Raw genomic sequence first — 72,089 nt, 5'->3', positions numbered from 1 at the left:
TATATTACAGTTGATTCATGTTCTTTGGCAGAAACGAACACAACATTGTAAAGCAATTTATCCTCCAATTAAATATTTTTTAAAAGTTGAGTACACAATAAAAAACAATATTAAGGAAGTATATAATAAAATCTAAAATTGTTAAAACAATAGGACAAAGTCACAGTAAATACAAAGGCTACTTTTTTGAAAGACTAAGGAAAACAGATACTCTCCTCACTGGAATGGTAAAAAAGAGAAAAAACCAGATACACAAGATTAAGAATGACAGGAATAACCAGGAGGTTATATCTTAACACAGGAGGTTAAGATAATTATAAAAGAGTATTGCATGAACATTATGGCCGCACATTTGAAAAACTGCAGAAAATAGATAGCTCCTGGCAAAATATAAATGATCAATGTTTACAAGAGAATGCCAAAGAAAACCAAAAAGGCAAAAATATACACAACTAGCAGACACTATAACCTAAAAAATTGACTAAATAGCTACCAATGAAAAAAGCTATATAAGAAGACATTGTTACATGTGTCAGTTGCTGAATACAGCTTGTAAGTGTGTCAGATACAGAACTGGGGATGTCATTCTAGAAATTCTGTCCCCACAGAAGACTAAGAAAAGAAGCAAGGTTTAGCATGAAGAACATGAATTCAGAGAACTGGAGGCTGAGGAAGAGCTTCTCCTATAATCCTGGTGAAAAGGGGAAAGTTGGTAGTCACTCAATTGTGTCTGACTCTGTGCAACCCCATGGATTTTAAACTCAGTAGACTCCTCTGTCCATGGGATTCTCCAGGCAAAAATACTGGAGTAGGTTGTCATTCCCATCTCCAGGGGATCTTTCCAACCCAGTAATCAAACTCGGGTCTCCTACATTGCAGGCAGACTCTTTACTGCCTGAGCCACCAGGGAAACTCTATATTCCTGATAAAGATGGCAAAATGAAACATCTAAGAACCCTCGGCAAAAAACCCCAGCTGTTCTGTAGGAGTTTGGGAAGAAACTGCCAGATTTAGCTGCTTGAGCTTTAGACTCTTGCTCAGGAACAGTGATGACAATTTCCAAAACCTGCTGGTTTATGGGGCTAATTCTATTAGGCTGAGTAGCTTCACTGCCACTGAGCTTAGGAGAAGAAAAGGTAGCTGATAGCACTGAATATGGTTTGATTAAAAGTCAACATACTGGGCTTCCCTGGTGGCTCAATGGGAAAGAATCTGCCTACTATTGCAGGAGACATGGGTTTGATCCTTGGTCTGGGACGATCCCATATGCCACAGAGCAACCAAACCTGTGCTCTAGTGGCTGGGAACTGCAACTACTGAAGCCAGGGCACCCTAGAACCCATGCCACTTAACAAGAGAAGCCACCACAATGAAAAGCCCAAGCACCACAACTTCAGAGTTGCTCCTACTCATTACAACTAGAAAAAAGCCCTGGATAGCAACAAAGACCCAGCACAGCCAAAAATAAATAAATACAATTATTTTAAAAATTAATAAAAGTCAATATACCAGGCAGATAAAATGAATGCCTTTTATCCTCATGCTCTGTAGACTAATTATTAAAGTTTTTCACATCAACATACTCCAAATATGACAATTTCCACTTGTGACTACAAAAAAAACTTCTATCAAAAACATTTTCATCACTTACATTGTTATTTGATGCAATTACTGGGCATTCATTTGTATTTCAAAAAGAAATTTTCTATAAAGGTTTTCTTTATTAGTGTTAAAAATCAATTTAGACTACAAAAGCCGTGACTCATATTTTATTTTGATATTATTTGTCAGTTCAGTTGACAATTGAGTAGCTTTTAAAAAGTAATTGATGTTAGTGCTTTAGGAATTGAAATATTATGGACAGATCATGTGAGAGAAAGTGAAGTGGCATTTGCCTTTCATTAGTATCTATAAATGGAAAAAGAAAAGTAGAATCTGAAGGTGGTACAAACTCTAGTATATGAGTATAAAATAAAGTCAAAATCTTTTGAAAAATAATAGCAATCTTTTCAACAGAATTAACTTTTTCACATGGTATCACGTTTTAAATTCACAAAACAAAATAATCATTCAAATAATTATGAACATTTATGCATTCATTTAAGTAATTAATATATAGGTAATTCCAATTTTCCAGTGTTAGTTTCAGTAAAACTTTAGAAAAATAAAGCAATTTCAGTTTAGTGTAAGAATTCAATTGTTTCTTCCAACCTTAAAAATGTTCTATTATAACCAATTTGTTTCCAACTTAAACAGTGACATGGAAATGACTATACCAATTCTTTTTAACCCACAACATATAAACGTTTTTATTCATTTGGACCCTTAGGATGAAAACACCCTTCGCCACAATAATGCTTAACAATACCTCCTTATAGGGGACATTAGAGGCTTCCCTGGTGGCTCAGCAGTAAAGAATCTGCCTGCAATGCAGGAGACCTGGGTTCGATCCCTAGGTCGGGAAGATCCTCCAGAAGAGGGCATGGCAACTCACTCCAGCAACTCTTCCCACGGATAGGGGAGCCTGACAGGCTACAGTCCATAGGGTCATACAGAGTCGGACACAACTGAAGTGACCAAGCAGCAGCAGCAGGGGATATTAGAGTGTTGTGATTAAGTATGTGGGTTCTGGATTCAGCATGCCTGCTATAAAATTCTGACTTTGTCCCTTCCCAACTATGTGCTAATTACTTAACATCTTCAAGCTCTAGTTTTCTCATCTCTAAAGTGGAAATAATAACAGTTGGAAGAATTGACTGAAATAACCTATGAGAAACACTTAGGAAAATGCCTTGCAAATAGTAAGTGCCAAATGAATACTAGTTATTACTATGGAAAGAATGCCATGGCTATGTTTAGAGGACCCCATGGGAACATGACAGGACTGAAAAACTCTCTGCCTCCAAACAGCTTTTGTCTTCAATTAAAGGCCACATGGTAGAGTGAACAATATACTGGATTTTATAATACATTGGAATCTGTCTCTTACAAACTGTGTGACTTTAGAAAACCTATCTAAAATAGCTACACAGTTTATTTTACTGAAAAGATCAAAGTGGGTCGTATACATGAACCACATACGTTCATATATGTATCAATAGGACTGAATATAATTATTTCCAGTCAGGTTTACATCTTTGGATTAGGGCAATATTTCTAACTTTATTTTTTTTAAGCTGAGGAATTCCCCGTTCAAATGAATTTTTACGAAGCTCCAGCTTGACTTAGATCACCCTAAGACATTAGTAACTTGATTGAAGTAGACTGATTTAGCTCATTTTTTGCTTTTTGAGGTCTCTAAAGTTTTCTCTAGCTTTCTGACATATTCTTTATAAATCAGCTCTAGTACTATATTTTCTGTAAGAAGAAAGCATCTAACAAAATATATTAGTCTCGGGGTCCAGTGGAGTAAAACAAACCAAAACCCCAACCAAGCAGTGTCATAAAGGGAATGTAATAGAAAGAAATAGTTGCATAGGTATTATAAGGCCAACACATGAAAACCACAGAATATGGGTTACCAAGAAATAGTATCTTCAGAAAGAAGCTCCCACACAAAAACTGGGAAAACAGAGACAAAGTAGGAGTATTCAGAACCTAAAAGCATAGATGTATGGATCTATGGAACTGAGCTTGAGTCCTATGGATGGAACCCATCTGGCTGCTGATGGCTCTTATGAAGGACCAAGATGAATATGGTGTGGGAGTCTTGAAAATAGCTAGAAGCTGAAACCAATTCCTGCTGCTGTGGCAACACTCCATTGCTAAGAAACACTGCCAAGCTCAGCAAGAAACACACAGAGGAGGAAGTCCCATGTCTCCTCCTGCCTCTCCTCTTGTCTTCTTCTTCAGATGAAATACAGTCCCAGGCTGAGTTAGAGAGAAGGTATGAAAGAGTGAATCTGTAGCTAAGAGATAACAGCTAAACAATGTGCACACAGAATTAGTTACCTTTTCCTTCTTTACATTCTGGTTTTGCAATACCTTGTTTATATTTGCTACTTTGACAGATTATGTTTCTATTATATTTGGAGATGTCACTCATCCATGAGACTCAGTTAAGTACAGTTGATATGAGTACAATGAACACTCATAGAGTGACTGTTATTTCTAACCAGTCAGATGTTGATGTTATAAAGGTGACTATGATGCAATTTTGTTCTTGTAAACTGGGTCTGTAACCTGATGATTTCAGTGCAACGAAATACAAACACAATGATTACCTGGCTACTAATAGGCCCAGAAGAGGAACAATTTGTCAAGTCTCTGGCAGGAAAGAATAATTTTTTAAAAAGACATGAGAAAAGGATGCTTGAATGGAAGTTGAGTTTAATCTTGACAGATGAGGACAAGTGCAGAGGTGATGGCCTGGGCAATTAGTTTTATTAGATCATAAACTGTAACCTAAGGAATGAGAAGACTAGAGATATAGACAGGGGATTGTGCCTTATTTCTACATATAACTCCAATCACTTGTGTGATGTCAGATACATATTTAAACACTCAATAAATACTTGGACAGACAACATGGAGAGAAGTGGGTGGACGTGGAGTACATCTCTCTCCACTTAGACATCAGGAATACACCTTCAGACACAGAAGTGCATGCGCAATACCAACTGAGAGTGGACAGGAGTACCTGACCAGTAGAAGAGAATGCATAGAACCATCCAAAACTCGGTAGGACGAAGGAACTAGGGGGAAAACAGGAGTGTTAGAAGGACTGGACCTCCTCTCAGCAGGTGGGGGGAACTGAAGCACGGGTCCAACCCCCACATTGGGGCAATTGTCTGAGTCAGAGGAGAAACATTTAAGGCTGAGAGTGAAATAGCAGATCTGTGGCAGCCAAATGGAATGAGCATCAGACAGTCCTTGCCACAGCATGTATACCCTGGACAGGGATGCAGGTCCTCTAGAAGACACAGTGGTTGGGAGCTTGAGTCTAGGGATTGCGAGCAATCCCAGGGTGAGGGCAAGTGTTGACTGCAGAGAGATGAATCAAGTGGATACAAAGAAGATTGTGGTGGGAAATGCCTGTGGAGGAAAGCCAGGCAGCCATGGAAGCAAGGCGATACTGCTGAGTCATGCGTAGGAGGTGGAGCCATCACCATAGCCTCTCTCTCCCCACATGCCAGCGTTGGCACCTGAACAACAGAGAGGCTGGCCCATCAAATGCCGGTCGCACTAAACTACAGAGTAGGACCCCAGGCAAGGGAGCTCTCTAAGTGCCTGAATGGGCGGAATTATGGAAAAAGACTGGCCAAAGAGGTCTTCTGATTGCCAGCTACAAGAAGCTTGAAAAAAGACTCTAATAAGGCCATAACTCCTGTGGCTGAGGCAGTCTGTGTCCCTGAACACTTGGCACCACCAGGGTCCCTGAAATCCAAGCAGCTGTGCCACCTTCACACTCAGCCCTCACTGGGGCAGAGCTGCCACAGGCAAAAAAAGGCTTGCATCTAAACATGCAGGGTTGCTTTGGTCATGTCCAACTCTTTGTAACCCTGTGAACTGTGGCCTGCCAGGCTTCTCTGTCAGGGGTTTCTCCAGGCAAGAATACTGGAACATATTGGCCAATACTGGTTGTCATACTCTCCTAGACCACTATATTTCCTTCTGCTTTAACCACCAGCTCCCCTGAGTACCTGGTGCTGCCAGAACCCCTGCAATGCAAGCAGCTGCACCACCTCCACACCTGGCCCTCACAGGGGCAAACCCACGTCCACCAGGGCAGCCTCAGGAGCAAACCCCAGTGGACGACCCACATGCAGAGGTGGAAATAAAACCACAATTGAAACCCAGGAGCAGTGTGGCTAAGGAATAAGACCCAAAACCTTCCCACTAGCTGTATAAGCTGCAGATAAAACCCACATGATCAACTAGCCAGACTCTGTGTCTATGGACTATATAAAAGGACATTGAGAGCTCCCACAAAAGAAAATGCACTAGTTCTGATAGCTATAGATAATGGAGGCAAGAACACACAGGAGTAAGACCAGATTAGAATCTGAGCTGCCCCCACAGTAGGTCCAGAGACCAGCACAGTGTTGGAGGGCATCCTACGGAGGTGAGGTGAAATGTGACCCCCAGCGAGGGAAAGGACTCTGACAGCAGTGACTCAAGAAAAACATTTATTATTCTTTTGTTTTGACTTGTTCTGTAGATTCTTTTGGATTTGTTTCTATTTTGTTTTTCTTTTCTTTCCTCCCTCACAACCCCCGCTGCTGTAGTTGTTGATTTTATTGGCACTATGAAATCTAATTAAGCTTTTGAGGGTTTTTTTTTTTTCCCAATCACACTTTTTATTTCTGTTATAAACCCCTGCCTCTATGTTGGGCTTTTGCAGTTCTATGAGTTTTCCATTTTTTTCCTTTTTCTTTCTTATTCCTGTATTTTTTTTCTTTTTTTTTAATCTTAATTTTTAATTTTTAAAAAACATATTACTATTTTGTCCGTATTTATTCCTTTGTCTGCTTTTCCTTCTGTTCTTTTTCCCTTGCAGTTAATCTTTAATGTATAGAAATCTTCTTTATCTACCTCTATTTAACTTTGCATATCTATTCTTTCTTTCCTTTCCTCTTAACATATTTGTTAGTTTTGTTTTCATCGCTTTATTCCCCACATGGTACCTTGCTTTAGTTTTGTTTTCCAGTTTGTGCTTTAGTTAGTTTTGTTCTTAACTGATAGATATAATTTTTGGTTTCCTTCCTTGCCATGTCATTCTATTGTATTTTATTTTTGTTGGACTGTTTTGATTTTGCTTATGGGTGTGTATGTATATGTGTATATTTCACTATTTCAATTATTATTTGCCTGATATTGTAACTGCCATTTGTATGGGGTTCATCTTTGGTTTCTCATTTTTGGATATTTGTGTTAATCTCACTTAATGCCATAACAAACCACTTCTGGAATCTTCATTCTTGACCAGAGATCAAGCCCCGAGCCTTCGGAGTGGGAGCACTGACTCCAAGACCATAGACTACCAGAGAACTAACCCTAGGAAATATCAGATAGTGACAACTCACACAAAAGAAACCACTTGAATATGAGACCTAGCATCACCTGACCACCAGTATAAGATGCCTCATCTAAACAACAAACAAAACAAAAATGCAAACCCAATCATCAGCAGACAGGATTACCACCTCACTCAGCCTTGCCCATCAGAGGAATAACAAACGGAAAAAAAAAAAAAAAAAAAAAAAAAAAAAAAACCTCATCACAAATCTCATCCTATACAAAGCTTACACAAACCACTGGACCAACCTTAGGAGGGCAGAAACCAAAAGGAGGAAAGAATTCAACCTTGAAGCCTGGGAAAAGGAGACCTCAAACACAATAAGTTAAAAAAAATAATGAAAAGACAGAGAAATACTACACAAATGAAAGAACAAACTAGAATCACAGAAGTCCAAATAAATGAAGAGGATATAGGCAAACTCCCTGAAAAACAATTTAGAATAATGATAGTAAAGATGATCAAAAACACTGAAAACAGAATGGAGAAAATGCAAGAATAAATTAACAAAGACATAGAAGAATAAAACAATAAGCATACAGAGACAAACAATTACTGAAATTAAAAATACTCTAGGAGGAATCAATAGCAGAATATTTGAAGTAGAAGAATGAATCAGTGAGTGGGAAGATAAAATTGTGGAAATAACTTCTGAAGAGCAGAATAAAGGGAAAATAATGAAAAGAACTGAGGATATTCTCAGAGACCTCTGGAACAATATCAAATGCACCAACATTCGAATTATAGGGGTCCCAGAAGAAGAAAGAAAGAAAGGGTATGAGGAAATTTTTGAAGAAATTATAGCTGAAAATTTCCCCAACATGGAAAAAGAAATCTAGTCCAAAAGGCTCAAACTGTCCCATACAGGATAAACCTAAGGAGAAATATGCCAAAACACATACTAATCAAACTAACAAAGACTAAACACAATGAATATTAAAAGCTGCAAGAGAAAAGCAACAAGTAACATACAATGGAAATTCCATATGTTTAACAGCTGATCTTTCAGCAGGAACTCTGCAGGCCAGAAGGGAATGGCAGGATATATTTTAAGTACTGAAAGGGGAAAAGCTAGAACCAAGATTACTCTATCTGACAAGGATCTCATTCAAAATTGATGGAGAAATAAAAAGCTTTCAGACAAGCAAAACTTAAGAGAATTCAGTAACACCAAACCAGCTTTATTGCAACCCCGTGGACTATAGCCTACCAGGCTCCTCTGTCCATGGGATTCTCCAGGCAAGAATACTGGAGCGGGTTGCCATTTCCTTCTTCAGAGGATCTTCCCTGATCCAGGGATCGAACCCGGGTCTCCCACATTGCAGGCAGACACTTTAACCTCTGAGCCACCGGGGAAGCCCACAACAAATGTTAAATGGACTTATATAGTCAAGAAATACAAGAGAAGAAAACAGATCTACAAAATCAAACTCCTAACAATTAAGAGAATGGCAATAGAAACATATATACCAATAATTCCTTTAAATGTAAACAGATTAAATGCTGCAACCAAAAGGCACAGACTGGCTGAATGGATTCAGAAACAAGACCCATATATATGCTGTCTACAAGAAACCCACTTCAGACCTCAAGACACATATAGACTGAAAGTGAGAGGATGGACAAATATATTCCATGCAAATGGGAAGCAAAAGAAAGCTGGAGTAGCAATCCACATGTAAGACAAAATAGACCTTAAAATAAAGAATATTACAAGAGATAAGAAAGGACACTACATAATGATCAAGGGCTCAATCCAAGAGGAAGACATAACAATTGTAAATATCTATGCATTCAACATAGGAGCACCTCGATACATAAGACAAACACTAACAGATTTAAAAGGAGAAACAGATAGTAACACAATAATAGTAGGAGACTTTAACACCCCATTCACATAAATGGACAAATCATCAAAACAGAAAAGTAATAAGGAAACACAAGTCTTAAATGATACGTTAGATGAGATGGATCTCATTGATATCTTTAGGACATTCCATCGAAATGCACAAGCAAGGCTGAGAGGACCTACCCACGCCCAAGGGCAGGGGCAGTGGCTGAGAGGAGCTACCCTGCACCCGAGGTAAGGAGCAGCAGCTGTGCTTTTTTGGAGCAGCCGTGAAGAGATACCCCATGTCCAAGGTAAGAGAAACCCAAGTAAGATGGTAGGCACTGAGAGAGATAATCAGAGGGCAGACAGACTGAAATTACAATCACAGACAACTAGCCAGTCTGATCACACGGACCACAGCCTTGTCTAACAAAATGAAACTAAGCCATGCCGTGTATGGCCACCCAGATGGCTGGGTCATGGTGGAGAGGTCTGACAGAATGTGGTCCACTGGAGGAGGGAATGGCAAACCACTTCAGTATTCTTGCCTTGAGAACACCATGAACAGTATGAAAAGGAAAAAAGATAGGACACTGAAAGATGAACTCCCCAGGTCAGTAGGTGCTCAATATGCTACTGGAGATCAGTGGAGAAATAACTCCAGAAAAAAATGAAGGTATGGAGCCAAAGCAAAAACAACACCCACTTGTGAATGGGACTGGTAATGGAAGCAAGGTTCGATGCTGTAAAGAGTAATATTGCATAGGAACCTGGAATGTTCGGTCCATGAATCAAGGCAAATTGGAAGTGGTCAAACAGGAGACGGCAAGAGTGAATGTCGACATTCTAGGAATCAGTGAACTAAGATGGACTGGAATGGGTGAATTTAACTCAGATGACCATTATATCTACTATTGTGGGCAGGAATCCCTTAGAAGAAATGGAGTAGCCATCATAGCCAACAAAAGAGCCTGAAATGCAGTACTTGGATGCAATCTCAAAACCTACAGAATGATCTTTTGTTCATTTCCAAGGCAAACCATTCAATATCACAGTTATCCAAGTCTATGCCCCATCAGTAACGCTGAAGAAGCTGAAGTTGAACAATTCTATGAAGACCTATAAGACCTTCTAGAACTAACACCCAAATGACTTGTCCTTTTCATTATAGGGGACTGGAATGCAAAAGTAGGAAGTCAAGAAACACCTGGAGTAACAGGCAAATTTGGCCTTCGAGTACAGCATGAAGCAGGGCAAAGGCTGATAGAGTTCTGCCAAGAGAACGCACTGATCACAGCAAACACCTTCTTCCAAAAACACAAGAGAAGACTCTACATGTGGACATCACCAGATGGTCGACACCAAAATCTGATTGATTATATTCTTTGCAGCCAAAGATGGAGAAGCTCTATACAGTCAACAAAAACAAGACTGGGAGCTGACTGTGGCTCAGATCATGAACTCCTTATTGCCAAATTCAGACTTAAATTGAAGAAAGTGGGGGAAACCACTGGACCATTCAGGTATGACCTAAATCAAATCCCTTATGATTATATAGTGGAAGTGAGAAATAGATTTAAGAGACTAGATCTGATAGACAGAATGCCTGATGAACTATGGATGGAGGTTCATGACATTGGGCAGGAAACAGGAATCGAGGCCATCCACAAGAAAAGGAAATGCAAAAAAGCAAAATGGCTGTCTGAGGAGGTCTTACAAATAGCTGTGAAAAGAAAGGAAGTGAAAAGCAAAGGAGAAAGGAAAGATATACCCATGTGAATGCAGAGTTCCAAAAATAGCAAGGAGAGATAAGAAAGCCTTCCTCAGTGATCAATGCAAAGAAATAGAGGAAAACAACAAAATGGGAAAGACTAGAGATCTCTTCAAGAAAATTAGAGATACCAAGGGAACATTTCATGCAAAGATGGGCTTGATAAAGGACAGAAATGGTATGGACCTAACAGAAGCAGAAGACAAGAAGAGGTAGCAAGAATACAAGGAAGAACTGTACAAAAAAGATCTTCACAACTCAGATAATCACGATGGTGTGATCACTCACCTAGAGCCAGACATCCTGGAATGTGAACTCAAGTGGGCTTTAGGAAGCATCACTATGAACAAAGCTAGCGGAGGTGATGGAATTCCAGTTGAGCTCTTTCAAATCCTGAAAGATGATGCTGTGAAAGTGCCCCACTCAATATGCCAGCACATTTGGAAATCTCAGCAGTGGCCACAGGACTGGAAAACGTCCGTTTTCATTCCAGTCCCAAAGAAAGGCAATGCCAAAGAATACTCAAACTACTGCACAATTGCACTCATCTCACATGCTAGCAAAGTAATGCTTAAAATTCTCCAAGCCAGGCTCCAGCAATATGTGAACTGTGAAATTCCTGATGTTCAAGCTGGTTTCAGAAAAAGCAGAGGAACCAGAGATCAAATTGCCAACATCCGCTGGATCATGGAAAAAGCAAGAGAGTTCCAGAAAAACATCTACTTCTACTTTATTGACTATGCCAAAGCCTTTGACTGTGTGGATCACAATAAACTGTGGAGTATTCTGAAAGAGATGGGACTACCAGACCATCTGACCTGCCTCTTGAGAAACCTATATACAGATCAGGAGGCAACAGTTAGAACTGGACATGGAACAACAGACTGGTTCCAAATAGGAAAAGGAGTACATCAAGGTTGTATAATGTCACCGTGCTTATTTAACTTATATGCAGAGTACATCATGAGAAACCCTGGGCTGGAAGAAGCACAAGCTGGAATCAAGACTGCTGGGAGAAATATCAATAACCTCAGATATGCAGATGACACCACCCTTAATGCAGAAAGTGAAGAAGAGCTAAAGAGCCTCTTGATGAAGGTGAAAGAGGAGAGTGAAAATTTTGGCTTAAAGCTCAACATTCAGAATATTAAAATCATGGCATCCAGTCCCATCACTTCATGGCAAATGGATGGGAAAACATTGTAAACATTGGCTGACTTTATTTTTCTGGGCTCCAAAATCACTGCAGAAAGTGATTGCAGCCATGAAATTAAAAGACGCTTACTGCTTGTAAAAAAAAAAATTATGACCAACCTAGATAGTATATTAAAAAGCAGAGACATTTCTTTGCCAACAAAGGTCCATCTAGTCAAGGCTGTGGTTTTTCCAGTGGTCATGTATGGATGTGAGAGTTGGACTATAAAGAAAGCTGAGCACCGAAGAATTGATGCTTTTGAATTGTGGTGTTGGAGAAGACTCTTGAGAGTCCCTTGGACTGAAAGGAGATCCAACCAGTCTATCCTAAAGGAGATCCATCCTCGGTGTTCATTGGAAGGACTGTTGTTGAAGCTGAAACTCCAATACTTTGGCCACCTGATGTGAAGAACTGACTCGTTTGAGAAGACCCTGATGCTGGGAAAGATTAAGGGCAGGAGGAGAAGGGAATGACAGAGGATGAGATGGCTGGATGGCATCACCGAGTAGATGGACATGGGTTTGTGTGGACTCCAGGAGTTGGTGATGGACAGGGAGGTCTGGCATTCTGAGGTTCGTGGTGTCACAATGAGTCAGACATGACTGAGTGACTGAACTGAACTGATCCAAATGTAAAAGAATACATCTTCTTCTTTGGACCCATGGAACATTCTCCAGGATAGACCATATCTTAGGTCACAAATCAAACCTCAGTAAATTTAAGATAATTGAAATTGTATCAAGCATATTCTCCGACCACAATGCTATGGGACTAGATATCAATTACAATTTAAAAAAAAACTGTAAAAAACAGAAACACTTGGAGATTAAACAATACATAACCAACAGGTTACTGAAGAAATCAAAAGGGAACTAAAAAAATTTCTAGAAACAAATGACAGTGAAAATATGACGACTCAAAACCTATGGGATGCAGCAAAAGCAGTTCTAAGAGGGAGGTTTACAGCAACACAGTCCTAAGTAAGAAACAAGAAAGACATTGAATAGACAAGCTAACTTTACACCTAAAATAACTGGAAAAGAAAAAGAAAACCCAAATTAGTAGAAGGAAAGAAATCATAAAGATCCGAGCAGAAATCAATGAAATAGAAATGAAAGAAACAATAGTAAAGATAAATAAAACTATAAGCTGGTTCTTTGAGAAGAGAAATGAAATTGACAAACCTTTAGCCAGACTCATCTAGAAAAAAGAGAGAAGGATCAAATCAACAAAATTAGAAATGAAAAAGGAGAGGTTACAACAGACAAAGCAGAAATACAAAGAGACTATTATGAAAAACTGTATGTTAAAAAATGGATAACCTGGAAGAAATGGACAGATTCTTAGAAAGTTCAATCTTCCAACACTGAATCAGGAAGAAATAGAAATTACGGACAACCCAATTACAAACACTGAAATTGAAACTGTGATTAAAAAAAAAAAATCTCCCCTAAAACAAAAGTCTTGGACCAGATGGCTTCACAGGAGAATTCTATCAAACATCTAGAGAAGAGCTAATACCTATCCTTGCAAAACTCTTTTAAAAAATTTCAGAGGAGAGAACACATCCAAGCTCATTCCAAGAGGCCACCATCACCCAAACCAGACAAAGACAACACAAAAAAAGAGCTACAGGCTAATATCACTGATGAACATAGATGCAAAAATCCTCAACACAATTTTAGCAAACAGAATTCAGCAACACATCAAAAAGCTCACATACCATTATCAAGTTGGGTTTATTCCAGGGATGCAAGGATTCTTCAATATAAGGAAATAAATCAATGTGATACACCATATTAACAAATTGAAAGATAAAAACCATATGATAATCTCAATAGATGCAGAAAAAGCCTTTGATAAAATCAGCACCCATTTATGATTAAACCTCTTTAAAAAAATGGGCATAGAAGGAACCTACCTCCACATAATAAAGGCCACATATGATAAACCTACAGCAAACATTATCCTCAGTGGTGAAAAACTGAAAGCATCTCCCCTATTATCAGGAATAAGACAAGGGTGTCCACTCTTACCACTATTATTCAACATAGTTTTGGAAGTCTAGCTATAGCAATCAGAGAATAAAAAGAAACAAAAGGAATCTAGATCAGAAAACAAGAAATAAAACTCTCACTGTTTGTAGATGACATGATACTGTACATAGATAATCCTAAAGATAGTAACAGAAAATTATTAGAGCTAGTCAATGAATTTAGCAAAGTTTCAGGATACAAAATCAATACACAGGAATCACTTGCATTTCTATATAATAACAATCAAAAATCAGAAGGAGAAATTATGGAATCAATCCCATTCACCACTGAAACAAAAAGAATAAAATATCTAGGAATAAACTTACCTAAGGAGACAAAAGAACAGTACACAGAAAATTAAAAGACACTGATGAAAGAAATCAAAGATGACATAACCAGATAAAGAGATATTCCATGTTCCTGGGTAGGAAGAATCAATATTGTGAAAATGACTATACTACCAAATGCAATCTACTGATTCAAAACAATCCCTATCAAATTAACAATGGCATTTTTCACAGAAATGGAAAAAAACTTTTACAGTTCATATGGAAACACAAAAGACCCTGAAGAGCCAAAGCAGTCTTGAGAAAGAAGAATGGAGCTGGAGGAATCAGCCTTCCTGACTTCAGATTATACTACAAAGATACAGTCATTAAGACAGTATTGTATTGGCACAAAACCAGAAATATAGACCAAGGGAACAAGATAGAAAGCCCATAAATAAACCTATTTACCCATGGGTGCCCTATTTTTGATTGCAGAAGGAAATGGCAACCCACTCCAGTGTTCTTGCCTGAAGAATCACAGGGACAGGGGAGCCTGGTGGGCTGTCGTCTCTGGGGTTGCACAGAGTTGGACACGACTGAAGCAACTTAGCAGCAGCAGCAGCCCTATTTTTGACAAATAAGGCAAGAATATACAATGGGGCAAAGACAGCCTCTTCAATAAATGGTGCTGGGAAAACTGGACAGCTACATGTAAAAGAATGAAATTAGAACACTTCCTAACACCACACACAAAGACAAACACAAAATGGATTAAAGACCTAAATGTAAGACCAGAAAGTATAAAACTCTTGGTGGAAAACATAGGCAGAACACTCAATGACATAAATCAAAGCAAGATCCTCTATGACCCACATCCTAGAGTAATGCAAATAACACAAAAGTAAACAAGTGGGACCTGATTAAACTTAGAAGCTTTTGCACAGCAAAGTAAACTATAAGCAAGGTGAAAAGACAATCCTCAGAATGGAAGAAAATAATAGCAAATGAAACAACTGACAAAAGATTAATTTCCAAAATATACAAGCAGCTCATACAACTCAATACCAGAAAAACAAACAACCCAATCAAAAAGTGGGAAAACGACCTAAACAGACATTTATCCAAAGACGACATACAGATGGCTAAGAAACACATGAAAAGGTGCTCATCATCGCTCATTATTAGAGAAATGCAGTCAAAACTACACTGAGATATCACCTCAAACAGATCAGAATGGCCATCATCAAAAAGCCTACAAACAATAAATGCTGGAGAGGGTGTGGAAAAAAGGGAACCCTCTTGCACTGTTGGTGGGAATGTAAATTTACACAGCCACAATGGAAGATGATATGGAGATTCTTTTAAAGACTAGGAATAAAAGCACCATATAATCATCCAGCAATCCCACTCTTAGGCATATACCCTGAGGAAACCAAAATTGAAAGAGACACATGTATCCCATTGTTCATTGCAGCACTATTTACCATTGCTAGAACATGGAAGTAACCCAGATGTCCATGGACAGATGAATGGATAAAGAAGACTTGGTACATATACACAATGGAATATTATTCAGTCACAAAAAGAAATGCACTTGAGTCAGTTCTAATGAGGTGTTGAGTCAGTTGAATCAGTTCTAGAGCCTATTATAGAGAGTGAAGTAAGTCAGAAAGATAAATATCATATTCTAATGTATATATACGGTATCAAGAAAAATGGTACTGAAGAATTTATTTTCAGGGCAGCAATGGAGAAACAGACATAGAGAATAGACTTATGGACATGGAGAGAGGAGAGGAGAGAAGAGGGTGAGATGTGTGGAAAAGTAACATGGAAAGTTACATTACCTTATGCAAAATAGATAGCCTATGGGAATTTGCTGTATATCTCAGGAAATTCATATAGGGCCTCTGTATCAACCTAGAGGGGTGGAGTATCAAAAGGGAGAGGATACATGTATACCTATGGCTGATTCATACTGAGATTTGACAGAAAACAACAAAATTCTGTAAAGCAATTATCCTTCAATTAAAAATAAATTAATTAATACTTGATGAACAATGGAACAAATGAGGTATCATGCAGAACACAGTATAATATATAGATACACTGTGAGAGACTATGGGATTATAGTTTACTATTAAATACCTAGGGAGGCAGACAGCTAATGATGTAGTGGTAGAACCCCAAACATAAACTTCACAGTCTCATATGACAGATGTTCTTCTCATAAATAAAATGTCTAAGAGATGCCTATGACCAATTTCCAGACAGACACCAAATATTTTTGGATGATGATTTGACATTAAATCAAGTGTCCAGGATAGGAAGGATAAATACGACAGCAAACTATACTTGAATGTAAGAAATGTTCTTTTAGTATTGGCTCCAAGTTTGTTTGAGGTTGCAGGTGGAGCCAGGGAATGATGCTACTGGACTGAGAGCCAACCACAGGTGCTTGCATCTAAAGAGCTGGGAGAACAGAGGAGTTACACAGCCTATGAAACCCTGATAAAGACCTGCTTGTATTTTGCTATTTCATACGTAACTTCCATGAAAATAAGAATGAAAATAATTTTAAGAATGTCTCCTTTAAAAATTAAGTATATTTTAATTCTCTGGCCAACTATTTGTCATATTTAAAATAAGTGAAGCAAAGAGTGGGAAAAATAAGAAGGTAGTTAATGCTTCCTACCTCATAAGTAGTCAGCTAGTATTTTTATCACAAATGAATAAAACTGGATAACATTTTAAATTCAGTTTGTTTTAGCAACTTTTACTTTTAGTTCCAAAGCATTTCCTATTAATTAAAATTTTGTCTCCTGATGAAACTGTTTAACCTGGTTAGCTGATCAAAGGGAATTAAATTTCCTCAATGACTAAAGTCAGAATCTCCTGAAATACATAATTAGGATATATTCAGGCTAAGAATGAAATCAATATATGAAAGTGAGAAAATTTAATTGCTTGTTTTGAAGAGTCAAAAAATGCAAATATGATAGTATCTTACTATGAATTCCATGAATATTTTTAAAGTAGTTGTAAGTCAAAGCAGATTGAATTATCAAAGATAATGCATTTTCATGGAAGTTAAATACAGAGTAATTTTTATGAAGAATTTCTCTAATGCTTATTCTTTTTCCCTTTCCAGAAAAGGCAATAAACTTAAGAAAGGACAGAAAGCTATAATCATTATCAAGGGAAAAATGGTTATAACAAAGAAGTAAAGTGTAAGTTGATGACCCTTTTAAAAAATATATTAAATTAAAAAAAAAAAACAACTTCCTGACTTTATATTAATGAATTAACCCATTTTCTACCAGATGAGTTGCAAATATCTTTCCAAGAATGCATTGACCTTTCATTTTTGTTTTTGGTGTTCTCTGGCATGAAATTTTATTGTTTATGAAGCAAATCATTGTTATGCCCACAATGGATGGGAATGCCCTTACTATTCACTATAATGGTTAAGAGTCTTCCTATCCCACTTACTATCTGTATAAAGTAACAGCTTCTTTAAAATCTGGACAATAACTCTCCTTCTAGTACTCTTAAACTGTTTAATATAAATAAATACCCAATAAATGGCAGAAACAATTAAAATTATTCAAAAATAAGATTTTACCGCTGGTGAAAGATTTTCCTCATTTTTAAGAACACATTTAGTACTTCTTAAAAGCATTTTCAAAATAAGAAATGGCTTTTGAATGATATTGAATACCTACTTAAGCAAAAAGCAATGTGTATATATATAAATAATTATGACTTATGGCTTCCCAGGTGGTGCTAGTGGTAAAACACCCACCTGCCAATTCAGGAGTTGTAAGAGACATGGATTTGATGCCATGGTTAGGAAGATCCTCTGGAGTAGAAAATGGCAACCTACTCCAGAATTCTTGCCTGGAGAATCCCATGGACAGAGAAGCCTGGGGGGTTACAGCTCACAGGGTTGTAAAAAGTCAGACACGACTGAAACGACTGAGCATGAATGCACATCCAATAGTTATTGTACAGCAAAAACCAACATAACATCGTAAAGCAATTTCCCTCCAATTAAATAAAAGTTATTGATTATAGAAAATTATTTTTAAAATAAATTGCTGAATTTGTTTTAAAAAACAATGTATTTAAAATGTCTGAATCTTTATTTAAATAAAATTGTCTACATAATTCTTTTCTTCATCCTTTGTTGATTTCAGTTTAGATACTAGACACATAAAATTAATTGGGCAGCTCATTTTCATTTTTATTGGCCTGGAATAAATTATGCTAGGATCAGAAATAACTATTCTTTAAAATATTGAAAGCCCACATCCACAAACCTATGTGGCACAGAACTTTTTGAGCAGTGATATTTATAAATATACAATATTTCCCCCAAATTCTTTTATATAAATTGTTTGTTTAACTAGTAGTGTCAATTATGGCACTTTAAACATTTCTGCAAAAATATCTATTCCGTTGAGATATATTAGTTTAGATATATATGTATATATATATATATATTCTTTTAAATTAAAACAACTAACTATTGTTAACTTACTAGATTTTTCATGCTATGTTTCATTTCTCTTTCTCTTTGTAATTAGATTTATCTATTTAAGTCTTCTCAATATACTTGTTTTCTAGAGTTAGTAATTCTAATGTTTTCCTGATTTCTAGTTTTAATATGTATATTATAAATGACTTATTTTTAAATTGTTTTCCCTAGAGTTTTTTAAAAATTAAAATACCATCTTCATAAATATATATTTATTAATATTTTCTTTATTAAATAAGAATATAATTGAAGTCTCTTTATCTCTACATTATATGATATTTTATATGATTTCTGTCTTTGATCTGTCTGGAATTTGTTTTGATATGATGTGTGAATTAGAATCTAACTATTTTCCCCACTAAGAGTACTTGAAGATTACAATGCTATTTATTCAATCAATCTTTCTTTCTTCACTGACTCCAAAGACCACATTTATGACAAAATAATGACATTCATAGTTACGTAGCTTTTGTGTTTATGAGCTTTTTTATTTTATTCAGCTGATATATCTGACACCTATACCTCACTTGTAATATTGTGATTTAATGCTTAATATCAATATCTGGAATAAACATATCTATCCTTACCCATTTCCCTTTTTCTTATCTTAACCTTTATTTTAATTTCACCGTATTGGCCAAAGCATTAGTATTTTCTACAGTCTTGAATAATCTCTTGACTTCCATTATTACACATTCTCTTGGTTTTACCTCTGTCCATCCAACTATTCCTTGTTAGTCACCTGCAAATGTATTTCTCAAGTGGAATTATCGGGGTTTTTTTTGTGTGATTACAGGAAAAATAAAAAGTTACCCAAATTTTAACACCTTCAGTTCAGTTCAGTCGCTCAGTCATGTCGGACTCGTTGTGACCCCATGAATCGCAGCACGCCAGGCCTCCCTGTTCATCAACAACTCCCGGAGTTCACTCAGACTCACGTCCATCGAGTCAGTGATGCCGTCCAGCCATCTCATCCTCTGTCGTCCCCTTCTCCTCCTGCCCCCAATCCCTCCCAGCATCAGAGTCTTTTCCAATGAGTCAACTCTTCGTATGAGGTGGCCAAAGTACTGGAGTTTCAGCTTTAGCATCATTCCTTAGAAGGACCTAATTCAAAATTCTACTTTTGGCTATTAATATTCTACTTGTGTCAAATCGATATTCTCACAGTGAATGAAAAAGCTTTATAGATAAAAATTTAAAACTTTTCATAAGCATTAGAGAATAACCAAGATGTTCAGAAACTGAGAGACCAGGATCCCTAAGGGAAAAAAATTATGCATTGAGCTTAGTCTAACATTTGGTGTCACTATTTCCCTTGAAGTGTTTATTGTTTGTAAACGATAGCTAAGAGTAAGAAGTCAAGCAGAAAGCAGCAAATAAAATGCTGAGAAGCCTAGCAGAATGTCAACACTCATGGTGTGAGGAGGACAAAATTCAGTTCAGGTTCTGCCAAGGATGAAACCTTTAGAAGTTATAGTTGGGATTCCTGAAATGTTACATCCTAGGAATAATAAAAAAAGGAAATTGATCATGTCTCACAAAAGACTGAAATTCAGTTTTTCAACAGCTCAGTCCATACAAGATTAAGGTGATCCATAGCAGGCTGACAGCCAGAAACAAATGTAAATCTGAAAAAAGAAGATGTCATGTAACTTCAAAGAAACTCATGTAAGCTTCAATGTGTGTGTACATGCTGGCATTAAAAACAAAACAAAATTCGTCAATGGTAGGACACAGTACTAAATAACTGCAAGCAAGAGAAAATAGGCAGGATGAACAGAACAGCAGGTAACAAATACTTTGAAGTTATTAGACTAGCACTGAAAATAACTCTGATTAATATATTTTTTAAAAATGATAAAGTAGATACTTATAGTAGAACTAAAATCCATAAAAAGAACAAAATGCATAATCTAGAATGCATAAATAAAATAATTCAAATAGAAAACAATAGATTGATTTAATAGTATATTAAAGACATGTGAAGATAATATTAGTAAACTGAGTGAAAGGTTAATAGAAAATATCTGGGCTGAAACATGGAGAGGACAAACAAGGTTGTAAATTCAGAAAAGAGTCTAAAAGACAGGGGAAATGATATTTTTTAAAACCTAAGATATTTGTATTTAAAGTCTCCAAATAGAGGAAAGAAAGAGATAATGGCTAAGAATTTTAGAAATTGAAAATCGGAGTCATCACTGATAGATTCAAGAATTGTGACAAACCCCAAAATGGTGTGATCATTCACCTAGAGCCAGATATTTTGGAGTGTGAAGTCAAGTGGGCCTTAGGAAGCATCACTAAGAATAAAGCTACTGGAGGTGATGGAATTCCAGCTGAGCTATCTCAAATCCTAAGAGACGATGCTGAGAAAGTGTTGCGCTCAATATGCCAGCAAATTTGAAAAAATCAGCAGTGGCCATGGACTGGAAAAGGTCAGTTTTCATTCCAATCCCAATGAAGGGCAATGCCAAAGAATATTCAAACTACCCCACAATTGCACTCATTTCACATGATAGTAAAGTAATGCTCAAATTCCTGAGCAAGCTAGGCTTAAACAGCACAGGAATCAAGAACTTCCAGATGTTCAAGCTGAATTTAGAAAAGGCAGAGGAACCAGATATCAAATAGTCAACATCCATTGGATCATAGAAAAGGCAAGAGAATTCCAGAAAAACATCTATTTCTGTTTCACTGACTATGCTAAAGCCTTTGACTGTGTGGATCACAGCAAACTGTGCACAATTCTTAAAGAGATGGGAATACCAGATCCCCTTATCTGCCTCCTGTGAAACTTGTATGCAGATAAAGAAGCAACAGTTAGAACTGGACATAGAACAACGAACTGGTTTAAATTGGAAAAGGAGTATGTCAAGGCTGTATATTGTCACTCTGTTATAATATTAAATATATTATAAGTATATATGTTAGTAAATATATTATAGATAATATATATAAAATATAAGTTAAATATATTGAACTTATATTCAAAGTGTTGTTCAATCATTCGGTGGTGTCCAACTCTTTGCAATCCCATGGACTGCAGCATGCCAGGCTTCCCTGTCCTTTACCATCTCCTGGAGCAGAAGAGTACATCATGTGAAATGCCGGGCTGGATGAAGCACCAGCTGGAATCAAGATTGCCAGGAGAAGTATCAATAACCTCAGATACACAGATCACACCAACCTTATGGCAGAAAGCAAAGAGGAACTAAAGTGTCTCTTGATGAAAGTGAAAGAAGAGAGCGGAAAAGTTGGCATAAAACTCAACATTCAAAAAGCTAAAATCATGGCACCCAGTTCCATCACTTCATGGCAAATATATGGGGAAACAATGGAAACAGTGAGAGACTTTATTTTCTTGGGCTCCAAAATCACTGCAGATGGTGACTGCAGCCATGAAATTAAAAGATGCCGCTCCTTGGATGAAAAGCTATGACCAACCTAACAGTATATTAAAAAGCAGAGACATTTCTTGGCTGACAAAGGTCCATATAGTCAAAGCTATGGTTTTTCCAGGAGTCATGTATGGATGCAAGAGTTGGACCATAAAGAAGGCTGAGCACCGAAGACTTGATGCTTTTGAACTGTGGTGTTGGAGAAGTCTTTTGAGAGCTCCTTGAAGTCCAAGGAGATCAAACCAGTCAGTCCTAAAGGAAATCAGTCCTGAATATTCACTGGAGGTGACTCCAATACTTTGGCCACCTGATGCAAAGAGCTAACTCATTGGAAAAGACCTTGATGCTGGGGAAGATTGAAGGCAGGAGAAGGGGATGACAGAGGACAAGATGGTTGCATGACTTCATGAACTCAGTGGCCATGAGTTTGAGCAAGCTCGGAAAATAGTGAAGAACAGGGAAATTCGGTGTGTTGCAGTCTATGGGGTTGCAAAGAGTTGAAACCGACTGAGCGACTAAACAACAATATTGGTAATATTGTCTAATGATATATTTATAAGTTTATTTATTGAAGTATTGTTTCTAATAGCTAAATCATGAATGATTTCTTAGCTCAGATTGTTATAAGCCAAATGCCATTTATTGAGTGTTTTAAACAACAAATATGTATTTCTCACTGTTCTGGAGGCTGAGAAGTTTGAAGGTGCCAGCATGGTCAGGTTCTGATGACGATGCTCTTCCTGGTTTTCTTACTTGGCAGACAGCTACAGAATTCAGGTCTCTGCATACTTTTATAAGGGCACCAGTCCCATCCTGGGGGCTCTACCTCCAATTCCATGACTTCACCCAAATTTAAATACCTCCCAAAGACTCCACTTCCAAATACCATCACACTGGTGATTAAGGCTTCAACCCATGAATTGGTATCAGGGTCTTTTCCAATGAGTCAGTTCTTCCCAACAAGTGGCCAAAGTATTGGAGCTTTAGCCTCAGCATCATTCCAGTCCATGGTGATTTTGGAGCCCAAGAACATAAAGTATACTTGCAGGTATTACTTAGTGGAACTATCTGGTAAAAGATTATGTGCTTTTGTAATTTTAATAGATATTGCAAAATCAGTCTCTACATGGTTTATGTAATGTATGCTCCCATTGATTGTGTCCAAAGATGCCTTTTATTCCATACCCACTCTGATAATGTGAGCTTCCAAATGTTTTTTCATTTCTTAAAATAATAGGTGATATCTTAATTTTTATTTAGATATCTCTATAATCAAGATAAAGGAACTTTTAAAAATATTTAAACACAATATTTTTCATTTTCTGAGAACTGTCCTCTACCATTTTTTTAAATTGCTGATGTTTTCCTTATAGATTTGAAATGCCTCTACAAACATGAAAGTTAATTTGTCAGATATGTTGAATTTTTTTTGAAATTGTTCTTTGAGTTTATGTTTTTATGTGGATATTTTAATTTTCACACAAATTTATTAATCTTTCTCTCATGGTTTTTGAGCTTTATGAATTTAAAATTTTAGCAGCTCAGTCATGTATGACTCTTTGTGACCCCATGGACTGTAGCCCTCCAGGCTCCTCTGTCCATGGAATTCTCCAGGCAAGAATACTGGAGTGGGGTGCCATTTCCTTCTCCAGGGGATCTTCCTGACTCATGGATAGAACCCACTTCTCCTGCATTGCTGGCAGATTCTTTACTGTCTGAGCCACCAAGGCTCTTTTGTGTATTTAAAACATTTATTTCTAAGATCACTGGGGGAAAATATTCCCATATTTAATTTAGAATTTTGGGGGGTTTAATATTTATTAAATCAATGTTATTTCAAAATATTGATATTTCAAAATTAAGTCTATTCTCACTAAATTATTTTTTCCATATAAACTTTAGAATTAGCTTGCATAACTTTCAAATTTTAAAAACTGCAATATTTACATTGTTATCTTATCCAGGAATATAATAAATCTTGGCATTTATACAAATCTTTTTGATATCCTTTAGTAACATTAAATTCCTTTTTGTTATATAAATGTACTACTTTTCTTATTAAGGTTAGTTTCTCATATATAAGGTATTTTTAAAATTTGACTTTTATTTCCATTGTATTTCATAACAGACTATTGCTTACATATAGATATAATCTTCCCAATCCAGGGATCGAACCCAGGTCTCCTGCATTCCAGGCAGATGCTTTAACCTCTGAGCCACCAGGGAAGCATATAAGTCCAGCATACTTACTGAGTCTTCTCTCTGTATCTAGTAACTGAACAAATTATTCTCAAAATTTTAGGGCAAAATAACAGTTATCTGCTTTAATGAAAATATTGCATTCTCCTTTTAAATGTTTATGCCTTATGTTTCTTTCTCTTGCTAGTTATCTTGGCTAGATCTGCCAGGCTAATTAATGATAGCAGCAATAATAAGCATTTTGCTTCTTTCTGGTTTTAATATGAATGCTTCTATTGCTGAAGCATTCAATCTGAGATTAGCTTTTGGATTAATGCATGTACACAATAATATACATTCATGTTAATGATTTACATTATGCATACAAATAGTTGTGTATATTTATTCACCATAATAAGGAGGAATTTCTCTGTTTCTATTTTAATAAGAATATTTTTATATAATTTTATTTATTTATTTATTTTTGGCTGAGTTGGATCTTCATTGCTTTGCAGGCTTTTCTCTAGTTGTGGGGAGTAGGGACTTCTCTTCTTTGCAATGTGCAGGCTTCTCTCTATGGTGGCTTCTATTGTTGCAGAGCAACTCTAGGCATGTGGGATTCAGTAGTTAGGGAATGTGGGCTTAATGGTTGCAGTTCCCAGGCTCTAGAGTAGAGGCTCAATAGTTGTGGCACATGGGCTTTGTTGCTCCATGGCATGTGGGATCTTCCCAGACCAGGGATTGAACCCATGCTTCCTGCATTGGCAGGCAGCTTCTTTACCACTATCAGGGTAGCCCTAATGGGCATCTTTTAAATGATTGTTTTGAATTTTATCTAATACCTTTTAGTTTTATGAAGATAATCATTTCTCTTCCCCTTGCATATATCAAACAGTAAATCATAATAATAGATCACTTTATATTAAATCATCTATTCTTAGCAAGAACTTTTTATTATGGAAAATATATACTTTGAATTCTGTTTGCTACTACTTTATTTAGAATTTTTTGCATTGATATCCAACTGGATTGTTGGTCCTTACATTTACTGTGCTAACCTGGGTTGAACAATAACAAAAGAGAGCATTTTCCCTTCCTATTTGATGGAGTTCTAACTCACAAGGAAGTCTGGCACAGCAGTTTTTTTTGTGTGAAGAAATTTGGCCTTCAGCTTTTGTTTCCTTTAAGAAGGTGCGGGTAAAGGGGATTCCCATAAGGATAAGAGCTGATCTTTCAATAGAAACATTCAGGCCAGAAGGGAATGGCAGGACATACTTACAGTAATGAAAGAAAATAACCTACAGCCCAGATTACTATACCTAGCAAGGATCTCATTCAAATATGAAGGAGAAATCAAAAGCTTTACAGACAAGCAAAAGCTGAGAGAATTCAGCACCACAAAACCAGCTCTCCAACAAATGCTAAAGGATCTTCTCTAGACAGGAAACACAGAAAGGGTGTATAAACTTGAACCCAAAACAATAAAGTAAGTGGCAACGGGATCATACTTATCAATAATTACCTAAATGTAAATAGGTTGAATGCCCCAACCAAAAGACAAAGACTGGCTGAATGGATACAAAAACAAGACCCCTATATATGTTGTCTACAAGAGACCCATCTCAAAACAAGGGACACATACAGACTGAAAGTGAAAGGCTGGAAAAAGACATTCCACACAAATAGAGACCAAAAGAAAGCTGGAGTAGCAATACTCATATCAGATAAATAGACTTTAAAACAAAGGCTGTGGAAAGAGATAAAGATGGATACTACATAATGATCAAAGGATCAATCCAAAAAGAAGATATAACAATTATAAATATATATACACCCAACATAGGAGCACTGCAATATATAAGACAAATGCTAACAAGTATGAAAGGGGAAATTAACAATAACACAATAATAGTGAGAGACTCTAATACCCCCCCACACACCTATAGATAAATAGATAATATAGATAGATAAACTAAACAGAAAAGTAACAAGGAAACACAAACTTTAAATGATACAGTAGACCAGTTAGACCTAATTGATATCTATAGGACATTTCACCCCAAAACAATGAATTTCACCTTTTCCTCAAGCTCACATGGAACCTTCTCCAGGATAGATCACATCCTAGGCCAGAAATCTAGCCTTGGTAAATTCAAAGAAAATGAAATCATTCCAAGCTTCTTTTCTGACCACAACGCAGTAGATTAGATGTCAATTACAGGAGAAAAACTATTAAAAATTCCAACATATGGAGGCTGAACAATATGCTGCTGAATAACCAACAAATCACAGAAGAAATTTAAAAAGATATTAAAATATGCATAGAAATAAATGAAAATGAAAACACAACAACCCAAAACCTGTGGGATACTGTAAAAGCAGTGATAAGGGGAAGGTTCATAGCAATACAGGCTTACCTCAAGAAACAAGAAAAAAGTTAAATAAATAACCTAACTCCACCTAAAGCAACTAGAAAAGGAAGAAATGAAGAACCCCAGGGTTAGTAGAAGGAAAGAAATCTTAAAAATTAGGAAAGAAATAAATGCAAAAGAAACGAAAGAGACCATAGCAAAAATCAACAAAGCCAAAAGCTGGTTCTTTGAGATGTTAAATAAAATTGATAAACCATTAGCCAGTCTCATCAAGAAACAAAGAGAGAAAAATCAAATCAACAAAATTAGAAATGAAAATGGAGAGATCACAACAGACAACACAGAAATACAAAGGATCATAAGAGACTAATATCAGCAATTATATGCCAATTAAATGGACAAATTGGAAGAAATGGACAAATTCTTAGAAAAGTACAATTTTCCAAAACTGAACCAGGAAGAAATAGAAAATCTTAACAGACCTATCACAAACACAGAAATTGAAACTGTAATCAGAAATCTTCCAACAAACAAAAGCCCAGGTCCAGACGGCTTCACAGCTGAATTCTACCAAAAATTTAGAGAGGAGCTAATGCCTATCCTACTCAAATTCTTCCAGAAAATATCAAGGGAAGATAAACTTCCAAACTCAGTCTATGAGGCCACCATCACTCTAATACCAAAACCTGACAAAGATGCCACATAAAAAGAAAACTACAGGCCAATATCACTGATGACTATAGATGCAAAAATCCTTAACAAAATTCTAGCAAACAGAATCCAACAATTTAAACAGATCATACATCATAACCAAGTGAGCTTTATCCCAGGGATGCAAGGGTTCTTCAATATCCACATATAAATGAATGTAATATACCACATTAACAAATTGAAAAATAAAAACCATATGATTATCTCAATAGATGCAGAGAAAGCCTTTGACAAAATTCAACATCCATTTATGATAAAAACCCTCCAGAAAGCAGGAGTAGAAGGAACATACCTCAACATAATAAAAGCTATATATGACAAACCCACAGCAAACATTATCCTCAATGGTAAAAAACTGAAAGCATTTCCCTAAAGTCAGGAACAAGACAAGGGTGCCCACTTTCACCACTACTATTCAACATAGTTTTGGAAGTTTGGGGTACAGCAATCAGAGCAGAAAAAGAAATAAAAGGAATCCAGATTGGAAAAGAAGTAAAACTCTCGCTGTTTGCAGATGACATGATCCTCTACATAGAAAATCCTAAAGACTCCACCAGAAAATTACTAGAGCTAATCAATGAATATAATAAAGTTGCAGGATATAAAATCAACACACAGAAATCCCTTGCATTCCTATACACTAACAATGAGAAATGAGAAAGAGAAATTAAGGAAACTATTCCATTCACCATCGCAACAAAAAGGATAAAATACTTAGGAATATATCTACCTAAAGAAACAACAGACCTATATATAGAAAACTATGAAACACTGGTGAAAGAAATCAAAGAGGACACTAATAGATGGAGAAATATACCGTGTTCATGGATCGGAAGAATCAACATAGTGAAAATGAGTATACTACCCAAAGCAATCTATGATTCAGTGCAATCCCTATCAAACTACCAACGGTATTTTTCACAGAACCAGAACAAATAATCTCACAATTTGTATGGAAATACAAAAAACCTAAATAGCCAAAGCAATCTTGAGAAAGAAGAATGGAGCTGGAGGAATCAACCTGCCTGACTTCAGGCTCTACTACAAAGCCACAGTCATCAAGACAGTACAGTACTGGCACAAAGACTGAAATATAGATCAATGGAAAAAAATAGAAAGCCCAGAGATAAATCCACGCACTTATGGACACATTATCTTTGACAAAGGAGGCAGGAATATACAATGGAGAAAAGATAATCTCTTTAACAAGTGGTGCTGGGAAAACTGGTCAACCACTTGTAAAAGGATGAAACTAGATCACTTTCTAACACTATACACAAAAAATAAAATGGATTAAAGATCTAAATGTAAGACCAGAAACTATAAAACTCTTAGAAGAAAACATAGGCAAAACACTCTCTGACAAAAACCACATCAGGATCCTCTATGACCTACTTCACAGAATATTGGAAATAAAAGCAAAAATAAATAAATGGGACCTAATTAAAAGCTTCTGCACAACGAAGGAAACTATAAGCAAGGTGAAAAGACAGCCTTCAGAATGGGAGAAAATAATAGCAAACGTAGCAATTGACAAAGAATTAATCTCAAAAATATACAAGCAACTCCTGCAGCTCAATTCCAGAAAAATAAATGACCCAATAAAAAAAATGGGCTAAAGAACTAAGCAGACATTTCTCCAAAGAAGACATACAGATGGCTAACAAACATATGAAAAGATGATCAATATCACTCATTATCAAAGAAATGCAAATCAAAACCACAATAAGGTACCATTTCATGCCAGTCAGAATGGCTGCTATCCAAAAGTCTACAAGCAATAAATGCTGGAGAGGGTGTGGAGAAAAGGGAAGCCTCTTACACTGTTGGTGAGAATGCAAACTAATACAGCCACTCTGGAGAACAGTATGGAGGTTCCTTAAAACCCTGGAAATAGAACTGCCATATGACCCAGCAATCCCACTGCTGGGCATACACACCCAGGAAACCAGAATTGAAAGAGACACGTGTACCCCAATGTTCATCGCAGCACTGTTTATAATAGCCAGGACATGGAAGCAACCTAGATGCCCATCCACAGATGAATGGATAAGAAAGCTGTGGTACATATATACAATGGAATATTACTCAGCCATTAAAAAGAGTACATTTGAATCAGTTCTACTGAGGTGGATGAAACTGGAGCCAATTATACAGAGTGAAGTAAGCCAGAAAGAAAAACACCAATACAGTATACTAACGCATATATATGTAATTTAGAAAGAAGGTAACGATAACCCTGTATGTGAGAGAGCAAAAGAGACACACATGTATAGAACAGTCCTTTGGACTTTGTGGGAGAGAGCGAGGGCAGGATGATATGGGAGAACGGCATTGGAAGAGGGTGTTTGCTATGACCAGTGCATTTTCTTGGCAAAACTCTATTAGTCTTTGCCCTGCTTTATTCCACCTTCCAAGGCCAAATCTGCCTGTTACTTCAGGTGTTTCTTGACTTCCTACTTTTGCATTCCAGTCCCCTATAATGAAAAGGACATCTTTTTTGGGTGTTAGTTCTAAAAGATCTTGTAGGTCTTCATAAAACCGTTCAACTTCAGTGTCTTCAGTGTTACTGGTTGGGGCATAGACTTGGATAACTGTGATATTGAATGGTTTGCCTTGGAGACGAACAGAGATCATTCTGTTGTTTTTGAGACTGCATCCAAGTACTGCATTTTGAACTCTTTTGTGGACCATGATGGCTACTCCATTTCTTCTGAGGGATTCCTTCCCACAGTAGTAGATGTAATGGTCATCTGAGTTAAATTCACCCATTCCAGTCCATCTTATTTTGCTGATTCCTAGAATGTCGATGTTCACCCTTGCCATCTCTTCTTTGACCACTTCCAATTTGCCTTGATTCATGGACCTGACATTCCAGGTTCCTATGAAATATTGCTCTTTACAGCATCGGATCTTGCTTCTATCACCAGTCACATCCACAACTGGCTATTGTTTTTGCTTTGGCTCCATCCCTTCATTCTTTCTGGATTTATTTCTCCACTGATCTACAGTAGCATATTGGGCACCTAATAACCTGGGGAGTTCCTCTTTGGGTATCCTATCATTTTGCCTTTTCATATTGTTCATGGGGTTCTCAAGGCAAGAATACTGAAGTGGCTTGCCATTCCCTTCTCCAGTGGACCACATTCTGTCAGGCCTCTCCACCATGACCCACCCGTCTTGGGTTGCCCCATAGGCATGGCTTGGTTTCATTGAGTTAGACAAGGCTGTGGTCCTAGTGTGATAAGATTGACTAGTTTTCTGTGAGTATGGTTTCAGTGTGTCTTCCCTCTGATGCCCTCTTGCAACACTTACCATCTTACTTGGGTTTCTCTTACCTTGGCGTGGGGTATCTCTTCATGGCTGCTTCAGCAAAGCACAGCTGCTGCTCCTTACCTTGGACGAGGGATATCTCCTTACCGCCACCGTTCCTGACCTTCAACGTGGGATAGCTCCTCTAGGCCTTGTGAAGATGCCTATTCAAGCTTATAGAAGATATAAGACAAATTTCAAAAATTTTCTTCTGTTTTTAGTCACTTTCAGACTTGGGATGTTTTAAACAATTTTTCCTTTCTCTTGGCATCAAAATGCTTTTCAAAGACTCCATATTGTTATTGTTTTTCTGTTGTTTCCTCATTATTCATTTTCAAAAGGAAGAGATCCATGCAGGTCCTTCAATTTGCTGTCAGACAAGGTAACTCCTTATATTCTACTTGTTCACTGACACACTTCACCTTAGATCTAGTCCCAGAAATTAGGCTGATATTCAGCCTTAGCTAAATTTCCAATTTTAAAATATGTAGGACAAGGACTATTTAAGCAGCAGACTAAGGGACCTATTACACTTTTCCTTGACTTTTCAGAGGAACGGGCTTCAGAAAACATACAGACATACACATGCACGCATACACACACAGGAACCCTGCATGTATGCTGGAAAAGAAAGAGTGAAAATAGACCTTCCTGGGAAATTTTTTTTTACTAGCAGCATTTCATTGTGGATTTTGTTTTTGTAAGAATAAGCTAGTGGTATGTATGCTCTATCTTCTGAACCAGAAAAGTGTTAGGGGCCAAAAGAAGATATAACGACTTTGAATGACTTCTAGAGGCAGCATTTAACATTTGGTTGCAAAGGTCATTTTGATCAAAACATCAGATGATACTTCATACATAAATGTTTCCTTCCCTCACCTTTACCCCTTTACCACATCAACATCTGCACTAGTATCCACTACATTTGTCCATATATTAGGAGAGTATGATTTCCAGGATACAATGCTGGAAGTACTAGAAGGGTTGTTCTGCACTGTGTTCTGGAACATGCAGTCTTATTAGAAGAGTGGTATTGATGGAGCTATAAGAGGAAGAATCCTTGGGAATGGATAGTTGATGTAATACACACATATGCAAACACATGCACAGACTCTGCCCATGGGATTTACCAGGCAAGAATACTGGCGTGGGTTGCCATGTCCTCCTCCAGGGAATCTTCCTGACGTAGGGATCGAAACCACATATAAAAATTTAAAGGCATAATTTGGTCTTCACTTATTAACATTTCTTCCTAAAATGCCTCTTTTTTTTTTTTTTTGAGACTATGCTATGCCAACATTAGAAACACTCAGACTTTAGTAGGAAGAGCACATTATACTTTAGTAAATTATAATTCAGTGAAAGAAGTTCTTAGCTTATGAAATCTAAAAATAATAAACCTACCACATCTTCTAATTTTGTGTGAGAAGTATTTCATTTAATCTCCAACCTCACATTTCCTCATATTAAATGGAGATGAAAATATTGAGCTAGATTATTACCAAGTGATGAGCAAATTTAGAAATAATTGCATAGATCCTTAAACATGTAACTTACATAAATGCTATGACAAGCTCAAAACAATAAATAATCCATTAAGAGTATGGAGTTTATACTTTCATTATAAAGCTGTGTTCCCTCAAACCTTGAATATTCCATGAACAATTCCATTAATCTTTTATATATATCAGACACAATGAAAATCACTGATATATTGCATATAAAGTACTTCTTAAAATAAGATTTTAAAAAATTACCTAAATTATATTCCAGCTCATCTTTTCATATTAAAAAAGTGATGGTAAGTGCAAAAGATCAATTATTTTTCTCATATTATAATCAAGTATTAGTTTAATGTAACTGAGTGACAGCTGAACCCACTCTGATCTATTATATATCAAACTTTTCTTTTATACTGTCATCCAAAAGTAAAACAGTAAGCATAAGCTTTTAGTAAATGGGTTTTATAAAGAACACTGGTCATGTCAGCAATTTCAGTTACTCTCTTTTACTTCCTCTACTTCTTTCCAAGTTCTTAATGATCTTCAATTATAACTTATGAATGCATTTACTCGTTGGTTTTCCTTGTTGGGATTCTTTCAAGCACATGGAAAAAACTTCTGTGGTCTGGTTTATATGATGAGTTTGAGGATGGGGATTATTGGGTGACTTTTGGGCAGTAAAACTGAAAAAAATTTCTGTATTAGGTATTGATATGTTTCTGTTTTTTGATATGTTTCTGGCCAAAGTTTTGGAGTCTCAGCTTTAGCATCAGTCCTTCCAATGAATATTCAGGACTGATCTCCTTTAAGATGAACTGGTTGGATCTCCTTGCTGTCTTAGGGACTCTCAAGAGTCTTCTCCAACTCCACATTTCAAAAGCATCAGTTCTTTGGCACTCAGCTTTGTTTATGTTTCAACTCTCACATCTATACATGACTACTGGAAAAACCATACCTTTAACTATATGGACTTTTGTCAGCAAAGTAATATCTCTGCTTTTTAATATGCTATCTAGGTTTGTCATAGCTTTTCTTTCAAGGTACAAGCATCTTTTAATATCATGACTGCAGTCACCATCTGTAGTGATTTTGGAGCCCAAGAAAATAGTCTCTCACTGTTTGTATTGTTTCCCATCTATTTCCTGTGAAGTGATGGGACTCAATGCCATGATCTTCCTTTTTTGAATGTTTAGTTTCAAGCCAGGTTTTTCACTCTCATCTTTCACTTTCATCAAGAGACTTTTTAGTTCCTCTTCACTTTCTGCCATAAGGGTGGTGTCGTCTGCACATCTGAGGTTACTGATATTTCTCCCGACAGTCTTATTCCAGCTTGGGCATCATCCAGGTGGCATTTCACATGATGTACTCTGCATGCAAGTTAAACAAGCAGGGTGACAATCTATTGCAATAAACTTGGGTAATAAAGTTTTATTTGTTTTTATTTATTTATTTTGGCCTCAGCTTCCTCATCTGTAAAATAGAGGCAACAATCTTAGCTCAAAGGTTTGTTATGAGTATAAAATTTGCTTAACTTATGTAAAGCAATTAGAATAATACTGTAACATAGCAGGATTCTGGGTCAATCGGGACCCAGATTGAGGATAGCAGTTGTCACAGTGATGTTCTTAATATGGTCAAGGAAGGAATTACTTCAGAGCACACATATTAATAGAAACACTGGGATGCCTCTTAAGCTCTAGATGTATCATATATTCTATCGGCCAAAACAAGTCATATGCCCAAGCACAACTTCAACAGGTTATGGAAATATATCCCATATAAAGACTGGGGTAAAGAGTGAGTATTTTGGAACGATTATAAAACCACCACTTGCAAAATTGGTTCTTTGAGATTTGGTCATATATAACTGTGACATGGCATGGCTGCTTGAGTAAAAAAAAAAAAAATCAAGATTTTTGCACATAGGCTTGCTTAGAAAGAGTTTTAAAGAAGCATGGAATCATCAGCATTTGAGGAAATGGAGCATAAAGGATTTTAAGGAATGTAACTTTGATCTTTGTGTACCCTTCACAGTTTTCAAGAAAGGCGAAAAAGGAAAATAATTATTTTGAAAGTGTTTTTTGCTTGCTGTTTCTTTGATTATGCCATCAGTCTGGGCTGAGAGTGTATGAACAATAGTGTGTATATAAGCTTTTAAAAAGAATTTACCAAGAAACTATTTAAATATCTCACCCGTTTTGCCATACAGATTCATCTAGCGTTCATAAAGTTGAGCACCTCTGTCTTCTCCCTGTAAGACTGGACTGGAATTCTGAGGATGATCTTTGTCACAATCTTCTGCCAGAGGCATCCTAGTTAAGATTCTGTCATGCAGAAGTTGATTCTGTCAATGTTTGACGAATGCACAAGCCTTAACCAAAGTTCCAACCTCCCACCTCTGCCTGCAGCAGCTGGGATTATCGGGGGCATAGATTACCATGGTTCCTGGCCTTGGTGACAGGTGTGACTTCTTAGTTTTCTAAGCGTGGTGATGAAGCTCAGAGCCAGAGTAGCATTTCCTGACTTTTTCCTCTGGCTATTTCAGTGAGTATGTAAGCACTTAATTTCCTGTAATAAAACTCTTCCTGGTAGAAATACTTACAGTGATTTCTGTTTTCCTTCTCTGAACATGGATAGAGCATGTTTCATGTTAATTGCCCTTTATATTTTCTTGTTCATCAAATGCCTGTTCATAATCATTGCCCATTTTTTATCCTATTGGTGTTTAAAATTAATTTTTAAAATAGCAATGTTTCATTCCTTTTGTGCTACTTCTTTTCCCTCTGGTTTTTTTTAAACTTTGCTAATGATTTCTTGTCATACTAAAATGTTCATTTTTATGTATTAAATCAGGTATTGTTTTTCTCTGTGGCTCCTGATTTCCTCTAAACACTTAGAAATATCTTCCTCATTCTATATTATAAATATATTTACCTATGGTATTTTTCATACTTTGTTACTTTATTTTTTAATATTTACAAAATTTGGAATTTATTTTTACGTGTAGTATCAAATAGGGTTATACGTTTATCTTCAGCTTCCAGATTAACAACAGCATGAGAGACACAGTTGTTTGTGTACTGGAGTTTATAACATGAAGAAAATGTTGAACAACACAAAGGCTGGAAGGGAAAAATGAAAGGATATTATTGCAAGAAATATATGCTCAAGGTAAAGTGGAATATTCCTTAGAGGTAGATAAGTAAAAGATGTACTCCATAAATGCTGACTCAAACAATAAAAATAACAAAATACTAAGTAATAATTAATAAGCAATAAAGAAAAAGAGAGAAAAAGGACAGGCCCCCAATCTATGGTATTTTGTTATGGCAAACTAAGCACACTATCATTTTTGAAGACACCTGAGCAGACAAGACTGGTATCTTCCAAAAACTTACAGATAACATCATACTTAACATTTAAAGGTTAAGTTATTTTCCCCTTGTCATGTAATGAAGCAAGAATTTCTGCTCTCATTACTCCTAAATAAGCATTCGTCTGGAGGTTCTAGCCTATGAACTAGGCAATAAAAGAAATAAAAGGCATCCAGGTGGTAACAAAATAAGTAAATCAGTCTTTATCCACAAACAACATGATCATGTATGCAGAAGATTCTATGGAATCTATAAAATATAAATAGAAGTAATGCATCAGTTTAGCAAGATACTGTCTACATTTATTAACTAGAATTTCTCTGAAAAGAGAAGTTGTCTCTTCTCAGTCAGTCAATAGTTTACTTATTTTAACATGAACTCACGAACACCTATTTTATAAGTTGGGTTATAACCCGATATTGTTATTTTTTGTTGTTGTTGCTCAAATTGTTCAGCTTTGGACACTGAGGGGCTCTTTTTGGTTGGCATGTCTCCATTCCTCTCTCCCTCCTCCATTCTTTCTTTTTCTTCCTCTTTCTTTTCCTCCCTTCCTCTTTCCCTCTGCTCCTTCCTTCCTTGCTCTCTCTTAATCTTTTTTTTTTTTTTTTCACTTTTGGAGTTCTTTCCTCTTTGACACTGCACAATGCTCCAACCTCCCTTCTTATTTTTTCCCAGGTCAAGGCCAATATTCAGCCACTTCACAAGAAGTTGTCCTACCTTTTATTTTTAAAAATAGTGCTTAGAAATCAAAATCATAAAATTAAAATAATGTACTGCCATCTCTAATGTAACATTATATTGGAGATATTACATTGGTGTATTTATATTAGAGAAATACTAAAAGTATCCTTATAGCCTGACACCTTGCTTATTTGTTACTTTTTAATAGTGAGAAACCTGGCTGTCATTATCTACAATATATTTACTTACTTCTTCAGTCCTATTATACATGTAACTTAGATTCAGAATTACTTAAATCATATTCTTTGAGAAACAACTTTACCAGCCAAAGTGTTTGTGTAGTTCTTTTTGTCTGTAACCTTACAATATCTACTTAAAATACTGTTTGACAACATTACAAAGGTCAGCCCCTTTCTTTCACATCCTCTTCAGTGTAATTGTGTCTACAATTGTATTACAGTTAGATTCATGTATCACCAACTGCATTCTGTTTAGGGTCCTTTTCAACATCACTACTGATTATTTTTTAATCCTCTAACATAAACGTCCTCTTGGCGTACAGTTCTATGGGTTTTGACAAACGTATAATCATGTTATCTACCATACAGAATATTTCTATCACCCTCAAAATTTTGTGTGCTCCTTATGATCAACTCTTCCTTTTGTCCTGCATCTGTTTTCACAGTCTTTCAGAGAATATCATATGTACATGTAGACTATTTGGCTGGTTTATCTCACTTAGCAAAATGCACTTAAGGTTTGTCCATTTTGTTATGTGAAGCAAAAGTTTATTAATTTTTGGTTTCTGAGTAGAATTCCATTGTTTAGATATAACTGTTTAACCACTCACCCATTGAAGGACAATTGCATGTTTTCAAGTTTTTGTGATTATGAATAAAGCTGCTATAAACATTCACATACAGATTTTGTGTGAACAAAAAATTTTAATTCCCTGGGTATATATCTAGCAACAGAATAGTTGGGTTTTTATGATAAGTATATGTTTAGCTTTATAAGAAACTATTATATCATTTTTAATTTTGATTAAGTCCAAAATATTATTTTTGTGGATTGTGATTTTAGTGTAATATCTAAAAACTATTTGCAAAACCCAAGATCACATAGACTTTTCGTAGAAATTTTGTAGTTTTGCTGTTCACAGTTACAACTATAACTCCATTTTAGATAATTTTGTGTTAGATGTGACAGGTCAATTTAACTTTTTTTTTTTAATGTGGTCATCCAATTGTAACAGCACTTTTTGGTGAAAAGACTATGCTTTATCTTTTGAATTGCCTTTGCACTATGTCAAACATTATTTTACTATTTTGTGTGGGATCTATTTCTAGTCTTTCCATTATGTTCCATTGGTCATTGTTCCATTGATCTGTTCTGTTCTTTCACCAGTACTATGTTCTTTTCTTCATCACTCTAGTTTACATGTAGTCTTGAAATCAGGTGTATAAGTTATCTAATCTATTTTGATCTTTTTCAGAATTGTTTTGACTATTCTGTTGCTTTGTCTTTCTGTTTAAATTTTACATACAACTTGTAAATATTTTAAAACTGTGGTTTTGATAAACATTACACTGAACCTATATTTTATTTTATTTTTTATTTTTTTTTATTTTTATTTTTACTTTATTTTACTTTACAATACTGTATTGGTTTTGCCATACATTGACATGAATCCATATTTTAAATTGAGAAGGATTTACATCATAGCAATACTGCATCCTCAATCCATAAACAGAAGATGTTTCTCCATTTTAGGTCTTCTTTGATTTCTTTCACAAATGGCTTTTTAGTTTTCAGCATATAGATTCAGTATGAACTTTTTTAGCTTTATTCCCAGTGAGTTTGAATTTTAGAGTAATATTATAAATGATATTTAATTTTTTTAATTCCAATTTTGCTGGTAATTAAGAATATGATTGACTTTCATATATTGAACTTGTATCTCAAGATCATTCTTTAAAAATGTTCATTAGTCCCAGAATATGTTTTGTATACTTTTTCTATTTTCCTACATACATTATCATGTATCTTAACATTGCAACTGTTTGGGTAGTTAAAAAAGTAAGAAACGGTGCTGTCTTCCAAAAAATTTGAGTTGGAAAAGAGATTACCCTATTAAAAAGTAAAATACAATCAAAATTCTAATCATTATAAAACTTAACCTAACTGATGTTTTTAAACATATCTAAAGAAAACGTTAATAGATACGGCATTTAGAAAAGAAATAACCTGAGAAAGCAGAGTGGTGATATTTATAGATGAGTAGTTAAACAGTCAGCAGATTTCAGGGAAGATGGACACTGAATCTTAAGGACAATGAGTAAAGTTTCTGGTGTAGACAGGAATGGTTCATCATATGTGAATTTGGCCTGGATGAAACTACCTCCATTTGTTGGACTTCACTTCCTCCAAGCATCTTACTGATTATCATTTGATTTCAGATTCTAAAGTCAGAGGGCTTTGGGTCTCTCCAGCCCCAGCATTCAATAGTTAGGTGCAGGTTTTTCAATATCTTTGAGCTCCATTTTCCTCATTTGTAAAATGAAGCAAAGAATAATACTTACTTCCTAGGATAGATGTGAAAATTAAATTAGATAATACAATGCAGTATGCTAACCTGGGCATATAAAATGGACATGACAGACAGTTGAGTTTCCGTTGTTCTTACTGGCACACCAAGCTAACACCTCTCTTAAGAAGATGGCTAGATGAGAGATCCTGGCAGCCAGTGACAATGGAGTGTACTAAAGGCTATGGGAGCAGAGGGGGCTGGAGATAAGAGTGCATCTTCCACATGAGAGGACTGAGCAGTGGCAATTAGCCTCTTCTCATGGGGCTTCCCAGGTACTCAAAAAGAAGCAAGTGGGTACCTACTTGTGCCTGGGACATCATCAACCAAGAATGGACTATAATAGCTATGAAGACTTACACCTATAATATAAAGGTATCCTAGTAGGAAGACTTTTGCTAGAAAGACTAATGTGTCTTCTCCTTTCCCAACCCTGCAGATGCTGGAAGGAAGAGAGATATTGTGGGGCAAGAGGACAGAAAATGTCCTCTACCTAGCACTTTCTTTCCACCTGATACCTTGAAGGTACTGGCAGTGAGAAGGTGAAACTGAATTATTTATGAGATACAATTGATCAACTAGATTTTTAATATCTGAAAATGTATGCAGAGCTGTGTATTCTGCCTAAGAAAAGTAAACAGAACAATTTTGGAAGAAAAAATAAAACATTTTCATATTTGTACTGTACAGAAAACAGACTGTGCAATTAACAGGTTTTTGTAGCTGGGAACAATTTTTTCTTAATTGGGAACACTTTTTTTTTTTAAACTTACTTTTTCATGTCAAGAAAAATGTTTACTTTTTCTTTCTTCATTTTAATGAAGTGTTAAAAGAGTATATGTAAGATAGGAAGCATAATAGTAAAAAGAACACCACAAACCAAGCTGCAACCTAAGCGCTGTGTGCGAGTTACTCAGTCCTGTCCAACTCCTTGCGATCCTATGGACTGTAGCCCTCCAGGCTCTTCTGTCCATGGGATTCTCCAGGCAAGAATACTGGAGTGGGAGCCATTTCCTTCTCCAGCTAATCTTCCCAACCCAGGGATCGAGCCTGGGTCTCCTGTGTTACAGGCAGGGAGGTGACACTTTCCTACTAAGTGTTCTCACTTATAGTGTGTACTTGTTTTCACTCTAGAAGTAATTGTTCTCTTCAGTTTGCTTTTACTTTTTTGTGTTGCAGACACTGTCTGTGCCCCACATACATCCTCTTGACACTCACCAGTCTTGTGAATGCAGATGAAGTCTTACTGCCAGTGTCTGCAACTCTCTGCCTAGAGGGCTTTTCTGGAGTGGAGAAGGCAGGCTGGGTGTTGTATAGAACTTGATTTTCATTCTTTTAAAATATTATTTAACACACACACACACACACCTCTAAGTCACATATTGTTTAGTTTTGTGTTATCATAAATGTGATATTACACATTATGTAGTTTTCCGGGACCTGCTTTTTACATTCAGCATTGTGTTTCTGAAATTCGTTTGTTCTGTATATACCTGTAGTTCATTCGTTTTAAGACTATGTATACTGTTTTGTGACTGCATAAACAGCATAATTTTTGAGTCAGCATAATTTTTAAAAATTCATTCTCCCACTGATGGACATTTGGGTTGCTTCCATATTCTTTCCACAATGAGTTGTGCAAGACTCTTAGGGAACCTGTGCAAAAATTATTGTATCAGAATACATGAGAATGTTTATTCCAAATTATATTCCAAAGTGGTTGTAGCACCTTATGATTTCTCTGGTATAAAAATTCCTATTGAATCAAATTCTCTGTAACATTTGGCCTTGATAGATTTCTTCATTGTTTCGTGGTACTACCTTCAATATGGGGGTGCTCCGGGTGGTGCTACTGGTGAAGAACCCTCCTGCCAGTGCAGGAGATGTGAGAGACACAGGTTCGATCCCTGGGTCAGGAAGATCCCCTGGAGGAAGGCATGGCAATCCACTCCAGTATTCTTGCTTGGAGAATCCCGTGGACATAGGAGCCCAGTAGGCTACAGCCCATGGGGTCACAAAGAGTTGGTCACAACTGAAGCGACTTAGCATACATGCATGCACCTTCAATATATGTGAAGTTGTCAGTATGTATGGATCTGTCTGGACTCATTGGAATAGTCTTTGATTCATTTGTTATCACACCAATAGCATGTTACATTTAATGTATAGTATATTTTGTAGATTATCTTATCTTAACATATCTGGTAGAACAAGTTCCCCTCTTTTGTTTTTAAAGATTGACTTTACTATTTGCTGGCCTTTTCTTTTTTTTTTCAAAATTATTCCTCAAAAAATACAAGAATTTTTGTTTGTGGCTTTCTTGACCATTTATGTTAATTTAGAAAATAGTGACTGTTTCCAGAATTGAGGCATATTATCCAGGAACATGTGATGCCTCTCTGTTTATTCAGATCATCCTCTGAGTTGATCTGAGATATCTAAATTTTGTCTATAGAGAGATCTTGTGTCATTCTAAGCCTTCTTTGGTAGCTCAGCTGGTAAAGACTCCACCTGCAATGCAGGAGACCCTGGTTTAATTCCTAGGTTGGGAAGATCCCCTGGAGAAGGGATACACTGCCATTCTACTATTCTTGGGCTTCCCTGGTGGCTCAGGCAGTAAAGAATCCATCTGCAATGTGGGAGACCTGGGTTCCATCCCTGGGTTGGGAAGATTCCCTGTAGGGGGGCATAGTAACCCACTCCAGTAGTCTTGCCTGGGGAATTCCCATGGACAGAGGGGCTGGGCAGGCTACAGTCCGTGGGGTCACAAAGAGTCAGACACGACTGAGCGACTAACCACAGCACAGCAAAGGAATTCCTAAGCATTTTATTGTCTTTGTTACTATTTTGAAAGTTACCATCTTTAAGGTTCACTTCTATTTCGTTATTGTTGTAGTAGAGAATCGAATCTCTCATAAGTAGATGTTCACATTATCTGCAAATTGTGACAGTGTTGTGTCTTACCTTATAATGCCTTTTATTAATTTCTTTTTGCTTCTTTGTAGTCTTTGTCAGAATTTCCAATAGTAAGACAAACACAGCAGGATTAGTAGATCTTCTTGGCTAGTTTCTATCTTAAAGATAACATATTAAAAGTTTTTTCATTACTTACAAAGTTTACTGCAGGTTTTACCAAGTTACCTGGTCAGTGCCACATACAAGAAAACAAAAAAGAGGCATACAGTTTGGAAAGGAAGGTGGAGAAATGTATTTATTCACTAATAACATGAGAATGTACATAGAACTGACTATTCTTTTCTAATGGAAAATTAAACTTATCTTTTTTATTTTACAAGTAATTCCTATTTTAAAAGAAGAGTTAAACCTGTAAGCTCTGATTTTAAAGAAAAAAAGGGGGGTGGAGAGAGGAAATTCTAAATAGACAGAAAGCTTACCTTATGATTTCTTAAAGAAAATATTTTTTTTTCTTTTAAAACTCATTTCTAGATTCCTACTAGGAAGGAATGAAGAATTTTTCTACTACATTCATGTTACTGTTTTGAGAGATTATCTGCACAGAATCAAGGATGGCCATCAGACGGAACCAGACGGCAAGCTGTGATATTTTCCTATCCCGCTTGCACGAGACAAGTTATTTGAATATTTCTTGAAGTATTTAGAAATGATTGTATTTTCTGTACATCTAAAGATCCACCATCATTGTCCATTATTTTCTAATGAAAAATTAAATTTATGGTTTCTAGTTAATAATTTCTGCCTAACATACAGAAAGGTTTAGCTTTCCTGGGAAACTTTTTATTGCTATAAAAACTTGATGTATCTTTACAGCTTTTTTTTTTTCCCAACAATGGTTGTAAAGAGTTGAAAATAGTATAAGCATTCTTTGTATCTAAATAGACTTATGCCACACAAAGGTATAAAAAGTGAGCTTAAACAGCTAAAACATTACCAGTGGGATTATCTAATAAATTTAAAGCAACTTGAGATGTATTGTCAAAAACTGAGATTACATCAGCATGTAATACCAATTTGTCTGTGTTTAAAGTTCTTATTTTTGCCATATTTTATCAGTCTAAGCAAATGCTTTTAATGTACTTGAATGTAACTGAATTTTTCTCTACTATAGCACTTCAATTACTTAATAACTTTTATACCAGTCTTGCGAAGAAGGCAGTGGCAACCCACTGCAGTACTCTTTCCTGGAAAATCCCATGGACAGAGGAGCCTGGTAGGCTGCAGTCCATGGGGTCTCTAAGAGTTGGGCATGACTGAACGACTTCACTTTCACTTTTCACTTTTATGCATTGGAGAAGGAAATGGCAACCCACTCCAGTATTCTTGCCTGGAGAATCTCAGGGACAGAGGAGCCTAGTGGGCTGCTGTCGATGGGGTCCCATAGACGGGCACGACTGAAGCGACTTAGCAGCAGTAGCAGCAGCATACCACTCTTGAAGTTTTCTATTCAATAATATTTCATTCTTTATATTTCAACTAAGATGTGAGATGTTTTTTGAGGACTGACAGAATCTATTTCTAAAGGGTTGCATTTACCATGTATTCCGACTATTCATTTTCAATTGCAAGCATAATCAATAGTCTAGTTTTTAAGATATGTTATGTAATAGAGAAGTAATTAGACTCTTTGAAAATTTTCCAGCTTTTGACTAATGAAAGTGACAACAAGAACAGATAATTAAATTCAAGCATATCCCATGACCTAGCAAGTACTTTCCTGCATTTTGCCAAAAAGATTGCCCAGAAGGAGCTAATCTAAATTTTTACATTTTATTTAGAACTTATCTAAAATGTTGTTTAAAATAATGTCAATAAAAATAAAGTACATTTTATTTCTGTTCACTCTTCATTTTTACTATAAGAAAGCTTTATAACTTGGTAATTGAGAGGGTTCTGAGTCAGACTGCTGGGCTTTATCATTTCCAATTCTGGGACCTTAGTCATGTTATCTGAGTGATTTGTACCTCTGGTTTCTTATATAGAAAAAGGAAATAATAATATGGTTTATTTCAAAAGACTATACTTTATGACATAATATATATTAGGGATTATAAAGTTGACAGATAGATAGCACCTGATTAGAATTAGGAACTTATTAGTCTGAATTGACACAGAATATTTAGTTATACACTTGCCATATTCGACCAAAAAAAAAAAAAGCCCCTTTAGGAAAATAATTCTTTCACTCACTCAGTAAAGACGTGTTGAGAGTGTACAATCAGGAAATGTGCTAAATGTTGAAGGAAGGATAAGAAATGTTTCTGACCTAAAGGAGGTAACTGGACATAGGGAGAAAAAATATCAGCTAGGTATTTTCAGAAGATATTATGAAACCAATTCATGCATTTCCTCATTCCTAGAGAAGCATTAAATTCTTTCATGGTGATGAATGCTCCCGTGACTAGCAGAAACCTTCTGCAAAAATATGTATGTGACTGCATGCGTGCCCCCTTCACCAAGATCACACATATACTGACCTCCCCCGCTGCCTTTTTGGAGTAGTTTCTCAGGGCTATTGGACATGCTGCCTCCAGGGCTATAGTCCTCATTTTACCCCTAGATGAGTCAAATTTAACTCACAATTCTCACGCAGTGCATTCTTTTCAGCTGATAGTACTAAAGCTTTTGTTTCACAGACTATAGAAAAATAAGTAGGAGGCCAGATGTGTCTGTAGGCCATAGTTTTCTTTTTTTTTCTTGTCTGTAGTTTCTTGACTTCTGAGATAGAAAGATCACATTTCTGGGAGTCATGGTTTTAAGTGAAGTCTTTCTGGAGAAGAGTATGACAGATATAGGAAACAGATTTAAATATAGAGCACAGATAATTCAGGTGAAAATGAGTGAAAGAATAATGTGCAAAGCATAAATAGCATGTGCAAATAATAGCCACCTATAATAGCCACCAAAACTGAGTTCTTACTTTGTACTCTGCACTTCATGTAAATTATTTAATTTATTCATCTCAAGCCATGTGATATAGTCATTATTATGTCTATTTTGCAAAGAAGAGAATTGAGACTTAAGAAATTAAGCATCTTGCTGTGGACACATAGATTATAAATACCAAAGGGGTGTTTTGAAACTGTATCTAAGTGATTCCTGACATGAGCTCTTAAGCGTTATATTATACTATCCGATCACATTTTTAGCTATTTAAGAAACAATGAATACTGTGGCCAAGGCATTGAATGTATTTCAGTTGATGGAAGAAATGGGGCAGGATCAATGCTTTATTCATGACTTTGGAATTTATCCTGAGGGTGAAGGAAGAACTTACAGGATTTTAAGCAACAGACCTTTGTTTTAGAAAAACGATTCAAGCAACATGGTGGAGGAAAACTTGCTGACAATCAAGGCCCTCAATTAATATTTGTTAACTTTAAAAATAATAATAAGATAAATTGAAGGGGTTGAAACAGGATACGTGAAATGCACTTGGTAGATACAGCAATGATCGAGGGAAGAGGTTGCTGCTACTGCTGCTGCTAAGTCACTTCAGTCGTGTCCGACTCTGTGCGACCCCATAGACGGCAGCCCACCAGGCTCCCCCGTTCCTGGGATTCTCCAGGCAAGAACACTGGAGTGGGTTGCCATTTCCTTCTCCAATGCATGAAAGTGAAAAGTGAAGGTGAAGTCGCTCAGTCGTGTCCGACTCTTCGCGACCCCAAGGACTGCAGCCCACCAGGCTCCTCCACCCGTGGGATTTCCCAGGCAAGAGTACTGGAGTGGGGTGCCATTGCCTTCTCCGAGGAAGAGGTTAGGAGGGTCTAAATGCAGACAGTGATTAAGGGAAGGGGAGGAGACATAATAGACATACAGTGGTTCTCAAACTTAAGTCCTTAGTATAAATTAATGTGGTGCTTTTAAAAATTACACATGCTGTTATGCTGATGTTTGGCAGAAACCAGCACGATTCTGTAAAGCAATTATCTTTCTATTAAAAAATTAAATAAATTAAAAATGTTTTTAAAGGAATGGAGATGAAGCTAGAAAATAGCTTTGGTATCATAGTTTGGTATCATAATTCAGGAAAATGGGAAAATGTATGTAGTTATATATATGTTTAAATTATTTTCTTTTTGAACTGAACCATTACACTAATGAACTAATCTTTATCTATCCCTAATGAACAATTTTTACCTGAGGACTACCACTTTGCATTTTTACTGCAAAGATTTTTTTAATGATAATATCTTTCAAAAATAAAGTTGAAATAAAAGCTATTAATTATAAAATAAAATTATACATGCTAAATATCATTCTCGGAGAGTCTGATTCAATAGGCCTGGGTGGGAAGTAAGCATCTACAGTTTGCAAACACTTCATGGATGATTTTGTCAGACAGTGCAAAGAAACACTGGCAAATAGAACAAGTGCCGTGTAATTTGATACATTTACCGAAATTGGGGGTTCCCGTGTGGCGCTAGTGGTAAAGAATCTGCGTGCCAATGCAGGAGGTGCAAAAGATGCAGGCTGGATTCCTGGATTGGGAAAATTCCCCTGGAGTAGGAAGTGGCAACCCACTGCAGTATTCTAGCCTGGAAAATTTCATGGACAGAGGAGTCTGGTTGGCTACAGTACATGGGGCCAGAAAAAGCTGGACACGACTGAGCGACTGGGCACATTTACTAAGATTAGGGATGAATGAAGTGGAAGAAAATAAATTTCAAACCGAAGAACATGCAGCTAGGTCATACTGGGTGCATTCAAATAGAGACATCTAACAGGCACTGAATATAGCTTCCAGTGCTCAGGAGCAGGGCTAGACAGCCAATAGAAACAGAGAAGTCAGTTATCATTCATAAAAAGAAGATTTAACAGATGTACAAGTTATGTTACAGCTGAATTCAGGATCAGAGTGCCTTAGAGGGTAATCAGGCATTGGAACTAGAGGCCTATTGGCTTCCCAGTGTCTTTAAAACACACCACTTTACAACTTTGGCTTTGTCCTTTATTAGGGTCAGAAGGTTCTACATGCCAGTGTGGTGCCATAAAATTTCCAGAAATGAGGTATTTTTTTCTAGTACTCTCATCAAACACGGAGTATCAAGTTGTTTTTAATGGAGCTGAGTTGGCCAGGAGGAGGCCGTCTCCAGCAGCACTAACACTCAGTGTTCACCAGCTAATCAGCAGCACCCCAGGGCGAGGCAGTGGCCACAATTAGCAGAACTTCTTGCAAAGCCCAAGCAGAAGCTGAGTATAAAAGAGCATGGGCTATACACTTAGTCAACACCTACAGCAATTCATAAAATTGTTTCCTTTGATAGAAATAGTCTGTGCCATCAGTATGAAGGACAATACCTATCTTTTGTTTGAGAGAAAGCATAAGGATAACTCTCATAAGGATAACTAAAAAACCATTTTGATTTTTTTTTTAAAGGGAAGCTATAGCAGAGACAGGTCTGAAACTGAAGTTTAGATGGAATCTTCTATGAAATTCTTGATATTGAGTCAGATTAATAAGAAGCTTTTGATAGCAACTCTGAAGAAGTGTTATAGAAGTGCATTTTTATACATTCTGGCTTGAGAACAATTACCTAGTAAATAAATGACTGAGTGAGTAAATGAATGCACAAAAAAGCCTTGTTTATTTATAATTTCTACTCAGATTCGCAAAAGCATTCGAAGTAGCTTACAATAAAAATGCTTATGTGTTTATCTTTAAATTTTTATTTCCATCATGGAAAAAAATTTCAAAGGCAGTATAAAGTGTTGTATGAAACACAGTGGCCCTTTCTCTGCTCTATCCCTCATTCCTTCTCTCCCCAGACAATTGTTTTTCAACTTTTTATTGATATTTGTAGATAACGTACATATGTTGTTATTACCTGACAATCTTTTAAATATATTATTAACTTCATTTTACACTAGTATTCCTAACCCCTGACGATTCTCCCTCCTCCATCCTTCTTATAATAGTTCTAGCACATCAATTGCTTGAATCAATAGGCAGTGTCTACCTCATGCCACTGTGGATATTACTCATTGTGGGGCCAAGCAGTATTTCATAATTGTCTCCCTTCTGGCACAATCTTCTCTATCTTCCACATCCCCAGAATTAATAATTTGCTTGGTTTTTCATTTACTGAACTTTATGTATGTATTGCTAATTCTTCCCAATAGCACCAACAAATTTGTATGGTTTTCCAAATACGCAACTCACCTATATTTTTTCTTTCTTTTTGGATATGTACTCCAGACCCTTTCCTTTATCCTCTCTCTTCTGGACAGGTTTCTTCTACTGCATAGATGTCCCTTAGGGAACTTCTCTTTCTACTCTTCTGGTTGTCTTCCTGCTTTTTCAATCCCATGGTTTCTTCTTTCCTGGTTTAGTGCCTTGGTCTTTTTTTTTTTTTTGGATGACATTCTTCACTAGCTTTCAAAGAAATAGTGCATGAAAAAAATATTTTTTAAATTTCACTCTTTTGAAGGTGTGTTTACCATTCTATGGAATTTTAAAGTTGTTGAGATCTCCTTCTTGAGGGGTTGTGTGGGTTAGCTGCTCAATTGAGTCCAACTCTTTGCGACCTCATAGACTGTAGCCCACCAGGCTCCTCTGTCCATGGGGTTCTCTAGGCAAGAATACTGGAATGGGTAGCCATTCCCTTCTCCATGATTGAGGTTATCTTATTTTTAATTACCCATATTGTCCACAATTTTTACAAAGTTTTAAAAAATGTGTTTGTTATATTAACTTGAAGTCCCTGTTTCATAGTGCTGGCATATGTCTTTCCTTTGAGGCTGTTGGTGTGGGGAAATGAGTAAATGCAGTCAAGAAATGAGTTCAGTTTGCTTTTGTTACTGCCATGGTTATCTTCAATGCGTCACAGAGTTCACATTACTCGTGTTCTTAGGGTGTATGTTGGAGTGCTGATTTTCCTTAGTTTTTTACTCTGCTCTCAATTTTCCTGCATCTCTCTGCATCTGAAGCATAGGGAAAGGGGAGCATCTCTCCACAGTCTTCTCTCTCCCAGTGGCAGACTACTGTTTTTTTTTTTTTTTTTTTTTTTTTTTTTTACTCCATGTTTGAGAGCCTACTTATGGACACCAGGAAGGTTCTCTGTTATCCTGGTTTAGTCTAAGTCTTGGCTTTTGTGCCTGGGCCTTAAAAAGCTTGTATTTTCTATGATATTAACCATTTCATTTTACTGCTCCCCTGTTTATTTGTACTTTACTTTTTAAAAATAATATCTTCTCTGTTCATTTTAATCAAACCATTTCTAAGAGTCATTTTGTTCCAGATTATTTCAATTTAGGAAAATATAAAGGCTTTTTTTTTGTTTCTATTTTGTTGTTTTGAGATTTCGCATTCACTGTTTTATCATTTCTACTGTTTTTAGTTTTACCCTTCCTCCCCCCTCCCCACCCCCAGCCTAGTTTACTGTACGGAATGCTTAGCTCATTTTTTAAAAAGCAGTTTTCTGTAGTGTTTTCATTTCACACTGTTTCTTCTAAGTGAAGCTTAGCCGCACCCCATGTTTTGATATACAATGCTTTCATCACTGTTCCGTTTTAAGTATTTTCTCATTTTCATTAAAATTTCTTTTCTTTCTTAAACTCCTTTCCACTGCTGAACCCAGGGAAAAGAAAAAGAGAAAAAAACTCATTCTCATTATGATTTCTTTTTAAAGCTGTAATCTTATAATTGTAACTTTCCATTGGGTTTTTGGCATTCTTTTTCATATTATTGAGAGTTACAGGGAAAAAAAAAGAGTCCTTATTAGCAACTGGCATAAGATCTACATAGCACGGTTTTGAAAATTATAGCCCGTTTTATATAAGGTTCACCCTTGAACAACTTGGATTTGAACTACATAGCTCCATACAATGGGAATTTTTTTTCAATAAATGCTGCAGTAATACATGATCTGTGGTTGGTTCAATCTTCAGATGCAGAACTACAGACATGAAAGGCCAATTTTGGGACTTGAGCATCAGCAAAATTTGAATATCCAAGGTAGTTCCTAGAACTAGTTCCACATGGATACTGAGGGATGACAGTATTCCTTTTGTAGCAAACCTTGGATGTGTACTTCTGGTCTTCTATTATAGGTACACCAAATATTCATTTCCAAGTTAATAGAAAGACATATAAAAATATATTTAGGTGCAGCCAGGAAATACAAAGATGGGATTAAATAAATAAGATTAAGAAAATACCTGGTCTGTTGTTCTTCCAGCTGTGGTCCTGAAGTTGAACTTCACAGCAGTCAAAATACAAAGAGTGATCACTCTTCTAAATTTCCTACAAGGAAAATGTGAAATTATTCTTTACAAAAAATGTTCTCCCTAGTATTCAGGACACATTTATATCAGAAACGTTTCTTATAAAAAGAACACTTCATTGTATAAATGAACTATTTGACAACTTGTTGAAAACAAATGTAGTAATGATATCATACAGGAGTGTTTATGTCCATGCCTCATTGCAAATGAGGCATCATTTGCAATGTCTTCTGTGCCAAAGCCTCTCATTGACATTACACAGGATTTATACTGCTCAGATACATGCAGGTTCCTACCATACATAAACCAAGGCAATAACACTGAATGCAGCTTAGTGAAAAGCATTCTCCAAGAGATAAATTTACTGTGATTCCGTTGAATAATTTCCAGCTAGGCAGCGGTCCCAAAACTAAGGGCTGTGGAAAAACCCTGCCTATTGTGCACAAAAACCTAATATCTGCCTCTTCTAAATGGCTCCACAGTTTTAGAAGCTGTGTGGTCTTGGGCAAGTTAGTTGTTATTGTTGTTCACTCACTCAGTTGTGCCCAACTTTTTATGACCTCATGGGCTATAGCACACCAGGCTTCTTTGTCCTTCACCATCTCCCAGAGCTTGCTCAAATTCATGTCCATTGAGTCAGTGATGCCATCCAACCATCTCCATTCCCTTCTCCTCCTGCTTTCAGTCTTTCCCAGCATCAGGGTCTTTTCAGTGAGTCAACTCTTGACATCAGGTGGCCAAAACATTGAGCTTCAGCTTTAGCATCAGTCCTTCAAATGAATTTCAGGGTTGATTTCCTCTTGGGTTGACTGGTATGGTCTCCTTGCAGTCCAAGGGACTCTGAAGAGTCTTCACCAACACCACAGTTCAAAAGCATCAACTTCACTGCTCAGGCTTCTTTATGGTCCAACTCTTATATCTGTACATGACTACTTGAAAAATCATAGCTTTGACTACATGAACCTTTGCTGGCAAAGTAATGTCTCTGCATTTTAATACACTGTCCAGGTTTGTCATAGCTTTTCTTTCAAGGAGCAAGTGTCTTTTAATTTCATGGCTGCAGTCACCATCTACAGAGATTTTGGAGCCCAAGAAAATAGTCTCTCACTGTTTCTATTGTTTCCCCATCTATTTGCCATGAAGTGATGGGACTGGATGCCATGATCTTCATTTTTTGAATGTTGAGTTTTAAGCCAGCTTTTTCACTCTTTCACCTTCATCAATAGGCTCTTTAGTTCCTCTTCACATTCTGCCATAAGGGTGGTATCATCTGCTCATCTGAGGTTATTGATATTTCTCCCGACAATCTTGATTCCAGCTGGTACTTCATCTAGTTCAGCATTTCACATGATGTACTCTGCATATAAGTTGAATAAGAGGGTGACAATATACAGCCTTGAGGTACTCCTTTTCCAGTTTGGAGCCAGTCCATTGGTCTATGTCTGGTTCTAGCAGTTGCCTCTTGACCTGCATACAGGTTTCTCAGGAGGCAGATGAGGTGGTCTGGCATTCCCATGTCTTTAAGAATTTTCCACAGTTTGTTGTGATCCACACAGTCAAAGACTGCAAAGTAGTTAATGAAGCAGAAGTGGATATTTTTCTGGAATTCTCTTGCCTTTTCTATGACCCAGCGGATGTTGGCATTTTGATTTCTGGTTCTTCTGCCTTTTCTAAATCCAGCTTGTACATCTGGAGTTCTCAGTTCACATACTGTTGAAACCTAGCTTGGAGTATTTAGGGCATTACCTTGCTAGCATGTGAAATATGTGCAACTGTGCCATAGTTTGAACATTCTTCAGCACTGCCCTTCTTCAGGATTGGAAAGAAAACTGACCTTTCCAGCCCTGTGGCTACTACTGAGTTTTCTGAATTTGCTGGCATATTGAGTACAGAACTTTAGCAGTATCACCTTTTAAGATTTGAAATGTACTATATAGTATTTAAACCTGCTTCCTTGTTGTTGTTCAGTTGCTCAGTTATGTGGGACTCTTTGTAAACCCATGGACTGCAGCATGCCAGGCTTCCCTGTCCTTCATTATCTCCCAGAGTTTGCTCAGACTTATATCCACTGAGTCGATGATGCCATCTAACCATCTCATCCTCTGTCATCCCCTTCTCCTCCTGCCCTCAGTCTTATCCATCATCAGGGTCTTTTCCAACAAGTCAGCTCTTTGCATCAGGTGGCCAAAGTACTGGAGCTTCAGCTTCAGCTTCAACATCAGTCCTTCCAATGAATATTCAGGGTTGATTTCCTTTAGGATTAACTGGTTTCATCTCCTTGCAGTCCCAGGGACTCTCAAATCTTCTCCAGCTCCACGATTTGAATGAATCAATTCTCTGGTGCTGCTTCTTAGAGTAGTTTTAAGATATAAGTGGGAGCATTTATATAAAACACTGAGCAAAATCTAAAACTATCATTATTTTAAAATTGAAAATGTTCTTGGACTTCAATACCACAGGTTTTCCATATCTTAGTGGAAATACAAATATTTAATTTTTACACAATCTTCTTTGTTAATTTTACTTTTAATAAAGGATGAACTATTAAAAACAAATCAGTTATTAACTCCTACTGAAAAAAAGCATAAAATATTACTCACACATGCTTATTCTGAGTTTTAAAAAGCCATCTGTGGTATTCTTCCCTTCAGATGAAGTCATAAGGCCCAGTTGTAAGTGATGTCATTGCTAATTAGTAAATGTGCATTCTTAGGGTCATAACTTACTATCTCTTGATTCGTTTCTTCATCTCTAGAAATATAGGTTTGAAATGGATGATTTCTGAGGTTCCACTGTACATTCACCCTATATGATTCTGTGACTTGATGGTACAATTTTTGAATATTTCAAAACAACAGTATCAACTAGTTTGAAATCCATCATAGTTCCAGAAGTCTGAGATTAGTGGGAAATGTGGTAATAAAGTTCCAGTGTAACAACAAATCAATAGCTAACTGCCTTTTTGCTGTCTTCAAAATGCAGCCCTTTATATCAACAGAACGATACAGAGCTCTGTTTATTGGAAAGCAATCCAAGAAAGAGTGATTTAGAGAGAAAAACTCAAGCAAAGATAAGCAAAGTCAAGGAGAAATACAAAGGTGAATTATAAAATTGACCCACATCAAGAATCAAATTGATGTTAGGATTCAAGCTAATATTTACTAGCTGTTAAGAAAAAAAAAAAAGTCCCCTGAATGAGGGAAAAATAATGTCTGAAAGGATATAAATTTGTGAGATGTCTATAAGCATTTAGGAAGGGATCTGGAAGAAGAAAAAGAAAAAAAAAATTGAAAGCCCCGCATTTCTTAGGTTATTTTAGAATAGAAATTAAATGCATAGGCTGAAGGAGGTTTTTTCCTGTAACTGCAACAGCCACACCTACGCAATGCTTTCTTTTGTTCCTCTTAGCCAGTCTAATTGTTCCATATAATAAAAACATCAGGATTACTTTCAGTTTTTTTTTTTAACTTACAAGTTAAAGATATCATTAGTGTAGCTAATAATCCCTTTCATATTTCATGAACAAATAAATTGTGCAGCTGTCCAATCAGAATAAAATAATCCCTCACCCTAAAGGAAATTCCATGTAATTCCCTTGCACTACCTTGCCTCTGTGACTTGACTTTCTGTGCAGAGTTCACATTTTTGTTCCGCTTGGTTTTTATACCTATAACTCATCGAACAGTGGGATGGGAGATAGTGAAAGATCCTCATCTGCTTTATTGTGAGGGATAGATCTGTTGATATACAGTAAACTGCAGAAAAAGAAATGAACACACTTAACTGATTCCCAATATGTTATTTTCATTGATGATTCTCCGGTTCTAAAATTGAGTATTTTGACTGAACCTTAGAAGAATCAAACTTTTCTCTCTTTAGTTTACTACGGAATTATCCCAGCTAGGGGTCCAAAATAAAATTTACTGTTTGTACTTAGCTCAGTCTTCTGTAGATTTAAAATAGAAACCTTGAAGCCCTGTGGGGAATGGTGAACTGTCATTGATTTTGAACTAAATTATCAAACATGCCACTGGGATGATAGATAAGCCTCTAGCAGTTTACATTACCCTCAAAAGTGGTAAGACTTTAAAATTTCTCTATACCAGTTCAAACAACCCAAAAACATAAATATCAGTGCCAATCAGGGTTGCAAGCTCACTCAACTTTTATTAGGGAAATTATGTTCATTTATTTTCTCACTTAGGCTTTGGTATATAAAGAAGAAATATATTAGTAAAAAATATGCATTCTCCTTTTTGACTTAGGCAACCCTACTGCAAGTATGATTGTGTTGTGTGTTTCTATAGTTGCCATTTTTATATTTTGATTCTGTAAATCCTTTGTTAGTCAATACTTAAAGACAGTTTTTTGCATATGCTTAAGTTTGAAAGTCTGACAAATCTAAAGCTTAAAATGTTTGCCAGGTGAAATGCTCCCAAGTCTTTTCTTTTTCTTTTTTTTTTGGCAGGATCTAAAAACACTTGCTGTGACCCCCTAGAGCAAAAGTATTGATTTTTTAATGGGTACACTTTTCTCAAATGGAGTCCATTGCTTAAATCTAACATCCTCCCCTTTGTTGAAGGTGCAGTTTCTTGTTTCCAAGTAATTATTGTTCTTTTTACTGCCACTGATAATGCTATGTTTGAGGATCTATACATTCTCTCAAAGAAATTTAAAGTTGGCCTTCCATGCCAGAAAACAAAGAGAAAATTGAGTATTAATAATTGATAAATTGTTATAAAAATTATGTCACAGAGTTTTAAAATATAAAATTTTTAAACAGATTTTTGTTTTCAAAGAAAGTGGAACATTTACTACTTTTAAAAATGAAGTTAAGTTGATTTCCAGTGTTCTGTTAGATTCTGGTATACAGCAAAGTGATCCAGTTACAGATACTTACATATATATATATTTGTGTGTAAATATTCTTTTCCAGACACTTTTTCACTGTAGCCCACCAGGCTCCTCTGTCGATGGATTTCTCCAGGCAAGAATACTGCAGTGGGTTGCCATTCCCTTCTCCAGGATATCGTCCCAATCCAGGGATCAAACCCAGGCCTCCTGCATTACAGGCAGATTCTTTACCATCTGGACCAGTGAAGCCCTCTTTTCCACCAAGTTTATTAAAAAATATTGAATATAATTCCCTGTGCTATACAGTAGGACCTTGCTATTTATGTATTTTATACAAAGGAGCTTTAAAATTTACTAGAACAGAATTTTGAGTTTTATTTTACATAATAAACATCTTTTAGCTATTTTGAGATTACGTGAATATATCTGCCCAGATTGGAGTAGATAGGCCCACCATTTTTTTCCACTTTGTACAGATTCTCTTAAGAAGTTAGAGACTGAAATCTGTCAGAAATTAAGACTTTTTAATTCTACCTTTAAAATGAAGAAGATGAAAAGTATCCTGAGAGTGAAGAAGTCATGGTACCCATTTGCCCAGAAGTTCCAGTCACTTACATTATTGATCACATAACCACTAGGCCATCTGCCAATAACCTACGATACATGATGGTAAATGGTGATAACGAAGGCATTTTCCTATGGATTTTCAGTAACTCTCTTGCCTTAGGCAGGTGGAGTATAAATTGGTTTCTACTCTCTCATTTCTTTCTAGCTCCCTGGACAAGATGTGGCTTATCCATCGATTTTGACACCAACTTAAGAAGACCTTGCTCATAGACTTTTGCTTTTAAAAAATATTCACTGATTAACAAAAGATATCTGACATTTTGTTAATTCAAGGACAGTTTGTGCTGACTCTGAACAGTTTAGGAAGATAATCAACCCAGAGAAATTTGTTGATATGATAAAAAATCACAAATAGCTCAGTGAGGCTAGAATGTAGCATTCAAGAGGCTCAATATGAGAGATGAAGATAGAGAAGCTTGAAGGAAGAGTAAGGCAAATTGCTAGGTGTCTTATACACTGTGGTATATAGAGTTTGTACTTGATTCTGAAAGCAGGAGAGACATTGAGTGATAGTGAGAGGCTATGCCCACACTTAAGCCCACACTTAAAATGGTACATGGTAAACTTAACATTATGTAAATTTTACTATAATTAAAAAACCAAAAAAACTTTACAGAGGATAAGGTTTCCTAGGTGGCACTAGTGGTAAAGAACCCGCCTGCCAATGCAGGAAACATAAGAGACCTGGGTTCGATCCCTGGGTCGGGAAGATCCCGTGGAAGAGGGTAGGGCAACCCACTCCAGTATTCTTGCCTGGAGAATCCCATGGACAGAGGAGCTTGGTGCGCCACAGCATATAGGGTCACAAAGAGCTAGACACTACTGAAGCTACTTAGCATGCACACATGCACAAAAAAGATAAGCAAAAATTTAAGATTTTAATGTTATTATATTGAGTCACAATTATCCCTATACATGCATCCCCTTTAAAGATGGATCAACTACATATAGGTCAGTTTAGGAGGTCACCAGGAGTTATTATACCAGGCATCAGAATCAAGCTTAAAAATGCATTGTGCTTACTAATAAGATAAAAATAAAATTCAATAATGCAAGTTTAATCACATGCAGTAGAGCCATTTCATAAGTAGTATAAATATCTCTTTAGGCTTAAGTGGTGAGTGTGTTGTGTCACTGATTTATGACTTGTATGTGTGGATGCTCAGTCACTCAGTAGTGTCAGACTCTTTGTGACCCCATGGAGCCTGTGACCATCAGGATTCTCTGTCCATGGGATTCTCCAGACAAGAATGCTGCAGTGGGTTGCCATGCCCTCCTCCAGGGGATCTTCCTGACTCGGGATTGAACCCAAGTCTCCTGCATCTCCTGAGTGGCAGGCAGATCTTTACCACTGAGTCACCTGGGACACCCAACTTGTTGTATGCCCACATTAATATTAGTTGTTTTATCAATATTCAGTATTCAGATGAAGTAGGCATTGTCACTAATATATTTTTTTTCCCAACTCTTTTGATAATAGAAATCTGTGGGAACTAGACTTAATTTTTTTTAAATGTTCTTGTCTGATGAGGATTTGGTTTGGGATGTGGGAGCAGTGACTGAATTTGAGCACCTGAAGGCAATTGGGACCTAAGAAGTGAGAACTCTCTGCTGTACTAATGCTTCTTTCAATACATTTGCTTCATTTTGTCTGTCTTATTAAATTGGTTTCCAAACGTAGGTCAGCCCCATAGCTTCTATTCTATTTCCATCCACAATCAGGGAAAACTCAGTAACTTGGTCTTGGTCCAGACCAGTCTAATCAAATATTCTCAGGCTGTATGGTCATCATTCACCATAATATGGGGAAAATGACTACGAGGGCAAAATCCTGGGAATGGAGGAAAGGGCAGTAAGGGAAGTATTGTGAGCTGAGCAGACATCCCCAAAGCGTCTATTCCCTGTGTTCAGGCTCCATCAAAGACTCACCACTCTGACTGTCCCCAGTGTATCTGAGTTGTCCAGCCACCGTGCCTTCTCTAGGTTATTTCAGTAATTTGAAAGAAAGGATAAAACAATGAGTCCAACACTCTTCCAAAAAACCTGAACTGGATAAATGTCACCTAACTGAAAAGTAAGGCTTCCTACTCCATAAGCCTGATATTCTCTATTGGTTCAGGTCAATTGCTCCGTCATGTCTGACTCTTTGTGACCCCATGGACTGCAGCATGCCAGGCTTCCTTGTTGATCACCACTCCCGGAGCTTGCTCAGACTCATGTTCATCAAGTCAGTGATGCCATCCAACCATATCATCCAGGTTTGTCCCCTTCTCCTGCTAACTTCAATCTTTCCCAGCACCAGGGTCTTTTCCAGTGAGTCAGTTCCTTGCATCAGGTAGCCAAAGTATTGGAGCTTCAGCTTCAGCATCAGTCTTTCCAATTAATATTTAGGACTGGGATTGACTGGTGTTATCTCCTTGCAGTCCAAGGGACTCTCAAGAGTCTTCTCCAACATCACAGTTCAAAAGTATCAATTCCTTGGTGCTCAGCTTTCTTTATGGTCCAACTCTCAAATCCATATATGACTACAGGAAAAAACCATAGCTTTGATTATATGGACTTTTGTTGGTAAAGCAATTATTAAAATAATTTGGTAATTACTATAAATAATAAATTAAAAAGAGACAACTTATTAAAAGTAAGCCTCTGTTTTCAATATGCTGTCTAGGTTGGCCATAGCTTTTCTTCCAAGGAGCATACATCTTAATTTCAGGTATCATATCTTATTTATTTCCTTCATGTGTTTTTATCCTAATGATCTTAGCTATTTCAGTTCAGTTCAGTCGCTCAGTCGTGTCTGACTCTTTGCAACCCCATGAATCACAGTACACCAGGCCTTCCTGTCCATCACCAACTCCTGGAGTTCACTCAAACTCACATCCATCGAGTCAGTGATGCCATCCAGCCATCTCATCCTCTGTCGTCCCCTTTTCCTCCTGCCCCCAATCCCTTCCAGTAGCAAAGTCTTTTCCAATGAGTCAACTCTTCGCATGAGGTGACCAAAGTACTGGAGCTTCAGCTTTAGCATCATTCCTGCCAAAGAAATCCCAGGGCTGATCTCCTTTAGAATGGACTGGTTTGATCTCCTTGCAGTCCAAGGGACTCTCAAGAGTCTTCTCCAACACCACAGTTCAAAAGCATCAATTCTTTGGCACTCAGCTTTCTTCACAGTCCAACTCTCACATTCATACATGACCACAGGAAAAACCATAGCCTTGACTAGATGGACCTTAGTCGGCAAAGTAATTTATGTTTGCTTATTTACTGTCATCTCCTCTTCCCACTCCAAGAATATGAGCCTCTTGAAAGATCTTGTCTGCTTTCTTCACTGTTACATCCCTGGTGCCTAGAAGAGTTCCTGGCTTATAATTACTGTTGAACAAATTGTTGTTAAATCAAATAATTTTAAAATACCTCACATTCAAAACACACTTTAAAAAAAATGTGAATGTTAAAATGTAGCTTAAAATGATAGAACTATTAGAGTTTCATCAACATTAGAAAGGGCTGCAGGGCATCTATTACACTTAGCACTTTATAAAAATGTATTGAACCATAAATCTTGTTCATAGTAAAATTTATTATTAGATGCTTTAAAAATCTTCAATTAAAATTTTTTCCATAGTAAATGATGAAGTTATTTGGAGTAAAATGTTTCAGACCAATTTATTATTAAAGGTTTTTATAGAATTAGTTTTAATGCAAACCTAATAGCATTCATAATAAAGAAAATTTTGTTCTATAGGAAAATTTTCCTATCCCTCTTACTTTAAAATAATTATAACAGGAAATTATTTGGTATTAATATGGATTTCAAAATTAAAATAAATTTTTTATATTACTGTAAATATAAATGTAATTTAACTATTTGCTATAGTGTCAAGATACAAATAAACAGCTTTCATGACCAGATATGTGGAATTCTTATATTTCTTAAATGTGAAGAAATGAAATTTTTTAGCATTTGTATTTTATTTTAAATAATCTAAAAAGGGGGAGTTTTTTTCAAGCAACCATGTGTAAATACTCCTCAAAAAATTAGATATTGGAGGATTTCAATCTAAATGAGGTGAATTGATTATTGCATTTTCCTCCTTACTTCTTCCCTTCCCAGTAAAAGGAAAATAAAAGAAGAAAAAAGTGTAAACATATCATGAAAACAAAGAGTAAGGAGGATGTTTAGAGGACATTTCAACAAAGTTTACAGGTTAAAGCAGGTGAATGATACCTGAGTGAGCTGAACAGAAGGATTTTCAAACTTTTTATTCCTACAGAGTGAACTAAGGATGAGGAGCAAGATGACTTTCCAAAAGAACCCCTGAGAAGATGGAGACTTGGAGTTACTTGCTGCAACAGATGTGTGGCTAGGGTATATCACTGAAAATAGATTTTTAAGAATCAGGTAAATGGAGTAATTCCTCTTGTGCCCTATTCTCATCCATCGGCCAGTCAAATTCCAAATCTCACAGATGAAGTTGCTTCGATCCTTACATACCAGAGGGATTGGATAATATATAGGAACTAAGTTAAAAGTCTGCATTCTTAAAGATAATCTTGATCTATTTCCAGAAAACTAGTGTCTGGGTGTTTAATCTCTTCTTTGGAGAAACTAAAAGGTCTAAGAGAAAGGATCTCCTAATTCTGACAAATTATGATAATGGAATTGCAGCTAAAATTTGCTGCTTTTAAAAGCTACACAATATGAAGAGATGTTTGAGGAAATCCTCCAAACTGCCCAATAAATAAGGGAGTCCATGAAATGAACAAAACACACAAGTACAAGGAATTTCAAGAAAACAGAGATGAGACAGAAAAAGCTAAAAATTTAAAACAAATATTACACTATATTTTGATACCAAATGTTTGGATGCTAAGTCACTTCAATCAAGTCTGACTCTTTGCTACCCCATGGACTGTGGACCACCAGGCTCCTCAGTTCATGAGATTTTCCAGGCAAGAATACTGGAGTGGGTTGCCATGCCCTGCTCCAGGGGATCTTTCTGACCCAAGATTCTAACCCACCTCTCTTGTCTCCTGCATTGGCAGGCAGATTCTTTAGCACTAGCGCCACCTGGGGAATAGATAAGATAAATTATTGCTTCCATTAAACTGATGCCAGGATAAAATAATCAGAAAGCAAGAGACAGATAGAGAAACCAAAATTTTAAAAGGAAGGTAGAAGATAAAGCTCGAAGAAGGCAATGGCAACCCACTCCAGTACTCTTGCCTTGAAAATCCCGTGGACGGAGGAGCCTGGAAGGCTGCAGTCCATGGGATCGCTGAGGGTCCGACACGACTGAGCGACTTCACTTTGACTTTTCACTTTCATGCATTGGAGAAGGGAATGGCAACCCACTTCAGTGTTCTTGCCTGGAGAATCCCAGGGACAGGGGAGCCTGGTGGGCTGCCGTTTATGGGGTCGCACAGAGCTGGACACGACTGAAGTGACTTAGCAGAAGATAAAGCTAGATAAATTCCTCAAGAAGTAAAAGAAAATAACAAATAAATGGAACAAGGAAAGGAAAACAGTCTCTTAACCCCTTGACCAAGAGGGGTTCCAGAAAGATAGGCAAGAGAAAGTGGGGAGCGACAGGGGGAACTATCAAATGAATAATAAAGGAACATTATACAGAGTTGAAGATCAAATGGCATCAGATTGAAAGATGTCATTGAATGTCACCCTCACCCTCCAAAAGAGGCACAGTATCATAAAAGTTCACCAAGGTTCAAAAGATACCCATAGCTTCCAGAGCGAACATCCACAAGGAATAGAAATACAAAGGACATTGGATTTCTTATATGAAAGTGATGTTTTCAAAACTCAGAGGCAGTTATTTCAGCTCAGGTTTCTGTAACAGGTAAAGCAATCAATTGAGTGAGAGCAGAAGAAAGGTATTTTCAGATCTACAAAGACTTAAAATTTTACCTCATATGGAGAGAAGAGACAACTCGAGCACAGAGGAATTTCAAATAACTTAATGGATACTACCCCCTCAGGAAGGCAGGGCTTAACTTTCCAATCCTTTAGTGGTATGTGGCACTTAATGATTTGCTTCTAATAAGTACTATTAAAAAGAAGAAAGCATAACTACAATCACTTTTAGAAGATAATTTTAGGTATAAAGAATAATATAATTAGGGCCAGTATCTAAACTAAAAAAAAACAAATGACTCTTATAAAGCCAAGTGGTAACTTGTTACAAATTAAATAAACATAGTTTTTAACTTTACAAATTAACTAGGTTTTCAGCTTTCAGCTGGAGTACATTTTAAAGTTCAAGTGTTTATTTATGATCTTTGGCTTTATAAAACTCATCAATATGCTATTTTCTTCTAAGGTAGGTAACTTGTGCTTGATATTAACTTCCTTGTCAATATCAAAATTCATCCTAAATTTTTTAAACCTCATCAAAGGCACTTTATCAACTGGATTTCTATCAATTTTAAAACTGCTTTCATTCAGTATTAAGATTCCTTAAATTATAAATGTCAGCTTGAATGATTAATTCTTGAAAAACTGAACTTACCGTTGCATAAAAAACAGTGGATCTTTGAATAATATATTGGATAAGGCATGTTTGTCACTGTGACACATTTCTGATATATCCAATATACCTATGGGTTTAAAATCATACACCTATGGGATTTGATGGTGGGAAATGGTTCTTTTTATTTCTGTTGTCCATCTCTCATATCTTACAAATGAAGAAGTAGCCTTAGAGAAGTGTGGTCAACCCAAGGTACCAGCATAATGGTGCCATTTTAAAGGGTTGCTACACTTGAAAGTTCATGAAAATCCTAACATTGATTTAAGGTTATCCTGTAATTTCTTTCTTTTTTCTCCATTAGAAAAAGAGCAAAAGACATTAGATCACTTCTTTTTTCTAAATATTTTTTAGTGTTTTAAATATGATTGAATTTTCTCTTAATGAGACCATTTGATTCCAGAAATGTCAAAAGTGGCAATCAGTAATAACAATAATAAACATTTATTGAATACTTACTATTGAGTGCTTTGGTCCCGGGGACAGCAAATTTTATTATGATGTTAACACTTTACTCAAGAAGCAAGAACAAAGTCAGATTGCTAAGTCCTAGGAGGGGAGCGTTAGGGGTGGTAGTTTTTGCTATAAACAAATCATCAAGCAACCAACCACTTTTCTGGAACATCTACCTATATATATGCTGTTCATTTTCTTCCTCCATTTAAAGTTCCCAGTACTATTTTTAGTTTTAAATTCAAGTAGGCAGGGGAAACAAAGCACAATATATAAACACACTCTGATTCAGTCATCTCGCTGGACCACTTATCTTTGGCTAGGACTAGAAACAGGACAACTACCAAGACTATGAATAGTGGTTGGGATGTTGCTAGACATCTCAGTGCACCCAGAGACCAAAGTTCTAGACCAAAGACCAATCTAGAAGCAATTAAAATGGTAGTGAAGGACAGAACAAGAGTTTACAAGTGGTAAGTGGGCGGACATTGGGAACTACAATCATTCATGGTTCAGGAATCAAGGCAGACAAGTCAAATACTGAAAGAACCAACACTAACCAGAGGTCAAAGCTGGCAGGCAGTGATGTCCATGAGAAGCATGAGGGACTTTGAGACAAATGTAGGAAAAACACAGGTGAGGTCATTTTCTGTACCAGACAGGAAGTTCTTATAAACTGAAGACTAGAAAAACATTTAAATAACTGCCAGTCAGTAAACAAGTCAGTCCCAGACTTTGGACAGGCTAGAATCCACTGGTGAGAGTAAGTACAAGAGTTAAGCTGGTTGAAAAATAGATGAGAATTCATATCTGAAGTTCATGGTCCTTGCTCCATGTTGTTCAGAGGCTCAGTCGTGCCCGACTCTTTGAGAACCCAGGGACTGCAGCACACCAGGCTTTTCTGCCCTTCACCATCTCCCGGAATTGCACAACTCATGTCCATCGAGCAGGTGACGCCACCCAACCATCTCATTCTTTGTTGTCCCCTTCTCCTCCTGCCCCCAATTCCTTCCCAGCAGCAGGGTCTTTTGTAATGATTTGGCTCTTTGTATCAGGTGGCCAAAATATTGGAGTTTCAGCTTCAGCATCAGTCCTTCTAATTAATACTCAGGATTGAAGGTTGGGTGGGGTATTGATTCTGCTCGTGCTTATAGTGCATTGCTCTATCATCATTACTTGTGAAGTTCAGTTCAGTTCAGTCACTCAGTCGTGTCTGACTCTCTGTGACACCGTGAATCACAGCATGCCAGGCCTCCTTGTCCATCACGAACTCCCGGAGTTCACCCAAACTCATGTGCATCAAGACAGTGATGCCATCCAGCCATCTCGTCCTCTGTCATCCCCTTCTCCTCCTGCCCCCAATCTCTCCCAGCATCAGGGTCTTTCCAATGAGTCAACTCTTCGCATGAGGTGGCCAAAGTATTGGAGTTTCAGCCTCAGTATCAGTCCTTCCAATGAACACCCAGGACTGTTTTCCTTTAGGATGGACTGGTTGGATCTCCTTGCAGTCCAAGGGACTCCCAAGAGTCTTCTCCAACACCACAGTTCAAAAGCATCAATTCTTTGGCAATCACTTTTCTTCACAGTCCAACTCTCACATCCATACATGACCACAGGAAAAACCATAGCCTTGACTAGATGGACCTTTGTTGGCAAAGTAATATCCCTGCTTTTTAATATCTAGGTCGGTCATAACTTTCCTTTCAAGGAGTAAGCGTCTTTTAAATTCATGGCTGCAGTCACCATCTGCAGTGATTTTGGAGCCCCCCCAAATAAAAATCTGACACTGTTTCCACTGTTTCCCCATCTATTTCCCATGAAGTCATGGGACCAGATGCCATAATCTTCGTTTTCTGAATGTTAAACTTTAAGCCAGCTTTTTCCACTCTCCTCTTCCACTTTTATCAAGAGGCTTTTTAGTTCCTCTTCACTTTCTGCCATAAGGGTGCTGTCATCTGCATATCTGAAGTTATTGATATTTCTCCCGGCAATCGTGATTCCAGCTTGTGCTTCTTCCAGCCCAGCGTTTCTCATAATGTACTCTGCATATAAGTTAAATAAGCAGGGTGACAATATACAGCCTTGATGTACTCCTTTTCCTATTTGGAACCAGTCTGTTGTTGCATGTCCAGTTCTAACTGTTGCTTCCTGACCTGCATACAGATTTCTCAAGGGGCAGGTCAGGTGGTCTGGTATTCCCATCTCTTTCAGAATTCTCCACAGTTTATTGTGATCCACACAGTCAAAGGCTTTGGCATAGTCAATAAGGCAGAAACAGATGTTTTTCTGGAACTCTCTTGCTTTTTCAATGATCCAGTGGATGTTGGCAGCTTGATCTCTGGTTCCTCTGCCTTCTCTAAAACCAGCTTGAAAATCTGAAAGGTCAGGGTTCATGTATTGCTGAAGCCTGGCTTGGAGAATTAATCTCTAAATTTTTCTATTAGAGGACAATTTTCTCAATGTGTGTAGTTAAGTGTTAATACCTTTATGTTATTTCCATTCGTAGGCACACAGATGAACAGTTCAAGTTGCATGCTTCAAGAGGTCTGCATCTTAAGAGATGACAGCAAAATATGTTAGGATTCGTCAGCGTACCAAGATAATTTCCTGTTATTATAACATGATAAACACCTGCTTTGATATTTGTCATTACCTGCTTTAATTTTTGTACCTTTGAAAAGATTTTGTTAACACATGAAAAATCGTCTCTATTATTTCACTACAAATACCTTACCTCAGTTTTTAAAAAAAGGATAATTTATATTTCTTAAGAGCTAAACCCATGAGTTTTATTAAATTTTAGTGAAGTAATAAAGTAGCCATCATAGTCAACAAGAGACTGAAATGCAGTACTTGGATGCAATCTCAAAAACAACAGAATGATCTCTATTCGTTTCCAAGGCAAACCATTCTATATCACAGTAATCCAAGTCTATGCCCCAATCAGTAATGCTAAAGAAGCTGAAGTTGGATGATTCTATGAAGACCTACAAGACCTTCTAGAACTAACACCCAAAAAAGATGTCCTTTTCATTAGACAGGACTGGAATGCAAAAGTAGGAAGTAAAGACACACCTGGAGTAACAGGCAAATTTGGCCCTTGGAGTACAGAATGAAGCAGGGCAAAGGTTCACAGAGATTTGTTAAGAGAATGCGCTGGTCGTAGCAAACACACTCTTCCAACAACACGAGAAGACTCGACACAAGAACATCACCAGATGGTCAATACTAAAAAGAGATTGATTATATTCTTTGCAGCCAAAGATGGAGAAGCTCTATACAGTCAGCAAAAACAAGACTGGGAGCTGACTATGGCTATGGCTCAGATCATGAACTCCTTATTGCCAAATTCAGACTGAAATTGAAGAAAGCAGGGAAAACCACTAGCCCATTCAGGTATGACCTAAATCAAATCCCTAACGATTATACAGTTGACGTGAGAAAAGGATTCAAGGGATTAGATCTGATAGAGTACCTGAAGAACTATGGACAGAGGTTCATGTCATTGTACAGGAGGCAGGAATCAAGACCATCCCCAAGAAAAAGAAATGCAAAGAAGCAAAATGGCTGTCTGAGGAGGCCTTACAAATAGCTGAGAAAAGAAGAGAAGTAAAAGGCAAACAAGAAAAGGAAAGATATAAGCATCTGAATGCAGAGTTCCAAAGAATAGCAAGGAGAGATAAGAAAGCCTTCCTCAGCGATCAGTGCAGAAAAATAGAAGAAAACTCTAGAATGGGAAAGACTAGAGATCACTTCAAGAAACTTAGAGATAACAAGGAAACATTTCATGCAGAGATGGGCTCGATAAAGGACAGAAATGGTATGGACCTAACAAAACCAGAAGATACTAAGAAGAGGTGGCAAGAATGAACAGAAGAAATGAACAAAAAAGTCTTTCATGACCCTGATTATCATGACTGTGTGATCTTTCACTAGAACCAGACATCCTGGAATGTGAAGTTAAGTGGGACTTAGGAAGCATCACTATGAAGAAAGCTAGTGGAGATGATGGAATCCAGTTGAGCTCTTTCAAATCCTGAAAGATGATGCTGTGAAAGTGCTGCACTCAATATGCCAGTAACTTTGGAAAACTCAGCAGTAGCCACAGAAATGGAAAAGCTCAGTTTTCATCCCAATCACAAAGAAAGGCAATGCCAAAGAATGTTCAAACTACCACACAATTGCACTCATCTCACACACTAGTAAAGTGACGCTCAAAATTCTCCAAGCCAGGCTTCAACAGTACGTGAACCATGAACTACCAGTACTTCAAGCTGCGTTTAGAAAAGGCAGAGGATCAGAGATCAAATTGTCAACATCTGTTGGATCATCAAAAAAGCAAGAGAGTTCCAGAAAATCATCTATTTCTGATTTATTGACTATGCCAAAGCCTTTGACTGTGTGGATCACAACAAACTGGAAAATTCTTAAAAAGATGGGGAAATCAGACCATCTGACCATCTGACCTTTCTCAAGATTTCATGAGAAATCTGTATGCAGGTCAGGAAGCAACAGTTAGAACCAGACATGAAACAACAGACTGGTTCCAAATAGGGAAAGGAGTATGTCGAGGCTGTATAGTGTCACTCTGCTTATTTAACTTATATGTAGAGTACATCATGAGAAACGCTGGACTGGAAGAAGCACAAGCTGGAATCAAGATTGCCAGGAGAAACAGCAATAACCTCAGATATGCAGATGACACCACCCTTATGGCAGAAAGTGAAAAAGAACTGAAGAGCCTCTTGATGAAAGTGAAAGAGGAGAGTGAAAAAGTTGGCTTTAAACATTCAGAAAACTAAGTTCATGGTATTTGGTCCCATCACTTCATGGCAAGTAGATGGGGAAACAGTGGAAACAGTGACAGACTTTATTTTCAGGGGCTCCAAAATCACTGCAGATGGTGACTGCAGCCATGAAATTAAAAGATGCTTGCTCCTTGGATGGAAATTATGACCAACCTAGACAGCATATTAAAAAGCAGAGACATTACTATGCCAGCAAATGTCCATCTAGTCAAAACTATGGTTTTTCCAGTAGTCATATATGGATGTAAGAATTGGACTATAAAGAAAGCTGAGCACTGAAGAATTGATGCTTTTGAACTATGATGTTGGAGAAGACTCTTGAGAGTCCCTTGGTCTGCAAGGAGTTCTAACCAGTCCATCCTAAAGGAAATCAGTCCTGAATATTCATTGGAAGGACTGATGTTGAAGCTTAAGCTCCAGTACTTTGGCCACCTGATGCTCAGAACTGACTCATTGGAAAAGACCCTGGTTCTGGGAAAGATTGAAGGAAGGAGAAGGGGATGGCAGAAGATGAGATGGTTGGATGGCATCAGCAACTCAATCAATATGAGTTGAGTATAATCCGGGAGTTGATGATGGACTGGGAGGCCTGGCCTGCTGCATACCATGGGGTCACAAAAAGTCAGACATGACTGAGCGACCGAACTGAAATGAACTAAATAAAGTTAGATGTATGATTAATTTAGCCCCGTAGGAATAAATCCTTTTATCCTCTCATGCTAACATTTCTGTTTTGAGTGTATAGAAATGCACCCTACATTATGTTCATAAAGTCAGATATGTACTGACACACTGACCAAGTCACCCAGTCTTGTTTTAGAAGATTCATTTGTCTCAATGCAATGTTTTAGAATCTGATATAGTATCTGGGTCTTTGAAATTTTTTAATTGGCAGTAAATGTGATATTATAATTTCTAGTTAATGCAGTATGGCATTCATAAATTAATAGATGAATTGGAAGCAGGTATTTTGTCAGAGTGGATTTTTATAATCTATGTAAAGGGTTAGATTTTTAACCTGCACTACTTGAATTATGAAAGGTAAGTTTTCTTTTTTTCTGGAAAAGTTAAGTGAAGAACATAGCTTTTCTGCAGGAGATTATTGTTTAATGCATACCATTTCATAGTATAAAAAATGATTCAAATTTTCCTGATAGAGTGAAAGGATAAATTTTGGATAACTATGTAGTGTTAGTATTTATCTCACAAGAGGAGTTTCCCTGAGGTAGCCTGCAATTTAACACAATGCAAGTGAGCCTGACCCTGTGGAGACTGCAGGAGTGGGAGGTGATCTAATATTGATGAAGTTAATCAATACCCAACCTTAGCAAACAGTTAAATATACTCACAAGAATTTTAAAAAGTGGTCTGAAGTCAGAGATAAAAAATGCTTTTACCAAGGTCACTAAAGAGAATAATTAAAAGCAAGCCTATATTTTAAACCCTCATGGCATTGTGCTAGGCAGAATTTTTGCCTTTGCTTCCTACAGATGATTAATTCAGATCATCCATAAATGACTTGGACTTAGCATGAACAATGTGACTTTAGTAAGAAGAGACCAAGAAAGGGTAGAAGACGGGAGGAAGGCAAGATAACAGCACTCTAATCATGCCCTAGGCACATGGTAGACACTCCACAAACAGTTGTGCATGAGTGAATAAATACATGAATGAAAGAATAGTGGGGAGACCAAAAAAAAAAAAAAAGAAAGAAAAAGGAAGGGGTATGGACAGAGAAGAGCCATGAAGACTGATGGAAAATGTGTTTTGAAAAGTGATAAGAAGGGAACTTTGACCACCGTATTGTCCACAATGACTAATGGCACTAAGTGGATAACTTTAAAGCAGGCGTGAAGGAGCCTTTACAGAACTGGGTGAAACCTTAAAAATTAAGAGGTTTTTAAAGCCTCACAGTGGTGTAACCACTTGTGAACAGGCTCTCCTTTTCCTCAGGAAATTTGGCAGCATCAAAGAGCCTTCAATTCCCCTGGAGAAAGAATGCACATAATTAGGATATTCAGTCTTCGAAGTCAGACAGATTTGGCTTTAAAAATAGCTGTATGATTATCTCCAGCAAATGACCTACTCTTTCAGAACTCAAGGGGGAGACGTATCAAATGTAATAGCCCATGATATTAACTGGAAACATAGTAGGTATTCAATAAATGTGTACTTAACATAAGCAATGTTTACACATAAATATTCATTGAAAATAGTACTTCTGTATATATTGGTAGAACTCTCTCTTGGCTTCCCAGGTGGCTCAGTGGTAACAAATCTGCCTGCCAATGCAGCAGATGCATGAGACGTGGGTTCAATCCCTGGGCAGACAAGATCCCCGGAAGTAGCAAACAGCAGCCCACTTCACTATTCTTGCCTAGAAAAATCCCATGGACACAGGAGCCTTATGTGCTAAAGTTCATGGGGTTGCAAAGAGTCAGACATGACTGAGTGACTGAGCATACTTAATTCATTAGCCTAAAAGTTATCAATATATCTTAAAGAAATAATGACTAGTGTGCTAAAGTAACTTAATTAAAATATGCTAAGTATTTCTTACTAAAAATACTGAAATCTTAATTGTATAAAAATAAGAGATTGATTAAATAATTATGAAATGAGAAAAAAAAGTTCTAAGCAGCCATTAGAATGATATAACTCAAGACTATTTCTTGATGGAGAAATACTTCCCTATATCTGTTGTTGTTCTGTCTCTATGTTTTGTCTGACTCTGCATCCTCATGGACTAAAGCATGCTAGCTCCTCTGTACTTCACTATCTCCCAGAATTTCTGCAAATTAATATCCACTGAGTTGGTGATGCTATCTAACCATCTCATCCTCTGTTGCCCCCTTCTCCTTTTGCCTTCAATCTTTCCCAGCATCAGAGTCTTTTTCAGTGAGTCAGTTCTTTGCATCAACTGGCCAAAGTATTGGAGCTTCAGCTTCAATGAATATTCAGGGTTATTTCCTTTAGGATTGACTGGTTTGATCTGCATGCAGTCCAAGGGACTCTCAAGAGTCTTCCCCAACACCACAGTTCAAAAGCATCAATTCTTTGTTGCTCAGATTTCCTTATGGTCCAACTCTCACATTTATACACAACTACTGGAAAAACCAGTAGTCGTTTGTGGCTGACTGTGGCTCAGATCATGAACTCCTTATTGCCAAATTCAGATTTAAATTGAAGAAAGTAGGGAAAACCACTAGACTATTTGGGTATGACCTAAATCAAATCCCTTGTGATTATACAGTGGAAGGGAGAAAGAGATATAGGGGCTAGATTTGATAGACAGAGTGCCTGATGAACTATGGACAGAGGTTCGTGACATTACAGGAGACAGGGATCAAAACCATCCCTAGAGAAAAGAAATGCAAAAAAGCAAAATGGCTGTCTGAGGAGGCCTTACAAATAGCTGTGAAAAGAAGAGAAGCAAAAAGCAAAGGAGAAAAGGAAATATATAAACATCTGAATGCAGAGTTCCAAAGAATAGCAACGAGAGATAAGAAAGCCTTCTTCAGTGACCAGTGCAAAGAAATAGAGGAAAACAACAGAATGGGAAAGACTAGAGAGCTCCTCAAGAAAATTAGAGATACCAAGGGAATATTTCATGCAAAGATGGGCTCGATAAAGGACAGAAATGCTATGGACATAACAGAAGCAGAGGATATTAAGAAGAGGTGGCAAGAATACACAGAAGAACCGTACAAAAAAATCTTCGCAACCAAGATAATCACGATGGTGTGATCACTCACCTAGAGCCAGACATCTTGGAATGTGAAGTCAAGTGGGCCTTAGGAATCATCACTACGAACAAAACTAGTGGAGGTGATGGAATTCCAGTTAAGCTCTTTCAAATCCTGAAAGATGATGCTGTGAAAGTGCTGCACTCAATATGCCAGAAAATTTGGAAAACTCAGCAGTGGCCACAGGACTGGAAAAGGTCAATTTTCATTCCAATCCCAAAGAAAGGCAATGCCAAAGAATGCTCAAACTACTGCACAATTGCACTCATCTCACATGCTAGTAAAGTAATGCTCAACATTCTCCAAGCGAGGGTTTAGCAATACATGAACTGTGAAATTCCAGATGTTCAAGCTGGTGTTAGAAAAGGCAGAGGAACCAGAGATCACATTGCCAACATCTGCTGGATCATGGAAAAAGCAAGAGAGTTCCAGAAAAACGTCTATTTCTGATTTATTGACTATGCCAAAGACTTTGACTGTGTGGATCACAATAAACTGTGGAGAATTCTGAAAGAGATGGGAATACCAGACCACCTGACCTGCCTCTTGAGAAATCTATATGCAGGTCAAGAAGCAACATTTATAACTGGACATGGAACAGACTGGTTCCAAATAGGAAAAGGAGTGCATCAAGACTGTATATTGTCACCCTGCTTCTTGAGCTTCTACGCAGAGTACATCATGAGAAACGCTGGGCTGGAAGAAGCACAAGCTGGAATCAAGATTGCTGGGAGAAATATCAACGACCTCAGATACGCAGATGACACCACCTTTATGGCAGAAAGTGAAGAGGAACTAAAAAGCCTCTTGATGAAAGTGAAAGAGGAGAGTGAAAAAGCTGGCTTAAAGCTCAACATTCAGAAAACTAAGATCATGGCATCTGGTCCCATCACTTCATGGGAAATAGATGGGGAAACAGTGGAAACAGTGTCAGACTTTATTTTTTTGGGCTCCCAAATCACTGCAGATGGTGATTGCAGCCATGAAATTAAAAGACGCTTATTTCCTGGAAGAAAAGTTATGACAAACCTAGATAGCATATTAAAAAGCAGAGACATTAGTTTTCCAACAAAGGTCCA

At 37.0% G+C, this 72,089-nt stretch overlaps 1 long non-coding RNA gene across 3 annotated transcripts; it reads left to right on the top strand.

Moving 5' to 3' along the window:
* LOC106501944 lies at positions 34,551-43,549 on the top strand. Of its 3 annotated transcripts, none has more exons than XR_001295479.2 (3): positions 34,551-34,677; positions 39,215-39,300; positions 42,223-43,549. It is a non-coding gene; the product is annotated as an uncharacterized LOC106501944 (long non-coding RNA). The 3 variants fall into 3 exon arrangements; XR_001295480.2 differs by having other exon boundaries at positions 34,551-34,681; XR_001295481.2 differs by having other exon boundaries at positions 34,551-34,685.

Source organism: Capra hircus, chromosome 3, assembly GCF_001704415.2.
Source record: "Capra hircus breed San Clemente chromosome 3, ASM170441v1, whole genome shotgun sequence".
NCBI lineage: Eukaryota > Metazoa > Chordata > Mammalia > Artiodactyla > Bovidae > Capra > Capra hircus.
Note: the sequence above shows the minus strand (reverse complement) of the source record. Positions and strands in the feature narration are given on the sequence as shown.